Here is a 72089-nt window from a genome sequence, read left to right on the forward strand (position 1 = left end):
ATGCTTCACGCGAAATTGTCAAAGCACTATGCTTTGCACAACATACAATATGTTCCAAAAGAAATGTGAAAACATGGAAAAACAAGAAAAACGTAAAATTGACTAACTTGGTCATCCTACTGTAACCAGTTGTCTTGAAATTTTAAAGAACAAACTCACTGGAGAATGGCTCATAGCCATAGCTGCTGCGCGAGAGAGAGTTGTCGCGTATATCATATACAACCTCTTTGCATGTAATGAAATAACACGTAGACAAACTGACAAATTCCTCCAAGTTTTTATGCTCATAGCATAAGCCAGATGGGAAAATTTCAATGCAAGATGCCGAAGTGGAAGCCTTGATTCCCTCAACAACAAAAGAAATTTGACCGTGTCGACCATTCACAAAAATTAGACCTTGTCTACTTGTAGATCTGCTGGAAAAACAGAATTATATGTGCAAAGTATGTGCATCTCGTACATACTTGAGTCTATGAATGATAGCCAAGATCAATCGTAGACACCCATTGCATTCCATACTTATCAAGCACATGATCAATAAACAAATATAAACTGCGTACCTCATTCAGTACACTTGTCGACGAAGCTTGCCATCGTAAGAGTTGGATGAGTTGCCAGCAAGAAGAAAACCGAGAAATGATTTTCCAGATACTGATGTTTGGTTCCATAGACATGACCAAAAGTGGATTCAAATTCACCATTTCGGATTGCCTGCTTCTTAGGATTGAATTAATGATCGGACGTGCCAATCATTGTTGCCTTAGAAGGCACAGGCCATGCCTGAGTTACCGCTACTACTAGACAACCGTGCCTCATAGAAACCCATGTATAGGTGATCCCTATCAAAGCCATGCTCCTTAGTCCAAATCATGGTAATGACTACCAAAATTGGACGTAATATGTTGACCTTGATCATACTGGACCCGTAGGTAATCGCTCAGGGCACCATGACCGAGATTAACATAAGAACATACTCCTGCAATTCAATTGATACATAAAGCTATGAAAATTGCAAACCTGATAATCCGTTCGTGTGCTTGTCCGAGGTCAAGCACTTTCTTCACCATCGATCCCTGGGAAACTCGAAAACATGACCATATGACTGCCATTATCGACTCCGGGGCAACTCGAAAACATGACCACAGAGCCTTCCTTGATGAGTGATGCTTTCATGGCCGTCGAATGCAACGTGGTGGGAGTACTACGCCCTTACTTTGTGTAAAAAATCATGGCCCGTTATCGAGGTCACAGAAAACAAATTCCATGGTGCATGGCATAAGCTCGTATCTCGAATTTTGCAGTGCATCATGGAATAAGCTCGCATCTTGAATGCTGCAGCGCATCATGGTATAAGCTCGTAGCTCGAGTTCTACATCGCATCATGGTATAAGCTTGCAACTCAAATTCTTGGTGGGAAGGCGCCCTTTGGATGGCCTTAGGGCTGGCAATTGGGCGCCCACTTGAGAGGAACATAATTTTTTTTTAAAGAAAATAGCTTCAACAGCGATGGTGGCCGCTGCGTAGAGGCAAAGGAAGGAGATCGCACATGCAACAAGCCCTGGTTCGAAACGCAACAGAAATGAGTTGTGCCCTCTTGCTCCGCGCGCACCCTTTAAGCCCGCAAACAAGCGATTCCATGCAGGTCCATGACGGCCTTCCACCTCCCTTAAGTGGGTGTGCACACGGACCAACTATCCTCGCCTGCCAAGAAAGATTGCCCACGGCTCTGCCCTACCGAATCTGCATGAGCTCCTATCTCCAAGACTTGATGGCTCGACCCCAGAGAGAGAGAGAGAGAGAGAGAGAGAGAGAGAGAGAGAGAGAGAGAGAGAGAGAGAGAGAGAGAGCATGCATGCCGATCTCCTTCCTCCCTTCTCCATCCCTGAGCTCTGATACCAATGTGAGACCGCAGGGTAGACAAACATGCGAATAACCTCCCGCCCATCCTATATATAGGCCCTTGGCCCTCTTCCATATATAGACCCCTTTACTGCATGTGTGTCCGGCACGTTGCCAGGGCCGTGCCCACCTAGTCCTACCCTTAGCATGACATTTTCATTCAAATTATTAAAGAAAGACCTAAGGATCTTCCTATTTTGTAAACACATAACAAGATCTTTGTTGTTGATGAGTATGTGCTTGATTTGTGAGTGCATTTCGAAATGTTGAAGATGAGATAAGTTACTCTCAGCATGCACAAAAGCTATCTATAGATAAGCACCATTGTGCTCTCACATTCAATGATGATGAATAGGTCTTGTCAAGTTTCCAAAGGCTCAATTGCAAGACACAACAGAGAAGAGTGGACAAGGTGAGAAAACCTACCAAAACTACCTCATCCTTATTATGGACCTTTCCAAATTTAGGAAAGATTAATAGTATGGCATATGAGCTTAAAGCTTCTATCCCACTTGGAAGATACATTAACACTTCTCATGGTAGCTTATTACAACAATATAAAGGGTCTCTTTCTATAGAGCCAATTCATGAAGATCCTCCAAAATTTGACAAGGTAGATGAAATCCTCCAACTAGAACTCATTTTACAACACTAAGATAACCTCCTTTATAGCAGTCACGTTTTGTGGAAGTATTTAGTCAAGTTTAAGAATTACTCTTTTGATGATGCACAATAAGGATGGAACCTCAACTTAAAAACTCTCTTTTCCCAATTGAAGGCTGGAACTACACACATGGGTTGGGTAATGCACAAGACATTGATGTATAAAAATGCTTTCATTCTGGGTGCAAATTGAGCACCCTAATATACATATACCAACTAAAGACAAAAAATCGTATGACCTATTCCTAAACCTTTAGTGGACATTGATACACAAAACAATCTTGTGAATACTCTTACATATTAGTAATAGGACATGGTGTGCAAATTGAGCACCCTAATTTACATATACCAACTAAAGACAAAAAATCGTATGACCTATTCCTAAACCTTTAGTGGGCATTGATCCACAAAAACAATCTTGTGAATACTCTCACATATTAGTAATAGGACATGGTTTCCCATTTAGCTAGCTAATATCAAAACCACCCATCGAGCACAAAAATTCACATTAAGCACTTTAACTATTAGCCCAACCAGGATATGACCTCACAAATTCAATATTATTGCACTGTTTACACATTTGTGACCCATATAATCTATACCTTTTTCAAAAACTTGGGTAGAGACAGATCCAAGTGTTTCGCATAAGCCAAATGAACTCTCACTCAACAAAACCTTTAAGCAATCTCTAAAGCTCACCGATTAATACAATCTTTTAATGTTCCTTCAATTTTTTTTTCCAAATTAACAAATGTTTCCTTCGAAAAAATTATTTACCAAATTAACCAATGTTTCCTCTCACACTAATCACTTTATATCGTAAACCTTCTAGTCCATTGTTGTTATTCGTACAAACTTTAATTGAAGTACCGGTGCCATTTTATCAACATCATCTAATAGTGTTTCTAGGTGACTTTAACATAAATGCAAGTTACGTGAACCTATACGGTGTTCGCATCTACAATCTATACACTAACATATAGCTAGCAAGATCACAATGTATGACATCACCTTAGACCATATCTCAACAACAAACCACCTCTCCAACATTATGAATGGACTAAATATATATTGTGGTCAGACCATTCCACCATTTAACCTCTCTTCCTATCTCTTCTCAAAATCTAAACTAGATGTGAATTGGTGATCCTTTCATCACGTACTCACTTCCAAAAACAACCAGATTTCAAGCACAATAAGGAAGAGGGTTTCTGATTGTTCTATCATGAACGCTCTTAGAGTTTAAGCCATCTTTAAGAAGAGGGTTGGTGATTTTCCATAAACACTTTTTCACAAACCGGTACATCAACACAAACGTAAGCTTACTTTCTTAGCACTGTACATTGCGATTAGTTCAATTGCCCAACATTATGATCATAACTATATACACATTCTAATCAGACCATTCCACCATTTACTTCATGCTCCCAACATCTAAAAGCCCCCCCCCCCCCCCCCCCCCCCCCCCCTTCTCTCTCTCTCTCTCTCTCTCTCTCTCAGCATGAGCACATAGGCTCTAGCTAGCCGGCTAAAATGAGGTCTACAAGTGCGATCACTGACATGGCAAGCACTTTTCGTGGTCGGACCATGGCGGCTGGCTGGCCGGTGTAGCCCAAGGCTCACCCTCCCTTGTAGGCTTTCTTCACGCTTTGCATTCTCTTCCTGCATCCTTCTCTCCTAGCTACCTTTGATCCTTTGCAAGCAGCCCTATTGTGCTCAAGATCAACTCGATGGTAGCCGGCTACCTTCCATCTCCTCCTTGCTGCCCGGTCGGTCGGCCGGCTGCACCAACTCCATGTGCTAAAGCTATCTCGTAGCATGAGCACATAGGAGTGCTCCAACCGGCCATCCACCATCTCCAAGGGGCCCGTGCATGGCTGGTAAAATCCAAGCCCCGCCTCTTCCAGCCATCTTCTCGCTCCAAGCCCTCTTCCTCCACGTGTCTTGTGGCTTCTCTCCACCGTCGCTCCCCCGACAGTCGCCTTGTTGTGCTCAAGATCATTAAGCTCCAACCAGCCAGTAGGCCATGGCCTTGCTCTTGCCAGCCGGCTGCTGGGAGCTCTATGTATGTGCTAGAGCTATCTCTTTACCTCTTTCAAATACGAACTTTGCAGCACCAACACAAGCATACGAACTGGACCTCTCTCTCTCCTTCAACAGCTTTTCCGAGTAGTGGAAGACAAGCAAGCGAAACCACATGCACAATTCAGCAAACACCTCCATCCCAACTTTGCAGCAGCTGAGCGAAAAGAAGCAACTATCATATAGTACCTTTGCTACTCCGTCCGCAGTTCTTGTGTATCTGCCTTCTTATCTTGTTTCTCGTCACAGGCAAGTTTTCTCTCAGAATACGCACCTTCATTTTTGCGAGTCAAGGAGAGAGCTTGGAGTATGCAGCTTTTGCAGAAGGCCTTCTGGGGAGAGAGGGTCGTGATCAAACTCAACAACGCCACAAAGAGTGACGCAAGACACTCGCATCGTTTTGCAGCAATGCCTCACGCACGAGCTAGAGATGGCTCTCGAATGCCTCATGTACTCACTGTGGCAGGATCCGATTCCGGGGCAGGAGCTGGCATTCAAGCTGACCTTAAAGCTTGTGGAGCTCTTGGTGTCTACTGCTCCACCGCCATCACTGCATTGACTGCCCAAAATACCACAGGAGTTCAGGTATCTTGGGCTTTAAAATCACCTTGAACAATAAGGAGTAACAGAGCTTTTATTGCTAGGAAAAATATGTGAAAGGGATATCATGCATGGTATATGACAACCAGTTTCCGGGTCAGCATACACATTGCAATATAGTTGGGTATGAGAAGCACTATGCTGAATATATATTATGCGAGAGTCAATGTGCGGATGTGTGTGTGTTGGGGGGGGGGGGGGGGGGGGGGGGGGGGTTTGTTGCCTTCGGGGGCAACTGATAATAGAATCGGAACGATACAGAGAAGATTAGCATGGCCCTTGTGCCTTGCGCAAGGATGACACACACAATGTATGTGTGTGACATCATCTCCATTGCACAAGACACAAACATGCATGCACATTTGCATGCATATTTGTACACGGGTCAGAGAGAACTTTTTTTTGGTTAAGCTATGGTGCCATTTGACATCTTTATGGGTGTTTTGACATATTTTCCTTCTGCTTCTCAGGGAATTCATGTAACTCCAGATGACATCTTTGCCATGCAACTTGAGTCTGTCTTTTCTGACATGGAAGTTGATGTGGTACATTCTTTAATTATGCCTCCTTTCAATTGGGCATGTAAATAAGTTTCGATGCTGACATTGCAAAGATTTTGTCTATCGTATATCTTGGAGCAAATAAGCTCAGCACACAATTTAGTGATGACAATAAGGAAATTTACTGGCAATATTCCATCTGTATTATTTTGTTTAAGAGTTTCTTTTTGCACTTTGAGCCAGATATGTCTGATTTAATGCCTTTTGTCACCTTCATTGGACTTTTCTGACTCGTTGTCATCTCCAGTTACTATGGACATCATGTGAATTGGGATCATATCGTATCCTTTTTCATCATAGGATTAAGGTCTATAGGTTACAAGTACATATGGAGAGGTTTTAAAATTTGGTATCTGCAATCTTTTGCAAATGGTCAGGTCAAGACAGGGATGCTACCAACTGCTCAAATAATCAACATTCTTTGCAGTCAGCTTAATTTTTCACCCAGTCCAAGGTATGTCTATTTTTCCATGAGAGTTACTGTTTTTTGGGATATCTCTTTTCATGTTTTTCTGAGAGAAGCATTTTCAATGATTAAGGTCAGGGTTAGTTGTTGATCCTGTGATGCTTGCTACGAGTGGTGATCGGTTGGCTGGCCATGAGGTGCTGGATGTGTTATGGTTAGACATTACTGGCTCCTTTTTGGGCTACACGTATGAACATTTTTGTCTATGACAATGATTATGATGATTTAAACCCCATGAAATCATGCAGTAAGAAACTCTTACCGTTAGCAGACATTGTGACACCAAATTTGGCTGAAGCCTCCATTCTCTCGGGTAGGAAAAATCTACACACTCTGTCAGACATGCATGAAGCGGCTAAAGTAATAAAGGATTATGGTCCACGGTAATTAAGATTAGCAGTATGTTTATTTTACCATCTTCATGGCTTCCACCGGCTGCTGCTTTTTGGTCTTATATGTTCAAGTGGTTTCTTACTTTCAACAACTTTATATTTTATGCAGGTATGTTCTGGTTAAAGGTGGGCATTTGGATGGCTCTGATGATGCAGTGGATGTGCTTTATGATGGTAAACTGTTATGCTTTTTTCATCTATACTGTGACATGAAGGGGATGATGTGTGAGCTTTTCTCAGGTGAGAGAACTGTTTGAAAGTGTTTCTCCACATTAAAGAGTTTGTACGCTTTAATGCATTAGTCCTTTAAGTTTTCCTGGCTCAACAGAGGTGCCACTCACGATTGCACACCATTGAGATTCCAAAAGAAATACAATGGGCCATAAATGCATGCTAGGATATAATTTCTATCTTGCTATGTGTGAATGGTATTGTGCTAAAGGAGTGTGCTGATGAGATCTTACGTGTGGCATTCAAATCTATATTGGCATAGGCAATCTGATCTGAGCACAAAATTTACATCTGTGGCCGGGTTACTGGAATCTGTTTGGTTGTATGTTACCTAGACAGACAATGTGCATGCATACAGTTCCAAGAGCAGGGTGTGCAAGTCTTGATCAATGCTTTTATATGGGTCACCATTATGCACGCCACAACCAAGCTTTTTACATGATGATGAAGCCCCTGGCTGGCCACAATAGCTTGGTTTTATGACTCACAATGTACCTGTATCTCTCAAGACAAAACGGAAGGCTGGCTGGTCTGGTGGCATGTTGGCATAGTAACATGGAACGGTGAACAGGGTCAGGAATGGGGTCGAGAAGACATTACACTTTTGTGTAGCGGTACTTTTATCACTTTCATCTTCGGAGAGGCTTGCCCCCGCCCCAGCAGATCGCTCTCCTTAAACACAGATTTATTTTTCTGGTTCTGTAGTATCAAGATTTTGACTGCTGCCGTGTGCCCCAGTGTTGGGTGAAACTATCCTTTCCATAGCTACCGGCAGAGTTTAGGTTGCCATACATGTTGAGGTACACCTTTCATGTTTTTGGTGTAGCTTCAGACATTTTGTGCCATCTATAAATGTGGCTGTCATTACCTTCATGGAGTTTCTTGAGACCATCGACTACGAGTGGGAGGGGGTGATTCGTTCACAGAGAATGGTGCTCATGGATGGGCAGGCCAAACTAGTGCCTCAGTTGTCATATGATTGGACACCTTGTCAAGGATTCTCCCAAGGTGCAGATGCAGAGACAGTTTGGTTATAGGAGAGCCTGCTCCTTTCAGGATCACCAGATCCAGCATAGTTCAAATGGTGTCAGGACTCTGTGCAGCAGTATGGCAGAGATTAGAGGGGTACAAAGTTATTAGCATGGCAGAGATCAGAGGGGGCGAAGTCAGCAGCAGTCGAGTCAGAGTAGTGAGTAGGGGCAGAGACAGAGGCAGCTAGGCAGTGAGAGACAGATGCATCCTGTTATGGTTGGTTGGACCAGGTTGACAAAAGGGTTTTGATAGTGGATAGTGAGTAGCCGCTAGACAAGCCATTGGATGGGAGTGAGCCTTGACAAGAGGCAGAGGTCCCTCTTGAACGGTTGGACTAGCAGTCTGAGGTGCCGATGACAGTAAAGGCAAAGAGACATGCAGACCGGAAAGTGCAGCAGTCAGTGGGGTCTTTGAAGGCACAGTTAGAGGCTCCACTCGCGCCGGTGGCTTTAGTTTACTGGCTTCAGGACATTAGAGAGTCCCCAATGCAGCAAGAGGAGGGCTTTGATTACTTCGCTGGGTTTGCCTCTACTTTGAATGTCATTCTATCAATGTGGCTGCCAGCCCATTTCTTTGTTGTAGGCCCGTGGAGATCCTCAGACGAGTCGGAGATCCATTAAGAACTGGGCCTCTCAGGGCTGTCACGTGCACATTTAACCCTATGTGCATGTGGACAAGCTATCTCAGGTCTAGGGTTCAGGTCAGCTTAGGAAGTGTTATGGCACCTTTGTGAGCCTATGAGCAGGCCGTGCATGTCCAGGCACTTACAATAGTTGCATATCCTCTGATTGCACACCCAGTACCACCCAACGTATGCATTGTCCAAGCGGAAGGTCCAATTCCCAGCCAGGTTTGGGACATAACATTTTTTAGGCAGTTTGGCATTTTATTTATTTAATTGTATAATTTATGAGGTCGTGGGCTGTTGGGAAGGCTGCTCGACGCAGCTTGCTGCACCTATATAAGCAGACAGGGGACGCCCAATTCTAGCAGAAGAGAGAGAAGAAGTTCCAGCAACTTGCAGTGTTCTCTCCTGAGCAAGTTGACAGAAGACAGCATTTTCAGCCAGCAAGACAACCAGCGTTTTTGGATTTTGCCAGATCTTCTAGCATTTTAGTTGCAGATCAGTCCAGCGTTTTTCAGTAGTAGCAGATCAAGCCTAGTGTTTTGCAGTTTTCGACGCCTTTTAGTTTTCAGCACTTAGACTTTGCAGATCTAGCCCCTAGCCTTGCAGATCTCACCTACCCGCAGCAGATCCTCGCCGTACCGTCGAGTCAGCCAGCGGTTTCAGCCCGCTGTTTTCAGATTTCAGCATTTGCGTTTTCAGCACATCGTCGTCATCTCCATCCTCGTTGACATAGTATCAGTATCAGAAAGCCAACATCTGGCAGATTTCAGCTTTTCAGCCCTAGCGTTTTCAGTTTTCAGCCCGTCCTCGTCGTCATTATCATTGTCGTCGATATCGTCGTCAAGTCCATTGTATCCAGACCATTGTACCATATTTGTGCAATCTATAGCATAGACCTCTCTCGCCATAGAGGGGGGGCGCTTGGAGGAGGGTTTGAGAATTGTCTTGTCACGATTGTGACGATGTTGCAGTATTACATACACTCCTAGTTGCAGATACGCAAAGTGCCATGCCAAGGAGAACCCCTACGCTTGGATGGTCATGACCCTTCGCTCAAGAGACGTGCCTCTTCGCCAAAAGCCACACTCCTTCGACGACTGATCACACCCCTTCGCTCTACGGGTGCGACTCTTCGCCCAACGGTTGCAGCTCTTCGCCAGGAGATGTGTCTTTTCATTTGTGTCTTTACGTGTCCTATATAAGGAGCCCTTGTATCTCGCTTTCAATCAATCAAACACAGAGTCTTCTGAGTCTTGTTTCTGAGTTCAGTTCAAGTTCTTAAGTCTTAATCATGAGTTTAAGTACTTAATTAAGGATCAGTACCTAGAATCCTCACAGTGGTATCAGAGCAAAATTTTTCCCGGGACCCTAAGGTTGTGAGCCTCTCACCCTCGTTGCTACACTCTACCCCCTTCCCAGAGTTGCATGGAAGAAGCAGAAAGGCGACACCTAAAGGCGATGTGTAGTCAACACATGTAAACCCTCACTTGCATCGGACACACAGACAGAGAGGGATGGCATGCAACGCTTACCTGGCACGTGTGAAGACAGGTATGCCTCAAGCTTCCACGTTGCCTTGTTACTCACGGTGATTCTCCCGCGCGCGTCGCGCTCTTCTTCTTCGCCTTTGGTGCCTCTTGACGAATGGATGCACCCCTATGCTTGAAGCGTTGCACCCTTTGCATAATCCCTTGTTACTGAAAACGTTTCGGCTTTGCTTCTGGTTGCTGGAAGTTTTTTTTTCACTGGAGGCTACGTGAGCCCTTTGATTGCCTCTTTCGCTGCTGAATTTTTTCCAAGTGGTGCTTTGCACACTTCACACTCTGCGGCCTTTCTCACCCCTCATGGACCAGATTTTTAAAGCCTCTCCAATTGGGCCATTGATGACGTGGCATCTGGTTAATAAACACAACCAGCCAGCGAATTAACCAACTGATCGTGGGCAGCCGACGAATTGCATATAGCATAAAAGTATTAAACCCAGCAGCAGCGCAATACTTTAAAAAAAATCAACACAAAGGTTTTTATGCCTAGTGGCCGGTCACACTTGGCTGGACTAACCCAATTTTTTTAAAAACCTCATGTGAACTCAACCCCAAATTTTAAATTAAAAAAAAAACCCCCTCATGTGAACTCACTTGAGACGTTAAATTTCCCCCATTCACTTACGTGAGGCCTAATGACACACAGCAAGCAGCGTTTAGATTTTGCGCACCCCGTCTTGCAAAGTACCCTCAACAACATTGGCTCTGTGTGCACTTTTTGCGTGCGGGACTCTTCGCCATCATGGCGGACGGAGAATTCAATGTATCCATTTAATATCTTTCGTACATAGACGAGATTTCCGCAGCAATCTTGTCGGCGTACCCTCTCCCGGCACCCGAAATAATCGTCATTCTCGATACTCCTAAGCCGAAACCCGTTCCAGACGCAGTTTCCGCTCCCGAAGTATTCGCTTCTTAAGCTTATTCGGCGAAAAAGTTACTTTCGCCGATCAGTTGGCATGGCCGAATCACAAGATGGCAACGACAATATATTACCCGAGGATTCGATAGCAATTCTCAAAGCACAGATGGCAACACTTTCCAGGAGCCTCGCATCAATTCATGCTCGCTTGGATCAGATGCAAATACAAACCTCTTCTCGGAGTCACCCAACAACTTCTCGAACAATACATGCATCTTCTTCCGACGCTTCAGTGGTCGACCAGAAAGAACCACTCAAATATAAGCCTTCGGAACCGAAATTCTCACCCAAAGCATGTTTTCTCAGAGACAACTAGACGCAAAGTATCTTCGTGTGAGCAACAAAAGTCTCAGCATGAATATTCTTGGAAACGTTACAGTACTAAACAACCAACTTCTTATTGGAATCATCAGCAACAAAAGCAGCAATATGAAGCTTCCAAAGGATAATCAGCAATATCAAGATGGGCTTACTTAGTGGCATAGATATCCGACCCTAGTTGAGTACTCGGTCGTGAATGCTGCGACGCAGGACAAGTTCCCCCTCGCGAGCCATGCGCTACATTTAAGTCTTTCTTGTCTAATGGTGGTAAAGTTGAAGATTTATTGATCCTTTCCTTGTGCAAGAGGATCCTTCAGAGGTCTAAGAGGCAACATCTCCCTCGACCTCCCCCTTCTCAATTGGAAGCCTTAATACCCGTTGAGAAAGCTGAAGATTCAGGTTATTGTGTAACACCCAACAAGCTCAAAACCCTTTCATTGGCCTTGATCCAGGCAGAAACAGTAGCCTCGTCACCGCCCGTGCAGAATAAAGTCCTTGTCTTTGAACAAATACCCAATGCCGTGGTGAATGAAAATTCTTCGTTAACTTTGAAGACTAAAGTCCTTACCTCAAGAAGTGCAGAGGATGACTTAATTACAGACTCTTGCAACACGACTTCAGTCGCTGCAATTGAATCGTTGGATACAATTTGTTCCAGTGATAAACCTTTACAGATGAATATACCTTCAGACACTACTCTGTCTCAGTCTACGACAGCCCTTGAGGAAGATTTTATTGTTCGAGATAAACCAATGGAATACCTTACAGTTTTTCAACCAATGGTCATCACTCAACAGAAAACTCAAGTCAGTTTACCAATAATTTCACTCGAAGCAGATACAGACTCAATCTTTTATTGGACAAAGCTCGAAGTTACAAATAACTTTGACAAAGGCATTTATCAAGTTGTAGGTATGATTAGTTTTCAGATTGGCAAAATAGTCATGGTCAATAACAGTGCCATGACATGGGACTTAACAGAAAGAGCTTTGGATGCAGAAGCACAACAACAATACATTTCCTTCTCCTGGAGTTTCTACAACTACCCTGGGTTTTATTTAAAGAGGGAGGGAATGTCACGATTGTGACTATGTTGCAGTATTACATACACTCCTAGTTGCAGATACGCAAAGTGTCATGCCAAGGAGAACCCCTACTCTTGGATGGTCACGACCCTTCGCTCAAGAGACCTGCCTCTTCGCCAAAAGCCACACTCCTTCAACGACTGGTCACACCCCTTTGCTCTACGGGTGCAACTCTTCGCCCAACGGTTGCAGCTCTTCGCCGAAAGGATGTGTCTTTACGTCTAAAGTCATGTCTCTTCACCAGGAGATGTGTCTTTTCATTTGTGTCTCTTCGTCTCCTATATAAGGAGCCCTTGTATCACACTTTCAATCAATCAAACACAGAGTCTTTTGAGTTCAATTCAAGTTCTTAAGTCTTAATCATGAGTTTAAGTATTTAATTAAGGATTAGTACCTAGAATTCTCACACGTCTGGTGTCGTATTCTTTTCTCTCTCTCTCTCTCTCTCTCTCTCTCTCTCTCTCTCTCTCTCTCTCTCTCTCTCTCTCTCTCTCTCTCAACACCTTCATTCATAGTAGCAATTACTTTGTTTGTGATCATTGCATTCTCTCTCTAAAGGAACGGAAGGCTCTCCCTTCCGTAAGTAAAAGGAACCCTTGAGCACAGTTCGGAGCACTCATCTTGAGCAATATCAACATTCAGTTGTGCTGCACCGTACATTGGTATCAGAGCTTTGGCAATGTTCTGTATCACTCAAGGAAAGAATCACAATAAATTTGTTGCTTGTTACAGTCGTACGTAACCCACGTGTCGATTCCTAATTGTGTTTTTGAAGAGTGACATGTAACCCAAGAAAGAAGGGCTTGTCCAACCTCCCCTTGTTCCTCTTTTCACTCATTGAGAGCGGACCGTGCACTTAGCGGCCGACCAATCGATGTGAGGTGGGAAAAAGCAACTTTGGTGTGAGCGTAAGGCCGCCAAGGGATGTGCCTGCAAGGAAGAGTCGAGCTCGGGTAAGAGAAAAGCCTTCTCAAACACTGATTGCAAGCTAAAGAACTCAAGAACCTAAACAAGCTAAAAAACTCAAGAACCTAAAGAACTCAAGAACCTAAAGAACTTAAGAACCCAAGAATCTCAAGAACCCAAGTTCCTCGAGAACTTAAGTACCCAAGATCTCAGTGTATGGTCATCACCCAAAGCGAAATAGATATTTTGCGTGAAGGTGATGAGAGTGGAGTTGGTGACGAAGAATTTTTCCAACCAGGAGGTTTTTTTTTCCGATTCTCCCCCTTCCCCATCTACGCCACGGGTTGCACCAAATCCTATGGAGGCTTTGGTCAAGTCGATGATGGACATGATGCTACAACAAGAGGCGCAACGTGCCGCCTTGGATCGCGACCGCGAAGAAAGAAAGGCAGCCTTGGAGCGTGAGCAAGCGCGCTTGGCAACCGAAGAAAGAAAGGCAACTATGGAGCTTGAGCGTGAGGGGCAGAGAGACCAACGCATGCAAGAGTTGGTCCTACAGGTACTCACACCTCAAAATCCGAGCCGGTCGAAGATGTGGGCAGTTCTTCAGGTAGCACAAGCAGGAATGCGGACTCCAACAATCCAATCACTGAGAAGTTGACGCTCAGAAAGTATGACACTAAGATGGATGCTAATATGTTTGACAATTGTTGACCGTTTCAGCAAATTTTGCATGTTGATTCCTTGTAAGGCCACAGTCACTGCATAAGATGTAGTACGGTTGTTCATTAAGCATTGGGTGGTTTGCCAAAGTCAATCGTTTTATATAGGGATGTTAAGTTCACGTCCAATTTTTGGTGGGTTCTCTTTGAAAATTTTGGCACTAAATTGAATTTTTCATCGGCTTTTTATCCGTAGTCAGATGGTCAAACAGAAATTGCAATCAGTTTGCTTTTGATGTTTTGAAGTCTTGTGTGCATGATCAACAGTCTCATTGGGAGCTCTATCTCCCATTGGTCCAAGCAATTTTGAATGACTCTTATTTCGCTACCATTGGTAGAACTCTGTATGGCCGTCCATTCCAGTCACTTTTGACTCGCTCGGTCAGCCCATTGCCTGATGCCAATGCTAAAAGTCAGTCATTGGATGAGATTACTGAGAGTGTGAAGCTTCAGCTAAGCAAGGCTCAGAAATCTTATTCATGGCAAGCTACCAAGCATCGCCAGGATGTTACTATCAAGGAAGGGGATTGGGTCCGTTTGAGAATCATGAAGCAATGTCTTAAGCAAGTAGGAAAGAAGTGTCCAAAATTGTCTTTTAGAATGTATGGTCCATTTCATGTCATTAAAGGGATCAATGAGGTTTCTATGAAATTACAATTGCCTAACTCATGGTCAATGCACAACATTTTCCATGTTTCCTGGTTGAAAGTGTTTCAAAGTACACCTCCAAAGGACATTTCCGGCGAAGAAGAGCCCGAGATCATTGATGAAGCTGAAGTCATGGAGTCGGAGCAAGTGTTGTTGCATCGGTTTCGCCATGGCTCAAAGAAGCAAGTCAGACAATACTTTTTGAAGTTCAAGGATCGAGGAACCCACGAGGCAGTGTGGGTCGATGAAGAATTTTTCAGAGATTATCTAGAGTTGTAAGCAGACTACAAGGAAGCCATGCAGCTCAGTACCAATACCTCACTTTGAAAAGGAGGGAATGTCACGTGCACATCTAACCCTATGTGCATGTGGACTAGCTATCTCAGGTCTAGGGTTCAGGTCAGCTTAGGAAGTGTTATGGCACCTTTGTGAGCCTGTGAGCAGGCCGTGCATGTCCATGTACTTACGAGTAGTTGCATATCCTCTGATTGCACACCCAATACCACCCAGCATATGCATTGTCCAAGCAGAAGGTCCAATTCCCGGCCAGTTTTGGGGCATAACATTTTTTAGGCAGTTTGGCATATTAGTTATTTAATTGCATAATTTATGAGGTCGTGGGCTGTTGGGAAGGTTGCTCGACCCAGCTTGCTACAGCTATATAAGCAGACAGGGAGCGCCCAATTCTAGCAGAAGAGACAAAAGAAGTTCCAGTAACTTGCAGTGTTCTCTCCTCAGCAAGACGGCAAAAGACTTAGCGTTTTAGCCAGCAAGACAACCAACGTTTTTGGATTTTGCTAGATCCTCTAGCATTTAGTTGTAGATCAGCCCAACGTTTTTCAATAGCAGATCAAGGCACCATCTCAGCCAAGACCATCAGCGTTTTCAGTTTTCAGCACTTAAACTTTGTAGGTCTAGCCCCTAGCCTCGCAGATCTCACCTACCCGCAGCAGATCCTTGCGGTACCATCGAGTCAGCCAACGTTTACAGTTTTAGGCCGCTGTTTTCAGATTTCAGCATCTGCGTTCCCAATGCATCGTCATCGAGTTGTCGTCATCACCATCCTCATCGACATAGTGTCAGTATCCAGGAGAAAGTCAGCATCTGGCAGATTTCAGCTTTTCAGCCCTAGCATTTTCAGTTTCAGCCCGTCCTCGTCGTCGTCATCATTGTCGTCGACATCGTCGGCAAGTCCGTTGCATCCAGACCATTGTACCAGATTTGTGCAATCTATAGCATAGAACTCTCTTGCCATAGAGAGGGGGCCCCTTGGAGGAGGGTTTGAGAACCATATGGTGTCGTATTCTTTTCTCTCTCTTTCTCTCAGTCTCAGCACCTTCATTCACAATAGCATTCACTTTGTTTGTGATCATTGCATTCTTTCTTAAAGGAACAGAAGGCTCTCCCTTCTGTAAGTAAAAGGAACCCTTGAGCACAGTTCGGAGCACTCATCTTGAGCAATATCAACATTCACTTCCGCTGCACCTTACAGGGCTTTGTTCTTTGTGCAATATTATGGGAGATGAGGCCCTGTGTTTTTTGGTCCAGATGACACCAGATGGATCACGGATGCTACTATAAGACGATGCATGACCGCCCTTGGATGGAGTTAGTAGTCATTAATGCATTGATAGAGCAGACTTTAATTGAGGCACATAGCTTTATGGGTTTTGAGTTCCTACATAAGATTGAGAGCCAGATTCCAGTTGGATGATGCCTTGGGGAGGTTGATATGGTCAGATGCTGCTATTCCTTGGCTGTTCATTGTGGAGGATTGTATAGGTTATCTTCTTAGTGTGGCTAAGCAGGATGAGTTAGGTATTGCACCTTATTTGGGGATTTGGCAAAGAGATTTGATGTGATGGATGCAAGAAATGCTTCAGGTATAGCTCCTATAGCACAGGGGCTATTTAGTCTCATGGACCATATGAGATGATGCTTTATGAATGTATGATGAGGTGATTGTGGTAGTGAAGGCTGGACTAAACGGTTTTGCTGCATCCTTGGGTGTGGACAGATTCATGCGGGGTTCGTGCTACTAGTTGGACTTCACACCAGTGATAGTCTCATGGTTTTGTATATGGGTATTTTTTTCGCTGATATTATTGTATATGCTGTATTGTTTTTCCTGTATTCTTATATCATGACCCGCCGATTTTATATTATGTGAGTGGGTACACAAAAGCAGTTGTAACTGACAACTTTGAGCAATAAATAAAGCTCCAGAAGGAGCGCCTGTTGGAGGGGCCAATATCTCTGAGTGGGGAACTCTGCCCCACTGTGTGCCGTCTCCAGTGTTCTCTTTTACTTTAAGTTTGCTTTTTCAGTCAGTTTGTGGTATTCTGGCACTATTCTACGGCCGTGTCAAGTGACTTGCTGGTTTCACAAGGTAACACCTCGATTCCGTTAGACCTAGAAGATGAGCAGGAGGGGGACTTTCAACAACGAGGATTTCGTCACATGTTTTAGTCAGGGAGGCTTTCGTGAAGCGTGCTCATCAATAGACTACTTCTATTCCCACATTTCCGGCGCAAGGGTTTTTGAAGGCACGGACACCTTTCTCTCGCAAATATAAGTGTAAACTGGATTCAACGTGGCACAATTTTCTCGTCGTTCTGTAGTCTCTAAGCTTGCCGGATGTGATGTTATTTTGGGCATGAAGTGGTTTCATAGGTTAAAACCCATTATCGATTGGGATAAACTTACACTTTTCATTAAGGATAATTTACGCAGCCTGTCCTCATTCAGGGAGAGCGGAATTCCGTCTTGTCACCAGCGTGTGACTACTATCTATCCTTCTTGTTGATTTCTTTCTTATTATTTATTCATTTTCACACCCCCCTCGGAAAATCTAACTGCCCTGCATTGCATAGCTAGTGTGGAACTGTTCAGAGGGAGTCCAAGCCTGAGGGCAAGAGAGCACTAAGGTTGGACAAGGACTATGGTTAGCCAAAGCGGGGTCATTGACTAGCCAAAGTGGAATCCTTTGCTACAGAGGCTACATTTAGTTCTTGGTGTGGCTGCAATGTACAAAGAGGGTTAGATGACCTAGAAAGATACAATGGCAGCATCTCCTAAAATTTAGGGAACTGCTATTTTGGGACTTGAAAATGTGTTCGCCTCATTACCTCCGGAATGACAAGGGGAACATTTTATTACTCTGCCGTGAAGTCAATTGGGCAACTGGTCGGGAGATTTTTAGGCGGCAACCCCGAAACGGGAAATAGCCCGTAAATGTGCCAAGTGGCACATTTCTGTGCACTTTTCTCATGCAGGAAGAAGTGGCTCTGATTTTAGGAGAAGGGAGGCTCATTTTCAGTCTGTCACAGGTTGAGAGCTATGGAGTGCTTCCTTTCCCTCTTATGTACAGTGCGGTGCCAGGAGTGATGTCCTGCACGCAACGCACTGCCCTCTCTCTCCCCTATGGCAGTATGTTATGCCCCTCTGGTGGGCTTTTCAATTGACCAATGTACAGTTGTGTGGGTTCATGCGCGATTGCCGAGGCAAGAGCCTCTTGCACAGGTACTGGATTAGCTAGCGGCTAATCCCCCGCAGGTACAGGTGATTCGGAGAGGTTTCACGTGCGAAATCTCGTCCGATTCAAAGGGCAAGTAGCCCTACAGGTGCGGGAGCTTGAGGACTTGCTACGGATGCGACCGGCACGCAAAACGGAGCCCGAAACAGTGAATTACAGCCTGCTGTGTATTTTTGCAGGTTTAGGGTTTTGGCCCTAAACGGACCCTAATACCCCAAGGACATTCGGGGACGCCAGGGGACCACTGTATAGGTGATCTAGCGCATTTTCGGGGCAGAAAACAGAGAATTCAGCGTGCTGCAGATTCTCGCCAGGTTTTGCAAAGTGTCCGTATGCGTCGGGAAAGTCATCCAATGCGTGGGAATACTGACTGTGAAGGGTCCTAGTACAATTATGCTGCCGAAATCAGGCCAGAACAGTTGAAATTCAGCCAAGGTTGTGCGGGGCAGCTTGTAGGGAACCACAGCGTTTATTCCCTCTTTTAAAGAATAAAGAAATACGGAAAGGGGCGCCTATTTAGGGGCCAATCTGGTGTCGGTCTTCTCATACACGTAGAGTCTAGCAACCTGTATCCCTTTCCCCTTTGTTGTGTCTTGAAAGTACAGGTAAAGTGGGCGATAAATTAAATGGGTGAAAGCAAATAAGGTTTAAGCCTAAGGTAGACCGCCCTTTTTGGATTAAACAGGCCGGTTACATGGTTCCATCCCCGGGATTAAATCACTTTTTCCCATAGAAGTGAGCCTTGGTCAGTTTGGGCTTGAAGACACAGGGGATCATAGACCAAACACAGGGAATTGCAATTATGGCTGACAGATCAGATGATATGACTGAAGAGGTTTCCTCCTCACAGGGTCAACAGACACATGAAGTGGGTGAGTCCTCAAGACCACCACAGACGGATGATGATATATTCAGGACCCAGTTGGCTACTGCTGTGGCTATGTAGTATGTTCACACAAGTAATACAGAACGCGAGGTTTTTAGCCTTTCTGCAACCTCCTCTTCCGTCTCAGCAAGTTGGGTCACTGGATCATATTCAAAAGCCTGTAAAGGCTCAAGCACAGGTGATTCATACTGCAGAGTCAATGGAAACACCTGTACACTTGACGGAGAACATGCAGTCTCCACAACCTGTGCCTAAGGTGCAAGAACATGTGGCCGAGGTGCCAGTCTTTCAAGCTGTACTAGTTCAGCCAGCCACTTTTCAGCAGCCTATAGCTGGTTCTAATGGGCAGGGAAGCAACCTACAGGCTATGCAACAAGTCTTCCCACCACCTTCAGTTCACCCTGGCTATTTTGGAGGTGGATCGGTATTCCAGAGCATGGCTGGTCATGCACCTGGAAATCAGTTTTACACACCAGGAACAATGTTCGGGGGTGCTCAAACGATGATGCCTAACCCCATGTATGGTGTCATGGGCATGCAACGAGGGTTTCAAAGCACTGAGGGCCAATTTGGGATACCACAGACAAATTTTGGTATGGCTGGAATTACAAATCAATAGCCAAATATGGCATTTCCAGGTCAACTTAATAGCGATCAAGGAACACAGATGAATCCTAACAGCGTTCCCATGTTTTAGTCACTTCCATGTGAAAACTTAACGCCGCTGGAGAGGCCAACTCCGTACAAAGAAGGTGGCAAAGGTGTGACATTCACTACCTTTACAGGGTTTGATGAGAGGAAGAAGGCTCTCTCATTCCTCCAGGAGTTTGACAAGGCCTATGCAGGGGGAAACTTTACAGAGGCTTCAAAGGTCCGCAAGGCAGCCACTTTCTTGAGAGGGAATGCGGGACAATGGTTGACAACTTTATTGCTTCAAGGGCAAGCTCCGTCCACATGGATTTACTTCAAGCAGATTTTTGCAGCAGCATGGTTATCTGATGACTTTGAATCAGATGTCATGACAGAATGGCACCAGCTTAATGCTGCCACTTGCAAGAATCTGGATGACTACAATCGGAAGTTTTGGAAAGCTCTACTTCCAGTAACTTCCTATAGGTTTGTGCCATTGACAGAACAAATTGAAAAATATTGTTGTGGCCTACCCAAAGGATTGAGAAAGTACTGCACGAAGACCAAAGTCACTACTTTGACGCAGCTCATCGAGGTAGCAAACACTGGCAATGGCTTGCTCAAGGGAGAAGATTGTGAATTTAATACTGGAGTCGAGGAAGGATCAGACAAGAAAAATTCAGCGAAGAAGTACGTTCCCAATGAGGTTCCTTAAGCGACTTAGGAGCCAGCCAACGTAGGGAAAGGCAAAGCTACGGCTGAATCAGAAAAGGGACGAGCAAAGAAATGGAAAAGATGTTTTCCTCGCAAGTCGGAAGAGCAAAAGAAGGTCCTGAGGTCAGAGAACAAATGCTTTATCTGTGAGCAGCCTGGCCAGATTGCTTACAATTGTCCTCAAAAGAAAAGGCCAGCTGATTCTGAAGACAAGGAGGACAGGAAAGGAAAGAGGCCCATGGCTGGTCTAGTGCCATATATGGTGGGCGACAAGCCAAATTCAGATGCAAGTGAGCTTTGCAGAGCATGGGGAAAGGTCAGGGATCAAACAGTGCTTATCTTCTTTGATCCAGGTGCCAAAGCCAACTTCATTTCCCCAGAATTGGCTTCAAAGTTAGGAATCAGACCTGAAGAGATGGGGTATATAGCAGAGGCATGTTTGGCATGTCCTGGCCATACAGAGGCTGTGACACCTATCATCGGAAAGTTGCGCCTACATATCCAGTCCTATGTAGATGCTGAAGAATTTTACATCATGCCACTGGACGGATGTGATGTGTTGCTAGGTATTCCTTGGTTGTTTCTTGTACAGGGAATCATGGATGCCTACAACAAAAAGATCACTGTACATAGCAGGGGAAAGACTCACATTTTGGATGTAAAGCTTAAAGGGGAGTCTATACCCACTGTATCAGCTTCTGCTATTACTTCTGTAATGAAAAAGCATCTTTCTGCGTACTTGGTTTTTGCACGAGAAGTGACAGATTGTGATGAATCAAATTTATTTGTGTTAGATAAAGAAAGGTCAATGTTTTTACAACAGTATAGTGACTGTTTTTCCGATTCATTACCGTCTCAATTACCGCCAGAGAGACCCGAGGACCATGTGATAGATTTGGTGCCAGGCAGTAGCCCACCAAATAAGCCTCTGTAAAGGGTTAGTGCGGCTCAGCAGAAAGAGATAATGAGCCAAGTACAGGATCTGTTAGAAAAGGGACCGATTCAGCCCAGTTCATCTCCATTCTGTTCTCCAGTGCTGTTAGTGCAGAAAAAGGATGGCTTATGGCGTATGTGCATCGACTACCGTGCACTGAACAAGAATACCATCAAGAATAGGTTCCCTATACCTAGAATTGATGATATTCTGGACAAATTAGAAGCAGCAGCTATGTTTAGTAGGATAGATCTAAAGAGTGGGTACCATCAGATCCGCATTAGATCAGGGGATGTGCACAAGACTGCTTTTAGAACAACATTTGGCCTTTACGAATTTTTAGTGATGCCCTTTGGTCTCACAAATCCTCCTGCTACGTTCACTAGGATGATGGACATAATTTTCCGTCCACACCAGCAGTTTGTTGGTACATTCTTTGATGACATGATAGTCTACTCAAAGAATGAAGAGGAGCATAGGCATCACTTGGCCATTGTGTTCAAAGAGCTACGCAGCCATAGGTTGCTCATCAATGCAAAGAAAAGTGAATTTTTTCTGGAAGAGATTCACTTTCTGGGACACATTGTCTCAAAGGATGGTGTCAGAATGGATCCTGCAAAAGTTGAAGCGATCAAGTCATGGCCAGATTTGAAGACGGTGCATGATGTCCAAAGCTTCTTGGGACTATGCTCCTATTACAGAAGGTTTATTTGAAATTTCGCTGAGATTGCTTCACCTTTACATGCTCTTCAAAAGAAGGCAGTCACCTTTAGATGGACACAGAAAGAGATTTCAGCTTTTAATCTCTTAAAGGAAAAGATTACTTCAGATCCAGTCATTGTGTTGCCAGATCTTAGGAAGTCATTTGTGGTCCAGTGTGACGCCTGTGGTAGTAGCATTGGTGCAGTGCTAATGCAAGATGGCAGGGTAGTAGCCTATGAGAGTAGAATCTTGCAAGGGCCAGAAAAGACTATGCAAGTCTATGAAAAAGAACTGCAGGCCGTGATTCATGCGCTCTTAAGTTGAAAACACTACCTGCTAGGTGTAGATTTCGTTGTCCAAACGGATCATCAGACCTTGCGATACTTCTTGACACATGCAAAGTTATCTGAGAAGCATATGCGATGGGCAAATATCTTGTCTATGTTCCATTTTCATATTGTGCATGTGGAAGGCAAGAAGAACGTTGTGGCTGATGCCTTGTCAAGGAAGCCACAAATTTCAGCTGTGTTAATTCCTTATCATCATGAACTTGATGATATGAGGGAACAATATGCAAATGATGAAGATTTCGCAAGGGTCTTCGAGCAGCTAATGGATAGACAACGTCATGAACACTATCTTCTCAAAGATGGGTTCATGATGATGCATGGAAGGTTGTGTGTCACAAAGCCATTGCGACGCAAAGTTATGGAAGAGAGTCATGTCCCACTGTATGCAGGGCATCGTGATATCGATGCTACAGTTAAAGCAGTTGAGACATTCTTCTACTGGCCTACGTTGAGAAGAGATGTGGATGCCTTTGTGTGAGAATGCCTAATATGCCAGAAGGTCAAGTTTGACAGGCAAAAAGCACTAGGGTTATTGCAACCACTGCCTATTCTAGATAAACCATGGGAAAGTATTGCTATGGATTTTATCTTTGATCTTCCGAGAACGCAGACAGGAAATGATGGTATTTGGACCATCATATGCAGATTCAGCAAGCAGGCTCATTTTATTCCTGTCAGAAAGAAGATAAAGCCAGATCAGATGGCATGCTTATTTATGAGCAATATCTCAAGTATCATGGCGTGCCACAATCAATTGTTAGTGATCGTGATCCACACATGACAAGTTTGTTCTGGAGAGGCTTGTTTGAGAATATGGGCACCACGCTCAAATTCTCTTCGTCATTTCATCCTCAGACAGATGGGCAGTCAGAAGAGGCAAATTCTACTGTCCTAGATCTGCTGAAGTGCTATGTGTCAGAGCATAAAGGAAAGTGGGAGTAGTATTTGCCATTGGTGGAGTATGCATACAATAATACAATGCATTCATCAACTGGCAAGGCACCTTTTGAGATAGTTGAAGGTGGCAAGAAAGTTCCTCCCATACTGCATACAAAGGACAAGATATTTGAAGCAGATAAGTATGTTCAGGACATGGATGAAATGTACAAGAAGGTCAAAGTGGCCTTAGAAAAGACTCAGGCAAAGCAAAAGAAAGCAGCTGATCGTCACCGTTGTGAAGTGGTATTTTCACTTGGTGATTGGGTGCTTCTACGCTTTGAAAAGGCAAGGTTAAAGAAGATGAAGGGCAAGGAAAGACTGTTTCCAAAGCTCAGCATGCGTTACTATGGGCCTTTTCAAGTATGTGACATAATCAATGATGTTGCATATAGGCTGAAATTGCCTGAGAGTTGGAAGATTCACAATGCGTTTCATGTGAGTCTTCTCAGACCTCATGTGGGTGATGTGTCAGAGGATATGCCAGTTGATGATCAGCCGGAAGTCGAGGAACTTGACGAGATCTTGGTCCTGGAACAGATCTTGGCACATAAAGAAAGAAAAGTGAAAGGCAAGGTTGCTAGGCGTTACTTGGTGAAGTTCAGAAACTATCCACCAATGGATGCTAAGTGGATGGAAGAAGGTGAACTTGCAGAGTCACCAACTGTGTTATCACTTTACCTTGAAGCCTTCGATTTGCAACCTACCTTGACCCCTTGAGTTTCAAAGCTACATGGATTGTCAGTGTGACAATGGCTTCTGAAAGAAATGATGTACATGGTATTTAAAGTGAGCTCAAATCAAGTACATCTTACATGAATGTTAGAGCTGTACAGATTGTCAGTTTGGCAATTGCTCTTACGGAATGTCCAAAAGTGTGGTTAGTGCTATAGAAGTGAGTATTTCTTGTCAGTTTGTCAAGGATGCAGTAATTGCTTCTATTAAAGGGTACATGTGTAACTGCATTCTTAAACTGTCGGTTTGGGTATGCTCGAAAGTGTTACTGGATCCAACGTGTGCTAAAAGACAGTGGCCAAATGCGTAGCTACCATTTTGTCATTGGAAAGTTAATGACTCAAAGCAATGGCAGAGTGCGAAGCTACCACTATGTCATTGGGACATGGTTCACATGCAGGCAATACATGTGTCGACGAGGTGTTGAATACACCAGGGTTGACAATGAGCATGTATGTGTCGTACATGTGTCGACAGGTGTTGAATACACCAGTGTTGAATGTGAGCATGTACGACATAGATGCAAACGAGGACGTTTGAGATTTCAAGAAGGGGGTATGTCACCAGCGTGTGACTACTATCTATCCTTTTTGTTGATTTCTTTCTTATTATTTATTCATTTTCACTTTTTGGAAACACCCCTCGGGAAATCTAACTGCCCTGCATTGCATAGCTAGTGTTGAACTGTTGAGACGGAGTCCAAGCTTGAGGGCAAGAGAGCACTAAGGTTGGACAAGGACTATGGTTAGCCAAAGCGGGGTCATTGACTAGCCAAAGTGGAATCCTTTGCTACAGAGGCTACATTTAGTTCTTGGTGTGGCTGCAGTGTACAAAGAGGGTTAGATGACCTAGAAAGATACAATGGCAGCATCTCCTAAAATTTAGGGAACTGCTATTTTGGGACTTGAAAATGTGTTCGCCTCATTACCTCCGGAATGACAAGGGGAACATTTTATTACTCTGCCGTGAAGTCAACTGAGCAACCGGTCGGGAGATTTTTAGGCGGCAACCCCGAAACGGGAAATAGCCTGTAAATGTGCCAAGTGGCACATTTCTGTGCACTTTTCTCATGTAGGAAAAAGTGGCGCTGATTTTAGGAGAAGGGAGGCTCATTTTCAGTCTGTCACAGGTTGAGAGCTATGGAGTGCTTCCTTTCCCTCTTATGTACAGTGCGATGCCAGGAGTGATGCCTTGCACGCTACGCACTGTCCTCTCTCTCCCCTATGGTAGTATGTTATGCCCCTCTAGTGGGCTTTTCAATTGACCAATGTACAGTTGTGTGGGTTCATGCGCGATTGCCAAGGCAAGAGCCTCTTGCACAGGTACTGGATTAGCTAGCGGCTAATCCCCCGCAGGTAAGTACAGGTGATTCGGAGAGGTTTTACGTGCGAAATCTCGTCCGATTCAAAGGGCAAGTAGCCCTACAGGTGCGGGAGCTCGAGGACTTGCTACGGATGGGACCGGCACGCAAAACGGAGCCCGAAACAGTGAATTACAGCCTGCTGTGTATTTTTGCAGGTTTAGAGTTTTGGCCCTAAACGGACCCTAATACCCCCAGGAGGTTCGGGGACGCCAAGGGACCGCTGTATAGGTGATCTGGCGCATTTTCGGGGCAGAAAACAGAGAATTCAGCGTGCTGCAGATTCTCGCCAGGTTTTGCAAAGTGTCCGTATGCGTCGGGAAAGTCATCTAATGCGTGGGAATACTGACTGTGAAGGGTCCTAGTACAGTTATGTTGCCGAAATCAGGCTAGAATAGTTGAAATTCACACAAGGTTGTGCGGGGCAGCTTGTAGGGAACCACAACGTTTATTCCCTCTTTTAAAGAATAAAGAAATACCGAAAGGGGCGCCTATTTAGGGGCCAATCTGGTGTCGGTCTTTGTAGACGGCTGGATAGTTCACTGTGTGGGAACGTCTTCTTAGGAGATGGGCAGCGAATTACTTAGTAGTTACTATGGTAATTACTACAGTAAACCCGAAGTGTATAAATAGGGCCCATTACATTGTAATCGGGTTGGCAATTGTTATCATTTGGGTTAGCGCCTTGGCTACACTTGTACTTGAGAATCATTGGCAGTATTGTTGGCTGTACTCTCTCTTTGTAAATCATATTCGCTGTAATCTTGATCTGTAATTCTAATCATGGCATATATTCCAGCTACACTTACTTTTCGTCCAGTCTTCTGAATCTGAACCTAAACCTTATTTCGAGTACATAAGTCTGATTCTTATTTCAGTATCCAAATTTCAGTTTAGTTTTTGATTCTTGTCCAGTCTACTGTCTGAAATCTTCCTACACTAGTAGCTGAAATCTTCTAACACTCGAATTAGCTGTCTTAAGAGATCAGCTCCAATTCCATTTTGGCGATCACGGTAGCACGGGCTAAAGCTCGTTGACTGGAAGATTCTTCTCCCAGTTGGAAGTTTTCAGCAATGGCACCAAAATCCAGTTGTGGCCGAAAATCCACCATTCGTGTTGACTCCATTCCTGAGGAGTCAGGAAGAGAGTCTGACTCCAAGCAAGAGAAGATGACTGACACTGAGGCTCAAGAGAAGTATAGTCAGGCTGATGAGGCGCAGGACTCACAGCACTCCAGTCATTCTCGACAGAACGGGAAGCACGGAAAGCCAAGAGTTCCAAGAGTTCTCGGTCCCGGCAGAGAGATGAGGATACCAAGGGAAGTAAAGGTAGTCACCGTACTTCTAGTAGATAAACCAAAGAAGACACTGACACTGAGACAGAGATAGAGATTGATTGGGATGCTGACACTGACAATTGCAAGAAGACTCCCAAGCGTCATTCTAAATCCAAGAAGAGAAGTGGCAGGATCAGTATTAATTGGAATGATTACACAGCTTCCCTGAAGATTTCTTTTCCAATATTCAAGGGAGGGAAGAAGGATGATCCAGATGTTCACATACAGGCTTTCGAGTAGTATGTTGAACCGAAAAATATTGATGAAGATGATTAGGGGGAATATTTTCCACAAACCTTGAAGGAGGCAGCGAGGAAATGGTATGACCATTATCTTGCCTGCCAGCTCAGATCATACAACAAATTGCTTAAAGCCTTCAGGTTGGAATATTCCGACAATAGAGGGGACGAAGATATTCTCTGTGAACTAGATAAGATCAAACAGAGAAATTTATCAGTCCGCAGTTATGTGGAAAAGATCAAGGAGCGAACCAGGCAGTTTTTACAGGAACCACCATCTGAGAAGAGGTTGAAGGCATGGTTCCTGAATGGGTTCAGAAGCAAAAGGCTTAGGGAACAAGAGGTACCAGCCCCTACCAAGAAATTCAATGATCTGGTCTAAAGGGCATTAAAGCTGAAACAGCAGGCCAAGAAGGAAAAGAGCCACAAGAAGCGAAGGACCAGTAGCAGTAGCTTTGATACTGAAAGTTCTGATTCCAGTGAGATGTTCAGTAGCTCCGAGAGCAGCTCTAATGAACGGGCTAAGGAGAAATCAAAGAAGGGATCCTGGACCAAGAAAATTGAAGAAATGGCTAGACAGATTGCCGAAATTAGCCACACAAGACAACCAGTTCGGAAGATGGAGACTTGGTGTTCCAAATGCAAATCCAAGGACCATATCTCTAATGAATGTCCACAATGTACCTACTGTAAGGCTTTCGGTCATCTATGGAACAATTGTGGCATCAGAATCCACCACTTTAAGAAAGGCAAAGATGTGTCAGTGGTTGCCTACACTGAACCAGTGAAGGTAGAACCAGTCAAGGTAGCTCAAGAGGAGCGACTAGGTACCGGTGGTACTGGTCAGGGACGTGGCCGATTCCAACCAGGTATGGGCAGAGGTAGAGGACGAGGCAACTTCCAGAATAGGAGCATGAATTGCTACACTTGTGGGAAGTATGGCCATTTTGCAGCCCAATGCCCAGATGCACCTGCAACTACTACTACTGAGGCTAGGGCACCAGAGCCAGTCCCAGTCAGGGTAGTTACTAGAAGCAAGGGTGTAGTCATTGAAGAAATCCCAGACACTTCAGAAGCAACAGTCAATCGTAACAGCAGCAAGTGGGCTCAACAAAGAGAAATTTGGAAGGCCAAAGGTAAAGAAAAGGTGGTAGATGAGTGGCAAGAGCAGAGGGAACTAGCGGCTAAAATCATGGAGGATTTAGCCAAGAAGCTGCCAGAGTAGCCAGAAAGTTCCGAAGCTAGAGTCATTTAGAGGATACCAGCCTAATCGACTGATAAAGATCAGTCAGTACCGGCCATAACTGAGACCATGTTGGCTATGGTACATGGACTAGCTGATGAACTGGGAGTGGATGGAAAGAGTGGAAGCATTGCAAAAGAGGAATGGCAGTGTGAAGATACCAGTTCTTCAAGCTTTGACAATCAATATGACCAAGAGAGAGAAGAAATTCATGTGAAAATTTGTGATAGAATTCAGAAGCTGACTGTAGAGCTGGAGGATATTCGAAAAACCTTGCCTGAGGTGGCCAACTTTATTAAACAGCGCAGGAAAGCTGAGGCAGAGGCCAGAACAGTGGACCTGACGGCCGTCCGAGATGATGAAGTTCCACTTATTCAGGTGGACTACAAGGTTAGGAAGCAGTGGGAACCTCTCTCAAGTGTTATCCTGGATGAAGGAGCAGGAGTCAACATAATGGGAGTCAATCTTCAGCAAAGAATGGGTATCACTAATATGAAACCAGCACCATTCAAAGTACGAATGGCAGATCATAGAGTCGTACAGGCGATGGGTATGATTGAAAATATGCAGATAAGAGTTGGGAGGGAGAAATTCAAAACCAGTTTCCTAGTCCTGGATGTGCAAGGGGCCTATGGGACGCTACTAGGACGCACATGGTTGAGAACAACACATGTTGTTCATGACTATGCAAGCCAAACATTAACCATAAAAGGGGCCAGTGGCAGAATCCAAATCCAGACAAACAATACTAGGAGCTGGAGAAAGGAACTGAGGCCGAAGGAGTTATGTCAGAAGTACAGGGCCAAGAAGATCGAGCGAATGCTATCGGCCATGAACATATTCCCTTTTGGCAGAGATTGACTTGAATGCAGTCTTGCTGAATAAAGAGTAGGCTGACAAGCAGAAGAGACAATTCCCTGATCAGTTTATTGAAGTCAATACAGGGGAAAGAACAGTTCAGCTAACTAGAAGGATGGTGGAACCAGCTGATACTGGTATAGTAGAGGAACCAGTATGTTCTGAAGAGTACCCAGTGGATCAGAATACTGATTCAGAATTGAATGGACCATCCTGGGATTACGTTGAAGAATCGACCAAACGAAAAGGAGGCGGGCCAACTGGTTGCTTCCAGACGACCAAGAAGTGGAAGAGTGGAACCTAGGATCGGAGGATAATCCTAGGATGATCAAGGTCAACAAGCACCTCAACCCGGCAATGAAGGAGAAGGCACGGAAAATGTTCCAGAACTATAAAGATGTGTCTGCCTGGGAATATACAGATCTGAAGGGAGTAGATCCTGAAGTATGTTAGCACTGAATACCGCTGAAACTAGATGCGAGGCTAGTACGATTGCAAAGATACCGGATGAACCCGAACTATGCAAAGAAGGTCAAGGAGGAGATTGATAATCTTCTCATGGAACTACCCAATATCCTTCCATTAGACCGTCTCCCGTTTGCCCTTTGACTTGGAGGGTGCCTGAGAAGTCCCAGTACTAGCATTCTCCTTCTGAATCAGTCGGTAAATGGCCTCCTGCTCAAGCTGATCCTGTCTGTCGGTGGTCATCTCTACTTAATAAGGCGTGAGGTAATGGTAGGTTTTGGTGTCAGGATCATAGAGTGTACGCCTACCCTTGCTAATTCTGGTTGTGGCTAGCTTATGACAATTCGAAGCAGTATGGTTCCATCCTTCTGGAAGAGGCTGATTAGTTTTGACTCTAGCTTCGAAAAGAATCTCAACCATCTCTCTATACTGCGGTGCCAGACCCGGCTTTGCTGCAATATCCTTTTCAAGAAATTTAGAAGATTCCACCGTAAGTTGTAGCAACTGATTAGTAATCCTGGTCAGACCTCTGATTCGAATCTTCCATTGGCCCATACACATCTGGATCCTATGCATCTCCTCTTTCAGTACCTGAATATCATTGATTTGGAGAGCATCATTGAACAACGTTTGCTAAGTCTTCCATTCCACAGTCGATCGCTCATACCAATTCTGAAGCTCATCAGTGATTTTGAAGTATGTAAGGCGATCAACTGGTTCTGGGTGTTGAGGATACAATGTTGAAAAGAATCTTGACAGCTCTTGTTTCTCTTGTTGGAAAAGCATACAAGAAAACTGGAGAATCATGCACGAATTCTAAAAAATTGAGAACAGCCTGGTTCTCTTGCTGCATCATCTTTCTGGTGATTCTCACTAGCTGGAACAATGTTCGGAGAGCAGTTGCCTGTGCTCCGACTGACATTCTAGTCTGAGGTCCTTTGCTAGTGGCTGTCTGGTCCTCAAGAATGGCTTTGACTCTCTGATCCAAAACTCCTCTGGCAGTTTGCATTTGCACCAAAACTTCGTTTAGTTGTTCCCTAACATCCTTCATACATCTGTAAGTTGGTCTGTTACCTAGCAGAAGTTCTAGTTCCAGGGTAAGGGAGCGACAATCTGCAGTAGACTGCCTTTGCAAGTGTGGGTTTGTCACTCTCTCGTCCGCAGTGAGTATCCATTCTGGAACTCGTTCCAGCAGTTGGACTGTACTGGGATGCGCAGGTAAACGGGAAGCTTCTTTATCATGGAAAGCTGCTAATTTTCAATGTTCCACCATTTCCCTGGCTCCAACATATAGCCTTTGAAATCTTTCCAAATCAGACAGGAGATCATCATTCTCCAGATACTGTTTGGTTATGGAGGCCTGTTGATGTCTCAATTGCCTATTCAGGGTAATAAGCTGCAGTGAATGTTGATGATTAGCAACTGATCTCTCATCCTACACTTTCATTTTCCCTTTAACATCCTTGCTGAGCTGGGACTGATCAGCTGGCCGATTCCCAGTGTGATTGGACTGTTGCTCTTCGGTCTGCTGGTTACCCGACTGGTGTCCATTCTGTCCTTCTTGCTGGCCCTCATTCTGGCTTGGTTGGTCTGGCTGTGAGTGGCTTCCTTGAGTTGGCCCTGTACCACCAGTACCAGGTCCTGGAGGTGGAGATGGTGGTGGGGCATCATCATCATCATTTGTATGCTTTGCTTCTTGATCATCCTCCTTCTTATCAGCTCCATCCTCCTTGTCTTCTTCTGTCTCATCCGGAGAAGTCTGTTGCTCAATATAATCTAATATAGCTTGATTCATCAGAGCAGTATTATATTCAGTTACCTTGTCTTGCAAATCACTCTGCATACTTTCCATCAAGGACTTCAAATTCTTTAATCGAAAACAGCATTGCCTGTTGGATTTAGAATTTCAGCCAAGCTGCTATAGATGTATCTTTCAGTCAGAGAAGCCTTCAGTGCTGTATGGTGAATGAACAGGTTGTTGAATTCCACCCGCTTCATTTTGAGCATTGTTTCAGTCCGTTCTGCAGCTCTCAGTGCTTCATTTCGTTGATTCTTGATGATCATTATCTCAGATTCAGCCTTAGCTAGCTTCTTGTTTAACAACTCATTAACCCTTTCTGAATGAGCTTCCAGTACCCTGTGTTGTATGTTCTGCTCTTCCCGGGCTTTCTGGAGCTTTTCAATCTGATCTTCCGTCTCCTTCAAGTCAGCTTTAAGCTTTTTCACTTCATCTTCTGATCCAGCAGCCTCCATCAATTGTCCCATACAATTGACAATGGTATTCCAAGAAGACTGTATGAGGACTGAACATCTGTCTTTAACTGTAGCTGGATCAGAATCAGTAGGCTCATATATTGTCACTGGAGCTATGTAGGGTAAAGTTGCATAATCAACTTTGCGTAGCAGAAGATGCCCTTTCAATTGATGAGTTTGCATTTGCTGCAACTTGTCTTGTTTTACCAGGTGCAGAATGTGTTCAGTATTTGGAGTAGGAACTCCACCTGGCAGAGTCGAAGAAGTTGGACCTTTGCCTTTGTCCACGTGGCTCTTACCTTTGTCCATTGACTGGTCTGCTATCTTCTCAGAAGTGGCTGGCTTGGCCTGATCTTTTCCAGAACCAGTAGCAACTTCACTTTGTGCTACTGATTGGCTAGGCACAGTCTTCTGAGCAGATTGCTGCTCTGTCTGGCTCACTACAGCTTTCTCAGTATTCACTGTCTTGACCTGGCTTTCTATCTGCCTCAAAAACTCACTGCTCTTTGTCAGTGTAGTCTTTGGCTTCTTTGAACTGCCAGCCTGTTCTGCAGTTGCTTTTCTTTTCAGGTCTGTTGAAGTAGTCTGACTGTCCGTTGCCTCGTCGTCTGAGGACAGCTCAATGTTCTTAGGCTCAGAAATTGGCTTCTCACTCCAAGCCTTTTTTACATGCTCATGAGCATCTGCAGCAGTGGCCCAATACAGGAATTGCCAAACATACCAAGCTTTAAAAACATTTTGAGATTTTAGCTTGGCAGTTTGTTGGAGTACATTGTGCGAGAGGATTTGACAAAGGTTAATAGGAACCTTTGGATCCAATATCTTGGCTAATAGCATAGCAAAAAGTTTTTCGGATACATACGTTGGGTTGTTTTTAAGGCTTACTGCTTCGGCTACAAACCTGTAAGCAGTGGAAGCTTCCAGTCCTGCTACTCGAACTCCTTGACCACTTGCCTTGTGCTTATATTTAGCCGCTTCATCCTCCTTCAGAGCTATACTTATCTGCTGTGGAGTTGCCATAGATGGCCTGGGCTCGTTGGGCATTCTGAATGCGAAAGCTATGGTCTCTGATGTCACCGACACCTTTCTACCATTTACCATGGCACTGCCATCTTCAGCGTCGAAAGAATCAAGAACTTGCTTGATGATGTCTGCGTCAAAAGCAATTCTTGTAGCCTGCAACACAACTCGGAGATCCCATAGTTGTAGTAGAGTCATTGTTTGGTCAGTGAATACATAACGTTTGATTTTATTGTACGGTATGATGGGAAGGCTTGCCTTTGCAGCAACAACTATGGCCTGGGTTTCCTCAAGAGACTCCTGCATCTTCTCTGAGCGTTTCCTTCTACCCATACACTGTGAAGACGATGACGATGAAACAGGCGAAGGAGAAGAAGACTTACTTGTCGTGTGAAAGCTGTACCCTGGTGTCGCTGGAAAGGCTAGCTGACATTCAGAGGTCGAGGTTTGCGGCTGTAGCGAAGAAACCTCGGAGCTTGGCGATGGCGAATGGTTAACAGGAGGAAAGCGTCGCGCAGGGGATTTGTGAGGAAAAATGCTAACTCTTCGACTGTTATACGTGTTCGCGCCATAAAAGCTCCACCACTCGCCGTTCCTAGACTTGTGTGCGTCGCTGTTGTCGTGGCAGACATGCATTGGACAAGACTGCGACCCATCCTTGAGAAGACCTAGTCTACCTCAAATGGTCCTGCCCAGGGCAATCTTCAGGTTTGGCTTCTTTGGACCCAATTTAGGCTGATATAGAAGCACCAAATCTCCTTTCTGAAATTCCCGAACTTTAATTCGGCGATCATGCCAGTGCTTCCTTCGTTGTTGAACAATTTCTTGTTCCAACATAGCCCGTTGCCTGAGTTCATCTAATTGCATCAGTTCATCTAGCCGTTTTTTAAGATTATGGTTGAAGTCTAAGCCATACTTCACAGCCATTCTCAGATTTGGGATTACAAACTCCATAGGAACTACAGCTTCAGTGCCATACACCATTCTGAATGGTGTCATTTCAGTAGTTACCTTATAAGCTGTCCTATAAGCCCATAGAGCAGTTTGAAGTTTCAAATCCACTGGTCTGGTTTCTTTTGCACCACCTTAGTGAGAATAGTCTTTATTGTCTTGTTGTTGCTTTCAACCTGTCCATTGTATCTGGGAGAGTAAGGAGTAGATTTCCGATGCTTGACTGAAAGCATATCCAATAGGATTTCCATAGTGTCATTAATAAAATGTGTTCCTTGATCGGTCACAATCTCTACTGGACATCCATATCGGCAGACAATATTCTCAAATAGAAACCTTGCAGTTGACTTGCCTATGTTGTCAGGAAGAGCCTTAGCTTCAACCCACTTGGTTACGTAACAAGTAGCCATTACTATGTACTTGTTCTTCCTGGGGGTAACCTTTTTAAAAGGTCCCATAAAATCTAGTCTCCATTTCATGAACACTCCCAATAGTTGTACTGGCATCAAAGGAGTCATATCTGCAGTTGTTGGTCGACCCATTCTTTTGCATATATCACAAGTTTTACAAAAACTTCTGACATTAGCAATCAGTGTTTGTCACCACAGACCAGCTTGGAGAATCTTCTTGTACGTTACTTCGTTGGAAAAGTGTCCACTAGATTCACCATTATGCGCTTCTGAAATTACTTGCGTTCTTCCTTCCATAGGGACACATCGTCGAAGTATACCATCAACACCCAGTCGATAAAGTAATCCTCCTATGATAGTAAATTTCAGGCTTTTTATGATCAGAGCTTTCTTCTGATTCTGCTTCCAATCCTCTGGAAACGCACCTTGGGAAAGAAATTGATAAATATCATACCATTCAGGAGCAACTGATTCTTCTGCCTCTAACTGAAATAAATCAGCATCCACTGGTTCATCTCTCAAGGGTGATTCTGAATATCCTTCCGTACTTCTTGAGAGAAAATCAACTCCACAATGGTTTCTGCCAGGCTTATGGAAAATTCTGAATTCAAACTCCATTAGGAACATCATCCATCTTATCAGCCTGCCTTGAATAATGACTTTATTAATCAGAAACAGAAGAGCCTGATGGTCCACATAAAAATGGAATAATTTTCCCAACAGGTAATGCCTGAACTTTGTAGTACTGAAAACCATTCCAAGGGCTTCTCTCTCAGTAGTTGTATAGCCTTGTTCAGCCTGACTGAATCTGCGACTGGCAAAATAAACCCGATAATCAGTTCTTCCATTTGGCTGAGCTAATATTGCCCCCATTGCCAATCCCGAAGCATCTACATGTACGTGGAAAATACTATCCCAGTTTGGCTGCCTAAGGACTGGTTTACTGGTAATGGCTTTTTTGAAATTCTGGAAGCTCTCCTCGCATTCAGCAGTCCAGTTGAACTTACTGGTCTTCTTTGTAAGCTCATATAGTGGTACTGCTTGAGAAGCAAACTTATGTACAAATCTTCTATAGAAATTCACATAACCTAAGAAAGAGCTCAACTCTGAAGCAGTTCTGGGTGCTTTAGCTTGCTGAACACACTGAATTTTGTCATTGGCCATCTCTATTTCATTGCAGGAAACCACATGTCTCAGTAGCTGTCCCTTCGAGACTAGAAAATAAGATTTGAATGGATTCAAACAAATCCGTTTCTCCTGACAACGTTTGAAAACCATTTCTAGGAATAGGAGGTGCTGTTCCTCATTTGAATAGACAGTAAAGTTATCCATGAAAATGGCGAGGAACCGATGAAGGAATTTATTAAACATCTCCATCATACACGGCTGAAAGGTAGCTGGTGCATTGCACAGGCCAAAAGGCATCACCAGATACATGAAAGCTCCCCACTCAGTGATGAAAGTGGTCTTGGCTCTATCTTCAGGAGCGATCTGTAACTGGTTATAGTGGCTATAACCATCCATGATGCTATACATTTCATATCCTGCGATCTGATCAAGCAACATTTCAGTAAAAGGCAAGGGAAATGGATCTTTAATAGTTTGGACGTTTAGTTTCCTATAGTCGACACAAACTCTCAATTTTCCATTCTTCTTGGGAACGACAACTATGGGAAATAGCCAATCGCTGCTTGCCACTTTTGTGATGAACCCAGCCTTGAGAAGATTATCAATCTCCTCCTTGACCTTCTTTGCATAGTTGGGGTTCATCCGGTATCTTTGCAATCGTATTGGCCTAGCATCTGGTTTTAACGGTATTCGATTGTGACATACTTCAGTATCTACTCCCTTTAGATCTGTATGTTTCCAAGCAAACACATCTTTATAGTTCTGGAACATTTTCCGTGCCTTTTCCTTCATTGCCGGGTTGATGTGCTTGTTGACCTTGATCATCCTAGGATTATCCTCCAATCCTAGGTTCCACTCTTCCACTTCTTGGTCGTTTGGAAGCAACCAGTTTGCTCGCCTCCTTTTCGTTTGGTCGATTCTTCAGCGTAATCCTAGGATGGTCCATTCATTTCTGAATCAATATTCTGATCCACTGGGTACTCTTCAGAACATACTGGTTCCTCTACTATACCAGTATAAGCTGGTTCCACCATCCTTCCAGTTAGCTGAACTGTTCTTTCCCCTGTATTAACTTCAGTAAACTGATCAGGGAATTGTCTCTTCTGCTTGTCAGCCTGCTCTTTATTCAGCAAGACTGCATTCAAGTCAATCTCTGCCCAAGGAATATGTTCATGGCCTCTAGCATTCGCTCGATCTTCTTGGCCCTGTACTTCTGACATAACTCCTTCGGCCTCAGTTCCTTTCTCCAGCTCCTAGTATTGTTTGTCTGGATTTGGATTCTGCCACTGGCCCCTTCTATGGTTAATGTTTGGTTTGCATAGTCATGAACAGCATGTGTTGTTCTCAACCATGTGCGCCCTAGTAGCGTCCCATAGGCCCCTTGCACATCCAGGACTAGGAAACTGGTTTTGAATTTCTCCCTCCCAACTCTTATCTGCATATTTTCAATCATACCCATCGCCTGTACGACTCTACGATCTGCCATTCGTACTTTGAATGGTGTTGGTTTCATATTAGTGATACCCATTCTTTGCTGAAGATGGACTCCCATTATGTTGACTCCTGCTCCTCCATCCAGGATAACACTTGAGAGAGGTTCCCATTGCTTCCTAACCTTGTAGTCCACCTGAATAAGTGGAACTTCATCATCTCGGACGGTCGTCAGGTCCACTGTTCTGGCCTCTGCCTCAGCTTTCTTGCGCTGTCTGATAAAGTTGGCCACCTCAGGCAAGGTTTTTCGAATATTCTCTAGCTCTACAGTCAGTTTTTGAATTCTATCACAAATTTTCACATGAATTTCTTCTCTCTCTTGGTCAGATTGATTATCAAAGCTTGAAGAACTGGTATCTTCACACTGCCATTCCTCTTTTGGAGTGCTTCCACTCTTTCCATCCACTCCCAGTTCATCAGCTAGTCCATGTACCACAGCCAACATGGTCTAAGTTATGGCCGGTACTGACTGATCTTTATCAGTCGATTGGGCTGGTATCCTCTGAATGACTCTAGCTTCGGAACTTTCTGGCCGCTCTGGCAGGTTCTTGGCTAAATCCTCCGTGATTTTAGCAGCTAGTTCTCTCTGCTCTTGCCACTCATCTACCACCTTTTCTTTACCTTTGGCCTTCCAAATTTCTCTTTGTTGAGCCCACTTGTTGCTGTTAGGATTGACTGTTGCTTGTGAAGTGTTTGGAATTTCTTCAATGACTACACCCTTGCTTCTAGTAACTACCCTGACTCGGACTGACTCTGGTGCCTTAGCTTGAGTAGTAGTAGTTGCAGGTGCATCTGAGCATTGGGCTGCAAAATGACCATACTTCCCACAAGTGTAGCAATTCATGCTCCTATTCTGGAAGTTGCCTCGTCTTCTGCCTCTGCCCATACCTGGTTGGAATCGGCCACGTCCCTGACCAGTACCACTTGTACCTGGTCGCTCCTCTTGAGTTACTTTGACTGGTTCTAAACCTTCACTGGTTCAGTATAGGCAACCATTGACAGATCTTTGCCTTTCTTAAAGTGGTGGATTCTTATGTCACAATTGTTCCATAGATGACCAAAAGCCTTACAGCAGGTACATTGTGGACATTCATCGGAGATATGGTCCTTGGATTTGCATTTCGAACACCAAGTCTCCATCTTTCGAACTGGTTGTCTTGTGTGGCTAATTTTGGCAATCTGTCTAGCCATTTGTTCAATTTTCTTGGTCCAGGATCCCTTCTTTGATTTCTCCTTAGCTCGTTCATTAGAGCTGCTCTCAAAGCTACTGGACATCTCACTGGAATTAGAACTTTTTGTAGCAGAGCTACTGCTACTGGTCCTTCGCTTCTTGTGGCTCTTTTCCTCCTTGGCCTGCTGTTCCAGTTTTAATGCCCTTTAGACCAGATCATTGAATTTCTTGGTAAGGGTTGGTATCTCTTGTTTCCTAAGCTTTTTGCTTCTGAACCCATTCAGGAACCATGCCTTCAACCTCTTCTCAGATGGCGGTTCTTGTAACTACCTGGTTAGCTCCTTGATCTTTTCCACATAACTGCGGACTGATAAATTTCTCTGTTTGATCTTATCTAGTTCACAGAGAATATCTTCGTCCCCTCTATTGTCGGAATATTCCAACCTGAAGGCTTTAAGCAATTTGTTGTATGATCTGAGCTGGCAGGTAGGATAATGGTAATACCATTTCTTCGTTGCCTCCTTCAAGGTTTGTGGAAAATATTCCCCCCAATCATCTTCATCAATATTTTTCAGTTCAGCATACTGCTCGAAAGCCTGTATGTGAACGTTTGGAGCATCCTTCCTTCCTCCCTTGAATATTGGAAAAGAAATCTTCAGGGAAGCTGTGGAATCATTCTGATTACTACTGATCCTGCCACTTCTCTTCTTGGATTCAGAATGACGCTTGGGAGTCTTCTTGCAATTGTCAGTGTCAGCATCCCAATCAATCTCTGTCTCTGTCTCAGTGTCAGTGTCTTCTTTGGTGTGTCTGCTAGAAGTACGGTGACTACCTTTACTTCCCTTGGTATCCTCATCTCTCTGTCGGGACCGAGAACTCTTGGAACTCTTGGCTTTCCGTGCTTCCCGTTCTGCCCGTCGGCGTCGAGAATGACTTGAGTGCTGTGAGTCCTGCGTCTCATTAGCCTGACTATGCTGCTCCTGAGCCTCAGTGTCAGTCATCTTCTCTTGCTTGGGGTCAGACTCTCTTCCTGACTCCTCAGGAATGGGGTCAACACGAATGGTGGATTTCCGACCACGACTGGATTTTGGTGCCATTGCTGAAAACTTCCAATTGGGAGAAGAGTCTTCCAGTCAACGAGCTTCAGCCCGTGCCACCGTGATCGCCAAAATGGAATTACTTAGTAGTTACTATGGTAATTACTACAATAAACCCGAAGTGTATAAATAGGGCCCATTACATTGTAATCGGGTTGGCAATTGTTATCATTTGGGTTAGCGCCTTGGCTACACTTGTACTTGAGAATCATTGGCAGTATTGTTGGCTGTACTCTCTCTTTGTAAATCATATTCGCTGTAATCTTGATCTGTAATTCCAAGCATGGCATATATTCCAGTTACACTTACTTCTCGTCCAGTCTTTTGATTCTGAATCTGAACCTTATTTCCAGCACATAAGTTTGATTCTTATTTCAGTATCCAAATTCCAGTCTGGTTTCTGATTCCTGTTCAGTCTACTGTCTGAAATTTTCCTACACTAGTAGGTGAAATCTTCTAAGACTGGAATTAGCTCTCTTAAGAGATTAGCTCCAATTCCAGTCTTCTCATACAGGTGCAGTCTAGCACTTGTATCCCTTTCCCCTTTGTTGTGTCTTGAAAGTACAAGTAAAGTGGGCGACAAATTAAATGGGTGAAAGCGAAGAAGGTTTAAGTCTAAGGCAACCGCCCTTTTTGGATTAAACAAGCCGGTTACACGTCTCCCCTTCACTGCCGTGTATTGCACATCCAGGGCTTTTTAGGCATGTCGTTTTATGTGCACACATACACAATGAGTGTACGTGCTTACATACATACATACATACATGCCTGCATGTCGCATGTGTGTGCATAGATGGATCCAGGAAAAGGCCATATTCACCTATAAAGGAAAGTGCCAGGTTCGTGCAAAGTATTGACTAGAATTGATGACATACCCAGTTATGTCATCAGTGCCCAATAGTGGGTGTAGAACTATGTACCAATATATGCTCTCCTATTTTGCCTTATCCACATGGCTCGTCATCTCGATTCTCACCATCTCCTGCGCACCTTGCTTTCACTCCAATCTATGAGCATTGTTGTTATTTTACTGCCTAGTTTGAAATATTCTCATTCTTGTCCCATCCTCTGTCTGTTCTTTCGTCTCCCTTGTCCCCTGCTCTTTTTTTGAGGCAAAATCATCGCTGGACATACTTGAATGCAGGTGAGAGCTTCTGTGAACTGCATGGAGTGCGTATAGAGACTAGAAACACTCATGGAACAGGCTGCACTTTAGCGTCAGCTATTGCGGCAGAAATGGCGAAGGGGGCTCAAGTAGTCGCAGCTGTTCAGGTTCTTATCCTGCATTAACTTCGAAGAATATTCTAGTGAGTATCTGCTTTGACAGCTGCTTGATCATATTAGGCAGCAAAGCACTATATACAAGACGCATTGCAGTTCAGCAAAAGGTTGAGAATTGGGAAAGGCCCTCATGGTCCTCTCAATCATCTCTTTGCGCTTCCCAAGCACACGGAGAAGCCAAAGCATCATATCTTCAAGCCCAGTGATTTAAAGGTGTATGCTGTGACGGACTCGGGCATGAACCGAAGATGGCAACGCTCTACAGCTGAAGCAGTAAAATCTGCTATTGAGGGTGGTGCTACAATCGTGCAGCTGAGGTTAATTGCTTTACGACTACACATTTCATTTTTATCATTGTCAAAGGGTTGGTCTATTTTTTAACTCTGGCGAGCCTTAAGTTCGGCTTTTTGTTTGCAGGGAAAAAGAAGCAGAGTCTGGTGATTTTTTTCAGGTGTGTGTGTGAGAGAAATATGGCACTTTGTTTGTATTATTGTTACTATCAGTGTGGATTTTGTGGCATCGTTACGCCTCTTCAAGAAGAAACTGTCATGTTTTGTACAGGAAGCCGTGTGCTGTCTTGAAGTTGCAAGAGAGCATGGAGTTCCTCTTGTGATCAATGATAGGTTGGACGTTGCTATGGCTTGTGGGGCAGATGGAGTTCATCTTGGGCAGTCGGACCTCCCGGTATGCGAGGCTAGGTTGCTATTAGGGCCTTATAAAATTATCGGAGCATCATGCAAGACTGCAGAACAGGCACAAAAAGCCTATCAGGATGGGGCAAACTACGTTGGTTCTGGAGGTGTATATCCTACCAACACAAAAAAGAACAATAAAACCATTGGTCCGGAGGGTCTGCGTACTGTTTGTGAAAGTAGTCCACTCCCAGTTGTTGCGATTGGTGGCATCAATGCATCAAATGTCGAAGAGGTACTCAGGTCAAGGCTAGCAAATCTGCATGGGGTAGCTGTTGTGTCAGCATTGTTCGACAAGCCGGATATTGTGAAAGAGACCCGTGAATTAGGTGGGATTATCTCCAAATTTTTTTAACTGTTTGCGAGTTTTTGCTTTCGGTTTTTACTGGTCTACAGGAGGCTTGTGATGATCAGCACTTGCTTCATATTAACTTTTTCAAAGTCTTTCCTTACTTTTCAGCTCGTCCTTAATTTTGCTAGGAAATGCTTAAAGTTTTTGGGCAGGACCTGACTTTCTTAAAAAAGATAACGTGTAATTGAATTGTCTTTTTGTCCATTTCTTTCAGTCATAAGAGGCAATGTTTCCAGGTGTTCATTTGGGTAAGAGCTGAGTCTACATTCGGTGCAAATACAGATGAGCGTGTGTTCTTCCCTGCACCCCTTTCGTTTTCCATGTATTCATTCCTTTGGATGCAGTGAATGCTAGGGGGTAATCCAGCATCACAATGATACACCTCTTTAAAAGGCTCACGGCACACATTACACAATCACAATGTCAGATTTCCTGTGTGTCACTTACACACACCTGCAGGGTGTGATTGTTCTAGATTACATGTGGTGTGTGTCCTCTGTGCATCCATGAAAGGACAAATGGTACAAAATGTGTGTGTGTGTGTGTGTGTGTGTGTGTGTGTGTGAGAGAGAGAGAGAGAGAGAGAGAGAGAGAGAGAGAGAGAGAGAGAGAGAGAGAGAGAAATGAAATGAAATGTTATATTAATGTCTTCAAAAGGCCAAAATGACCTATGAGAACAAAAAGTTACAATTGGTGAATCTGATACCATGTCTGAGTACGGAAATTACAAAATTACAAAGTTTCCAAGTTACAAAGAACTGACACTAAAACACTGAGGAGAAAGGAAATAAGGGGGGAGGGGGGGGGGGGGGGTTGTGGGTTCAGATGAAATCTCTCATCGGTCGTTGTCGGATCTCATCGACCTCCTCCATGGTCAGAACTCTGGTTGGGCGTCTTGCATGTCGAGCTAGAGTGATCTGTATCTTCTGTTGCAACCTTCGTCAGTAGTGGGAGACCCCTCGAGGTCGTGGACGTCTGGATCTGCCAAGTTCAGTGGCTCTGTTAAGCAGTGTACCTCTAGTATGAGTAGGCTCTGAGATCTGCTGTAATGACTGCTTCGTTGGCTCTCCTCCGTCTGGTGTAAAGAACTCTGTGATTCGTCTCTGAGATTGTCTTTCCCCTGATGTCCTCAGCAAGCTCTCCCTAAGTCTGTGCAGCTCTAGCAAGAACAATCCGAGACACTTCTGATCCTTGTATCTCATGACTCTAGAAAAAGGTCCGAACCCTTCTCTGAACAGGTAGTGGAAGTGTCCGCGTAACTCATAGTATGCCGAGCAGTGGCACGTGTAGTGCAGCGTTGTATCTGGCTCTAAGTTACATAGGTGACATATCTTGGCTCGTGCCGGCACCCCTCGAAATCGGCCAGTCTCAATCTGGAGCTGATGTGAGGATGTGCGTATATGTTCAATAGCGCATCTTATCCCATGAGATAAGTGTGTATCCATGTATGCTGGCCTAGTCACAAAGCCGTCCTCCGTGAGTTGGAGAAGATGCTCTTTGTAGAAGGCCATCTTCGTGCCCAACTCATGTGTCGGCTGTATCCATGTGCTCTTGGTATTTAGCTGAATCAGATCCTGACGTATAAGCCCGGTGATCTCTGTCCGTGTGAGAGACAAGGAGGGTGCATCCAAGGAGTATTGAAGCGGAGGTAATCTATCCATGTTGAGACCATGCGACTTGAACCATGATGCCATCTGTCCATACCAACATGGTGTATCGTGTTGTAGAGCTAGTTGTCGAGATGACTCCAAGGCAAGCCGAGCGTATTTGTCTCTGGGGAGATCCCATAGACCGTGCATAAAGGAAACTGATCTCGTCAATGCCTCCACCACGGGGGGGGGGGGGGGGGGGGGGGGGGGGGGGGGAGGCGGCTAGCTCGGCTCGGATAATCTCATGTGGTGCTGAGGCCTTAGCCCGAATCATCCGAGCGATCATAGAGACCAGAGGCCTCTCCATACAACTCTATCCATCTGTGTTGCCAGATCTCCCATGGTGGTCTACTGAGGGTCCCCATACCTGAACTCCATAGAGCATAGCTGGAGTCACTAGAGTGTTAAAGAGCCAAAGCTTTGTTCGCGGTTCTTGAAACTGAACCTGCGAACACATCCTCTGAAACTGAACCTGCGAACACATCCTCTCTAGTCCTCCCAAAGCTGCATATGCTCTCGTCAGTCTAGTCTCTGATGCTCTCCTTAGTGAAAACACCGGTCCACCGAATACTACCCCAAGATAGGTATATGCATCTGTGTACTCCACAGTCTCCTGGCCATACATAAATGTGGGTGCCGACCTCCTGACTCACTGTGGTGTGGTGTTGAACACCATAACCTTGGTTTTCCCCAGATTGACCGACAATCCATTGTCACGAGCAAATGTATGCAGAGCATCCAAATGACGCTGCATCCTCTCTGGGGAGTCTGAAATCAGCACAATATCATCAGCATATAGTAACAGCGGAATCCATCTCCCTGCTAGCTGAGCCCCCCTGTCCCCCTGCCGCTCTACATAGTCTGAAAACTCATCCACATACATCCCAAAAAGAGTAGGGGATAGAGGGCATCCTTGCTTTACTCCAATAATGGAGTGGACCATGTCAAACATTCCCTCAGTGGTGCGTACCCGCCCCATCACTGTTCTGTATAGAGCCAGAATACCCCATATCAGCTCTATAGGCACACCCATGTCCTATAGTTTGTGTATAAGTCTGGCTCTCGGCACTGTGTCAAAAGCTATGCGGAAATCCACAAAGCTACAATAGATTCTCTTCCCATGGTGTCTACCCTCCTCAATAATAGCTCTGAGTGTCAGAATCTAGCCAAGAGTGGAGAAACCTCTCCTGAAACCTGCTTGCCCTGGTGCTCTTATTCCCTCTCGCTCTGCCCATCTACTAGCTCCTGCTCAAGAACGGATGCATACAACCTAGCTAATGTGTGGCCAACCATGATGGTGCAATAATCATGGGATCTCCTGACTTGAAAATAGGCACAATCGTAGACATACTCCAAGTCTCTAGGAAGCCTTCATACATGGCTCGATTAAACATCATAGCCAGGAGCTCTGCAAGCATATCCCTGGCATGGATGAAGTGCTCTGCTACCAGACCATCATGATCATGTGCTCTCCTTGTCTTCATCCTGTCAATGGCTTTCCTTACCCTCTCGGCAGTAAAGAAAGAACATGTCTTTGGGCATGTCTCTAGTGGGTCCGGCAGAGGTGGTTGCCCTGATGCTGTGTAGAGAGATGTGGCATATTCCCCCCATGTCTCAGTGGAGGTGACTGCGGGCGATGGTGAATGCTCGTGGAATAGCCTCCATGCTTCGCCTTAGTCCTGACTTATAAATAGCTGATATAGATCCCACTCTAGCTGAGATAGATAGGCCCTTTTCTTTCGTCGCACTAGGCGACGAAAGATAATCGGTGACTGTCTATGTGTGGTAATACCCGTGAGCACTTCCCTCTGCAGTTTGATCCTCGTCTCTCTGCACTCCTCATCATACCAACTGTTCTGGGGCATGTTCCCAGATCGTCTCCGTGTGGGTTGGCTGTGGGGGTATGCCTCTGATGCTGCATCATGGAGCGTCTCTATCAATATCTGAGTGAGTTCATCTAGTGGCCATCCCGGCTCTGGGGTGCATAGCTTCATGTATATCTCATCCATATACACAGAATCCGTCTCCCTCATGAAGGTATACCGAGTGTGTGTGGAGACCTCTCCTAATGGAGGTGTGCTGAACTGAAAGGTTAGGGTGAAAGACGCGATAGCATGATCAATTGCTACTCCAACTGGCCTAGTGTCCACCATGAAATCCCGAAAGAATGGAATGAGACATGGCTGGGCCATAACATAATAACACTGTGCTGGCACCATGTCGGTGTGGAAAGCAAGTAAAACCTCCAGCTGTCGAAAATCTTTGTAGGCCATTCACAATGGCCAATCTGTGCGCGGTTCCCATATCTATCAAGTATCTGCCATATTCAGTGTATTCCTCATCTTGTGATAGTTTGGATAGACCCATCTCTGTGACGTCCAGCTTTTTGAGCATCTCTTCGGAAGTATCATAAAATATTGTCTGGTGGTGGGCAGTCCTAGCATTGAAATCCCCTAGTATGATAATGTCACCATCCTTGGAAAACTCCCATATATCATTATCCAAAATAGCAAAGGGGGATTGTCCTCTAGGTGATGCATATACTGACGTACTAGGAGGAAAGTAACAAATAGCAATGTAGAGGTATCTGTCCGTCTCTGCCTTGAGCCTCACCCACATGTACCTATCCTGTTCATCCTTGCGTGCTATATATATCATTGGCTGCAGTTCCTCCCTGAATAGAGCTGCCACTCCTCCTGAGCCCCGTCCTCGATGCTCCGATCTGGTCTCCTGTCTACAGGCTGTCTCCCATCTATATCCGCTCACGTGTGGCATGGATTGTCTTGGTGCTTGATGCGTCTCAGAGTAGAAAATGATGTCTCTCCCTGTGGAGCTATCCTCAAAGGCCCCTACATCAAGACGGAGTGACCCGTTACAATTCCAGGTTTCCATCTTTAGTGTGGTCCCATAGGTCTCGCACCGTCATGCGGGGCGTTGCTCCAATATCACCACCTTTCCATCCCTGTAAAAAGCAATCTTCCCCTTTTCCCTTGCTGCTCTTATTTCCGGCATTACTTCTTGCATATGAGCAATCTGCGAGAGAGTGAGGTCATCTCCAAGAAAGATGCCCGTCTTCTTTAGAGTCGCTCTCTTCTTCAAGAAGTCTTTCTTCGCTTCCATGAAGGGGAAGCGGAGAATGAGTGCCCTTTCCTTCGAGGTTTCTCCGTTGCTCCCACTTTTCTTAGTGCCCACTCTCCAAGCCCTCGTATGCGTCTGCTCGTTGACCCCCACCAGAGTCATGAGTTCTTTCACCTCTTTGTCTACATTATCTTGGTCTCTGAGGCCACATATCCTTACGTGTAAGGCCCACACACGTCTCCTTTGCTCCTCTTCTAGTGTCAGGTTGATGATGGTTGGTGTGGGGGTGGGAGTTATTTCCTTGGCTTTCCCTTTCTTGACAATCTCTATCCATTTTCGGCCTTTTTTGCTTTTTGCTGGGTCTTTGAGATGACATCTACCCACGAGGTCGTCATTTCTTTTTGTTGCTCCCCACCTTCTTTGATGGCCCGTACTTGTTCCTTAATCGTATTAAGCTCTTCAATGACAGAGGGTTGAAGTTCTCCCTCTTCGAGGACATTCTGCGATCGCACCTCTGCAAGCTCTTTGTTGAGTAGTGCGATTTCCTCATCTTGGGCCTTCACGCGATCTTCGAGTGTACGTATTGTGCTTTCCTATGCTGTCACGCATGCGTCGAGTCCGTTAATCGTACCTAAGAGGTGGCGGTTGATCTTGCTGATGGTTTCGCTCAGTTCTTCTTTGCATTTTTGGATGGCATCCTCCACCAGGTCATCCTTGCTATTCGACTTTCTCATGATTGAGAGGCCGCGAAAGAAAAAGGAGAGGGGGTACCGGAGAGAGAAAGAGGTGTTTTAATTTTCTCTCTCTTTACACGGACAGAGATCGATCCTAAGGTCGCGAGTTTTCTCTCTCTACGCCCCCCCTTTTTCTTCTCTCTCTGTTTGATTTGCCTTTGCCTATATAGCCTCCAAAAAATTGAAGTCATTAAGTTATTTGTTGGGTATTTGAGTATCTAGTAACGAACTAGCCAAAGAGTCGAAGTGATGTTTGGCAAAAGGGTAGTCCTCCTGCCTACTCCACACCCTTGGACGGTGAGTAGCTGCCACAAAAAGTCATTAATTTATTTTTGGGATACATTGCACTATGACTCAAATTCTAGAAAACTGATTTATCCATATACACTTAGAATGGGGATATGCTACCTAATACTAATTAGAAATTATGCCCAAATTTTGGATGTCCATAACTACTTAAACGAAGCTTTCTCTGAAGCTAGCCTTTTTGTATGATGGATGTTGAAGCTTTTAATCAAATTGTAGCTTCTCTTAAACAATGATAGATCATAGTCTATATTTTAGTTGTAGACTCTAAACCATTATAATATACCATAGAAACCTATCTCTAAAGCTAGCCTTTTAGACCATAGATGTATCACAGATGTTGAAGCTTCTAATAAAATTGTAGCTTTCTTAACCAACATGGATCACATTCTACATTTTGCTGTTTTTGTTGGAATTAGGGTTGCAGAGAAACGCACACAGCTTGGAGAAGACGAAGGAAGCTCAAGGCACACAATAGAGTGTGTGTCACTTAGTGTGCAATGCAAAGATAGATGGCCCTAGAGTGATGGGCGTATATACAATGCATGGGAAAAAAAAACCTCCTAAAGAGGGAAAAAATGCCCCGGCGGTCCTAGTGTGTTCACACACATCACTACCACGTGTATGGTAACAGTTTCTTGTTTAATGATTGGGTTAGGCTAAAGCTTAAGTTTAAAAATTGGACGTCCTTGGTTGCTAATTAAAAGAAATACAACAAAGTTGGCTCTTTTTAGTGGCGGACTAAAAATACGAGTAGTGCCCCGGTAGCCTATTAAGTTTGATTTATTATGTTATTGTTTTGCACATTTTGAACAAGTACTTCTTGGAATCGAATGCTTGGAACTTGATCCTTAAATTTTTTTTATCACTCATGTAAATTGTCTTTTGACCTTATCTTTAGTGCTTGTAGGATACCTTGTCCTAGGGTTTGAATATTTACACAATTTGGATATCTATTATGGACATGTTTGGTTGTCATTGCCATATCATAACCTCATTGCTATTATTAATCAAATAGTTAAGCAAAGGCTGACACATTGTTGGCATATAATTAGTATCAATTTAAAGTGACCCTTTCGCTAGCACAATTTGCAATACTATAAGTTTTATATGGTCTTTTTTGTTGCAAATTAAGAACTAATATTTTCTTCTAAAACCTTCTATAATAGAAATTAAGCAATGATGCACGGAATTTGGTATTTGAAATGATGAAAAGCTCACTTATAATAGTCTTATCTTTTGAATTTACACTGTGGCGATATGGATTTAGTCACATAAAGGTTCACATACCTTATGGTAAGAGTTATAGCAAGATGAAAGTGACCTTACTTAGATATTTTATTTGATTGTCAAAGGTCATCTACACTTTAAAAATATAATAATGGCGTGGTTTTCTTCTAGACGATATTTTTATTTGATACGTACTTATAAGGGAAATTTAGACTATTTGCTACTAATCTAAGCTGACCATATGCTTCGTACTTATAAGGGAAGTTTAGACTATTTGCTACTAATCTAAGCTGACCATATGCTTCTAAAAATTGATCTGTAGGTAAAAAATGAGGCAAAAGAAATGATGGCTTGGGTTACATTTTAGAACTAAAATTACACAAATATGGAGAAGTTAAATTTTTTGAACTATAGCCCATAAAACAAAGTTTCAGATACCACAATAGCATCAACAAAATTGAGACCATTCACATTACATTTGTCATCTACAAACTTGACTATAAGACCGAGTTTTGTAAGCGCAAATATATACAAAAGGTTCTTCTCTTGTATATATACAAATATAGCATTTGAAGAAGCATCTTCAATGGTTACATTTGCTTCTTTCTTATGAGCCTTAAGCATAGGACATTGGTTGATAAGATGATGATTTTCCCTACAAAAATGATATTTCAATTTCTTCTTGCCTTTATCTTAGAGTTCTCAAATGTATTGTTGTTTAGAAAAGAAACACTTGGGTAGGCCTACTACATGTGGAAGCATTGGAGGTGGAAACATGATATTCTTCTTTTGTAATGGTGCCAAAGATTCTTGTTCAAACACATGCTCCTTAGCCTATTTTTTTGGCTTGGGTCTCTTGAAGCAATATAGAAACAAGACAATCAAACTTCACATTATTAAGTATATTCTTTGTCATAAGCCTAAGTGTGGAGGCAAAAATCCAATAAGAATGTGAATGAATATCAAGAATGACCCCACCAATTGAAATTAACTGCTCATTGAGATATTTAAATTTTGCAAAAGAAATACATCGATGCCATGCTCCTCATGCATAACCTTGGGATGAGTCTTACCGAAGGGCGAGCGAAATTTTTGAGCAAGGAAAAACTCAAGAGAGGATTCCCACAGAGAGAGAGAGAGAGAGAGAGAGAGAGAGAGAGAGAGAGAGAGAGAGAGAGAGAGAGACTCCACACCTACACAATAGCTTCACAACAAGCAAAGAAGCTATGGCTCCTTTGAAGTGTCCCTCTTCATGCCTCCTCCCAAAGGAACCATGTCCAAATACAAACTAGGTATGCAGTGTCACACAAATAAATCGAGAGGCTACATCCCCAAGGTCTTAAAAAGTCGTCTGCTCTCTGCAATAAAAGTAGGAAGATTCACACCTCTTCCATGGGCCATTAAGAGCATAGAAGAGTCACACTATAAACACAATAGCAAGACCATGATATGAAGCTTATAATGAGGTCCAAGATTTGGATCAACAATGTTTAGAATCTATATGATTGACATGCTCAATATGCAATATAGAAAGCATTACACTTGATGCAAAGTAAACAAATGGAAATATATTTCCAATGCAATCTTTCTACTTCAGTGAAAGATCATTGAGAACTTTTTCCTCCTCCTTCTTAAGATTCTCTTTAGAAATTGCTAGTTTAGCTTGATTGAATCTAGTATTGATCTCTTTGCTCATTTGAACCTAACAAAAAATCCTTTATTTAACTTCTCTTTAATTTGAAAAGAGAGAAAAAAAAAGTAAAAGATATTAAAACATAGTCACACTCCCATCATATAAGAGCTTTCCTAAATAGTGATAGATAAGGGGATACCAAGGCACAAAGCCCTTACAATACTTCTTTGGCACCGCTCCTATCAACATTTTATCTTTCTCAAAAAGACCCTTCACATAGTCCTCATGGCTTGCTGCACAAATATGCAAACAACTTACATGTTCATCCCTTAGATGTGTCACAAGAAGAGCAAGTATAATACGCTTGGGAAAAGTTGTTAATTTTCAAATTCATGCATCCCAAACTGTTAAGAGGTGCAATATTAGGCACTTTTGTTGGGCCAATAATTGTACACAACAATCTACTGTGTTTCCTTTCATAGCGGAAATATTTCTTTGATGGTTGTTGGCCATGCTACTATTGACGTAAAGGCAATGTGCCTTACCCTGGGTTGGACACTAGATTCGGCCGCCCACACTTATCTTTATTGCTTGTATATATACAAATAATAAGAAGCACTCTCACTTGCCACTTCTGCTAAGAGGTTGCTCCACCCACACACCGTCTCCTCTCCTCTTCCCCTTTCCACTCCGCACATGCACGCATTGTGCACCTTACAACTAGTATTACAATGCAAATTGACAGCTCCAGCAGCTCGACAAGGGAGTAATTCCATTGAAGCGTGTCTACACAAACACAAAATCTTGCGTGTGATCATTATGGCAACGAAAAATGGTCAAGCAATTTTTGTGTGTGCAAGCCTTTGTTAAGTATGGAGCCTGATTTACCCTTGTAATTTTCTGTGGTAAAAGCGCACATTTGTAAGGCCCCCATTATGAGGAGAAGCCATCGTGCGTGAAGGAAAATCACTCACCGGAAACCAAAATTTTCACGGACAAGAATCAGGGGCAACTTTAAAGGCCTCGGGGGTGGAGGCCCTCGAGAATTTTTTTCCGCCGGAATATTCTTTTTCGCTAGAATATTATGGCCGGACGACGGCCAGAAAGTGGTCGGAAAACAACCGGTCGGCTGGCCGGTGGTCGGAAGTCAATGGCCGGTGGTCGGTGGCCGAATTCAATGGCCGTTGGCCGAATTCAAAAGCGGACTTGTCTTCTCAAGGGCGGCCACACATGGGCGGATTGGAGGGTCCGATTTGGACTTATTCGCACAAGGGCGGCTACACATGGCTGTCTCTCATAAGAGAGGGCATCCCTTTTGGCCTATAAAAGGAGGCCATTTCTACACACATTTCATAGTGTGAAGTTGATGCAACAAGGTGAGTGTGAGGTGGTGAGAGTGAAGCAAGGCGGGAGCTCCATTAAGGGTATAATCCCTTTGTAAACTACTTCTTGTTTTGAAGTACTAAAGCCATTGAGTGGCTGCTTTCCCGTGGACGTAGCCCACATTGGGTGAACCACGTATATCGTGTGTACTCTCTCTCTCTCTCTCTCTCTCTACTCTATAATCTCGTGTATATAAATCTGTCTCTCTCCATTAAGTAATCTACTCAATTATCTATTTAGCTACGTCTTATTTCCTAACAGCCTTCACATCAGAAACGATTGCGTGTAGCTTGTCCATGCATAGGCATCAGATTAGAGTGAGTTAGAGCGAGCAAGGATAGGAGAGAGATAGAGTGCGAGAGAGGCTCTCTTGGATCCCGACATTGGTAGCTCCCTACTTAGCAACAATGAGAGAGAGCATTTTTTTGGTTCTCGTGCAGCGTGCCTTTGGCATAGGCGTTTCTTATTCGATTTTTAGCTTCGGGTTGGTCATCAGTTTTTGGCTTCTTTTTCCCTTCTCGGCTTTGAGGGCTTCAAAGTTGGCGTTTGGCTTCCTACCTCGGTACAGGTAGATAGAAAAAGCGAGAGAGAGCGACGACATAACTTTTACTTTTGGCTTCTTAGTGAGCTAGTTAGCGTGAGCTTTTGTCTGTGGTGCAAGACAAGATCGGTCTCTTCTTCCTGTCGGCTTCGACGTAGCGGGAGCGAAAGAGAGCAGTCTAGCTCTCTTATGACATAGCCTTGACATTGGCCACCTTCCTCTAACATAGCCTTGCCATCGGATCTCATCCCACGCTCATTCGAAGCGGTTTTACTCCACGGTTTGTCCTTGGCATCCCGGCCTTGACTTAGCAGGAGAAGGATCGAGAGAGAGAGTGGCATCGAATCTCCTCTACATTGGAAAATTTTGAAGGTCGGTTGGAGGGCCTTTTAGTAGAGAGAGAAAAAGCATCTCATCCAATGAGAGAAGAGCCAATGTTACGTAGGAAATAAAGCCTTATATTAACAAAATACGAAAAAGGTATCATCCATGCATTCAACGATCCAATCGTCCTTGAAAACGGTCACTTTTTTAATTGAATGCGAACGTCTTTTTCACGTGGCCGATGCTGCTCTTCAATGTGGCTTGCATCATCATTGGAATGAAATAAAAATCACAAAATTGTCAGTTAGTGTCAAAATTAAAAGATTTTGAGACCTCCAATGCGTCCGAAACATCCAAAAACCTAAAAATCGAATATGTACTTGCCCTTTTTTGACACCCAGAGAGGGAGAAATTGCCAAAAACCCTCTAAAGGAGGGTTTTTGCCGAATGTGCGCGAGGGCCACTTCAAACTTTTGTAAATGGGCCTTTGCGCGTCATTCGGCAATAAATAATGAAAAAGTGACCATTTTCAAGGACTTATGAAAAGTTAGGTTTACTTTTCAAAGTATCTAGTTGTCCTTTTGGACGTACTCAATAAGTGCAAAGGAATCTTATGAAAATCTTCGAGAGAGAGAAATAGAATTTCTTAGAAGGCCCTCCAAATGACCTCTGAAATCTTCTAATGGCTCACATCCAGGGCGGCTTGGCTCCAACCTAGTCTCCTCTGCAATGACTTGATTCCCTCCTCTAGCAACACATATCCGACACATACGGCTTCGATGGACCATTTCGGAGTGGATTTTCCACGAGCAAGTTTGGCTCCTGGATGGCATTTATGACCACACGTCGACAAGTTTTCCGATCGACGAGGTAGTATGCCAAATTTCAACATTTTTCTTACAAGTTGCTTTCTTTCCAGTATATATTATGCGGTGCACTTGTTAATGCTAATGTATGAATGTGTGGGTCACTCTAGAGAGTATTTTTAGCACAGTGTGTGGTTTTTTCCATGTATGCATATGTGGATACAGAGTTAGCTAGTTACAGCTCGCACGTGGAAAATTCATAGGTTTACAAGGATTTTGGCTGGGTGCAGTTGTCCATAGAGCTGCTTGTTCAGGAGCGAGCTACATTGCCAAGATTTTACTAGTTTATGTATATCATATGTGGATTTTGTCTGCTGACACACTGAGTGTCTATTTTCTACAAACGGATGGCGTGGTATCCATGCAAAATACCTCAAATAGCATGATAGAGATAACAAAACACCGCAAATATGCATACCTGACGAATCCTGTGAACATATAATCAAATCGTACACGAACAGAGAGATAGAGAGCGGGAGAGAGCGAGAGAGCACGTGTCGAGGCACTTCCTAGAGTGGAGTGCTACACCAGCACGGCGAGAGGAGAAGTGACGGAGGCAAAGAATGACACAGACGCTGGGTGCAATCTCCCCATGTGCAAGAGTGAGCATTTCCCTCTTGCATGTATTTTATTTATACATTCTTCAATGCTCAAAATGAAATGAGCACTTGAGTAATAAATGTACATATCCCTTATCTATAACATACTCCGGGGTTGAAAAAGCAAATGCCCTCAGTTGCGAGGTACATAAGTGGTGGAGTCGAGTGCATTTCACGACAAGATAAGAGTACGTGCCAAATCTTGTGGCAAGTGGTTCCAAGACCCCCGATATAAGATGTTTTGACCCCACTTATTAGCTCATTTCTACTATTCACATACTAGGGAGAGCTAGAGAGACCTAGAGCGTGTGGAACTTCTAAAGTTCTGTACAACACCCATGACACACCAATCTTCATCAGATATGAGAGGTAGGATCATTACCTTGTGCTCTCCATGTTCAATGTTAACTTCGACGTGAAAAACTAACAGAAGCGGCTACGTAGCATAGGTTGGTAGAGAATGAAACGGGACCGTAACTCGATAACCACTAACCCTCTAGCTACAAGACCTGATAGGGGTTGACCTTAAACTAGAATACCATGCCTAAACCCTTCCATACCAGTTTGGGTCAAGAAATAAAAACCCTAACTTCCTGGTATCTGTAGAAATCAATTTGGAACAAGTCGTCCGAACGGCATGAAACTTCATGGGTAGGTGCCTCTCAAGGTTGTCTACAAGCCCATGTGACTTCCTCCATAATCAATTCACAAAAATTGGGTCAAAACATTGATCTAGTCTTCAGACACACAAAGCATCATTTGGCTCTCACGGCCAGATGCAGCGTCCGTTTGCCACCAAAATGCATGAATAGCATTGACATACCATCGACAATCACGATATATGGTCAAACATCAAGAAAAGTTTCCACCGGACCATCACCCAACTAAAAGATGCTTTCAGACTGACAAATTGTCATAAAGGACATCCGTAAGGTCAAAGGCTACACTGATGGCAAGGAAAGGTGCCCCACAACATCTACAAGCTTAGATGATCAAGCTCAAGTGAAATTAGCGTGGAAAGTCATCTCCAAGAGCGATAATCAACTTTAGAGTCCAAAGTACCAAACAGTGAGTTTCTAAGCTAAACTTATGAATTTCAAAGTTGAATTGGAGCTAAAAGGGCTTAGGCACTAGCACAAATCTTCCCAATGCATAAATACCATAGTTTTGCACCCCGGACATCATACGTGTATGATGTCTGATGGGCCTTTTTACACATGCAAAGGATATTTTGACCACACCAACCTATTTATCATGCTTCTTATAGCTCATATCAAGTTTCATGAAAATTGGACCACATAAAGACACAATTTGGTAAAAAGCTGTTAAGTTGGAGTCCTGAAGAAAAATATGGTCTTATCCATAGAAAGAGCACTCCAAACCCAGGGAAACTTGACACAAGGCATGTACATGGAATAAACATCATACCCCAATGCTCACATGTCAGTTTTCCAAGAATAGACATCATCTGTGTGATGTCTAAACCTATTAAATAGAGGTTTTGTCATCATTTTCACTATCGAGACTTGAATATCATATCATATATAGCCTCTACACCAAGTTTGGGCATGAATGGGCATGTTTTGGTCATTATACACCTCATTTCATGGATTCAAGTGCCAGATAACACCTTTTATGGCCTTGGGCACATGATTACTTACCCAATTTCAATTTTGAATAAATCAGAGTGATGCACACATCATAAGCAAGCATACATAAAAGTTGAGCCAAAAAAGCCAATCTAGACATCATACGTGTATGATGTCTAGACCCCTTTTTTTGACATACTACAGTATTTTTGACACCTCAAGTACTTTTATCACATCTTCAATAGTTTGCCATCAAATTTTCTTTATCTTTGGATATCATTTGACCTATTTTTACCCATATGGTGGAAATGTCAGTGTACAAATCCCATTCATGGTATCCATGTCCATCTTACAACTTTTTTTAACTTACAAGCACAATCCAAAGTACTTATGTGTTCCATATATTTTTTTTTATATAAAAATGTTTTATTATCCCAAAGTTTGTATTTCTTGATCTTTTAGCATAAATATTATTCTGATTAGAAGGCCATAACCCCTTCTAATCCAAGTGTCTCATCCCTCATCAACATCTTATCAGTCTTTTTCTTTGACAAATCAATAAGGCTCCATTTTCTCTTGCGTTTTTCAATACATGAAGCCATAAAGTAAAGAAGCCCAAGAAATCTTTAAAAATTTCATTAATAGTACAAGAATATCAAACTTGTTTTTGTTTATTTAGGACAGATATAGTATATGCCCATTAGGGTTCATGGAATCCAACCTTCCCAAGTTTGTATGTCAATTACACTAATTATACACCTCTTAGCAAACCAAGTGGCAGAGAGCCCTTAATTTTGACGCGGTATCCAGCCACAACAAATGTCAAACCATGAAGCAAAAAGGAACAGTTGCCTTTAGGGGCGTCTTTCAAAATATACCCGACCTTGTGAATGCCAAAAGAAAGTTTTGTAACACACCATCAAAACAACCAGTATCAAACAAGTCCAACATCAGTACCTCAGCCGGGGTATACCCCCAAACCCCAAACAACCAGTATCAAAAAAGTCCAACACTAGTACGCAGCCAGGGCAACCCCCCAACTCCCAATTAGCCAGTATTTGTGCGACCTGTATCAAGCTAGAGGAAACAACTAGTAACAGTAAAAAACATTCGGGGTATACCCCCCATCCCCAAAAGATTTTTTTGAACAGTATGCAAACGCAGTATGTCTTCTATCCATGCATTGAATCATTAGAGTATTGTATTGTCAAGCCAAGTGGCAACAACCAATATAACGTGCCCCAATATTTAAGGTATAACTTAATCAAGCCAATGAGCAGTTTACGCAGAGCTACTTAGAACCATAAACTAGTTGCAGGATCATAGCTTTCCCAAAAGTGTTAGACCATTCAACCATTACCACATACTGTCAAGCATAGCCAACCCACACAATGGGCCTTACCAGGCTAAGTGACGGGGATCAAGATATCACACATCTAGTAGTGCCTCAAACTGTCAAGCAAATCCAACCAACATAGTGGGCCTTACCGGGCTAAGCGACAGGGTACACCAACCAATAAGCCCGGTTGTTTATATTATCCTAAGACAAGTATGAAAAAGGAGAGAAAAATCATAATATCAAGCTAAAAAAAATAGTAGCCAACCTGTGTCGGTTGAGTTGCAAGCTCCATGATTGGTACAGCAGAGAGTGAACAAACACACACAGTCCTAACTTTTTATGCAAGTAAAACACACAAGGTTAAGTGAGGGGCAGAATGCACCCTCACCTCTTTAGAACCATACGATTCAAAAAGAGAATTGACAAAGGTAAATAAAAACGAGTACACACATTTTTTCATTAATTATATGTATGTTAGAAATAGAATTTTGATGTTTTAATTACATCTAAGAGGGAAAAAAATAAAGTAGCAGCAGTAGATGTTTCCTACTTAGTCTGATCGAATAGCATTTGAATCCAAAGATAAAAGAAGTCGGAATCCTTACTTGCAACCATCATGCAAACAAAAAAATCGTCAACATTTTCATTTAGGCATAAAATGAAGGTATAAGATGGACCCGACAATTGTTATCCATGTCCCTCTTATCCATGCATTCAAATATGTTTGAAGATGACATAAAAATTCTTTTCTAGAGCCATATATGCTTATGGCCTTCTAGAGTAGATACTCTAGTCTTATGATGTGTAAAAAAACACTGTTACGGAATAATTGATGCCACGTTTAAGGGCACAAATATACTCTATCACACATAGCTATGAAGTAGACCATTCAGGCCTAGTGTTTAGCTAATGGATAGACAATAGTACTCATGATTATAGTAACAAGCTTTGAAAAAATGTTTATTAGAGTACTTCATGTAATACGTTAAAAGGAGTTAGTGCTTATTTGCTCGACCATCTCTTTCTTGTAAACAAGCATTGATTTTATCTCATTAAGCAAAGCTCTATATCGTTAGAAAATAGCCTCATTAGCTTATTGATAATAAAAAAATTGCTACTATTGTGCCTGTCTGCATTCTATTCAAAGTAGACCGCAATAATATTTCTTTAAATGTGTGATCGAGGTAGTAGTAAAAGTAAAGTAAATTTTAATTATCACTTTTACTAAACAGTATGTTACTTTTTGCAATGGTAAGAATAACATGTAAAATTCTTATAAAACTATCAACTAAAGGGACATTTTATACCTTTGGCCATTGTATTAAATTGAACAATGCAAGTATGAATGCTCACTAGAACTCTGTTGGAATATAACCAGTGCCTTGGAAAGCAAAAATAAAAGTAAACAACAGCTTGCACAAGAAGTTTTGAACAAATTCTCACAATAATTCCCACATTGTGACTCACCTCAACATCATGAGCTTCTGTGAGGGAGGCACCGCATACCTAACTAGGTACGATTGGGGGCAGGGGATTGCCGGCCCGGTGGTCCCCTGCCCCCAATCGTACCTAGCTAGGTATGCGATGCCTGTTGAATAGAAGCTCATGATGTTATTCATTGTATGAAAAACACTGGAAAAGACTCTGTTTTCCTACATGATAAAATTTCTAAAACTTCTTGTGAATTGGGCAGCAGAGGCCGACGCATTGTTATCATAGGTTATTGAATTTTTCTCCATTTGGACAAAGTCGATTGTGTATTTTTTATTTCCTTCCAATAAGTGCTGGTTTGGAGGTTTGATTTTAGGGAATGCGCAGTTAGGAGAACTTGCTTCGAATTATTTACTGTTAGCTTGTGTGTGAATATGTGTGGAGTAAATCCAATTAGATTACTGTTATTTACTGTTAGCTTGTGTGTGAATTATTTACTGTTAGCTTGTGTGTGAATATGTGTGGAGTAAATCCAATTAGATTAAGGCTACTTCGCAAGAAGTTTTGGACAAATTCTCACAATATTTCCCACATTGTGACTTGCCTCAACATCATGAGCTTCTGTGAGGGAGGCGCCGCATACCTAGCTAGGTACGATTGAGGTCAAGGGACCGCCGGCCCGGTGGGGGGGCCGGTGGTCCCTTGCCCCCAATCGTACCTAGCTAGGTATGGGGTGCCTCTCGAGCAGAAGCTCATGATGTTATGCATTGTATGAAAAACACTGAGAAAGACTCCATTTTCCTACATGAGAAAATTTCTAAATCTTCTTGTGCTTCTTGCTACCAAACTAAAGACTTAAAGGCTCATGTGAAGCTCTCAGCAATGGCGCACGATTGAAAGACTAGCATAGTGTCTGAGCAAGCCACAATACATTGAACGTGCATGTGTGTGTAGGGTTAATGTTCCACTCAACCCTTTGAGGCTTTAAATAATGTTATTTCACACGCGCATGCGCACGCGCGTACGTGTGTGTGTGTGTGTGTGTGTGTGCACGCGCGCGCGCACACGCCTATGTGTGTCTACTCAATAGAGAGTGAGAAAAGGAAGGAATGTGAGCGTGCTAGAGCACAGTGGACTTGTGTATTTGTTATGCTTCCTTCCACGCATGGCAATTTTCTTTGTTGGCTTTTTGCTTATTATCCTTGTCATTGATGTTATTGAAGAGTTAATTTAAAATTATATTTAGTTTTGGTTCACACCTTGAGCAAGAGTGTTCACTAAATTAAGGATTTAATAAAGACCTTACAATATGTTTTTGATTGTCAAATTATAGATTTTTTCAAAAAAGAAACGGTAGGAAAAAAGATTTTTGACCACTCAGTCCAAATTATATCCAATGTAGAATTATATTTTCCTTATTCGGTTTACAAAAGGGGGGCAAAACTTGAAGTTTTCCTTGTTTTAATTGTCAAAACTTGAAGCTTTTTACTATAATGCATTAGAACGTGTATCTATCTCTTGGTTTTCTTTCTTTAAAACACAAACTCAACATAACCAGGGATTTAAAGAAGTGTGGCTGGTTAAACAATCTGTCCCTGGCTAGGATACAGTTCCAAATTGGGTTCTGAGTTGTCGCTAGTATAGAGAGGTTTAGAATATAACTTAGGAGGTAACTTTCCATATTTCAACTCCTTAGCTTAACGTCCAAAACAATGTGAGGCAATAGGAGTTAATATTTTGTCAATGAACAATGTGTGTGTGTGTGTGTGTGTGTGTGTGTGTGTGTGTGTGTGTGTGTGTGTGTGTGTGTATAGCTTATTTATGTTAATATATAAGCACAAATGAATATACAAGTTCAAAAGACAGCTCTGTTTAGACAAGTGACCAAGGGCATCAGAAAAATAACTAAGATCACAAGTGCAGACGTGCTTACCTGAATCTCCAAAATCTTTACAAAAGATACTCTACTTATCACAAGCACACCCTGGGATAGTATTGTGTCGTAAAAAATCATTGCTGTATAGACAAAATTTTAATAGGATGATGGTAAATCGAACCAATAAGGACATTATCTAACATTTTGTGGTTGCAAAAAAGTAAGTCAAAACACTCACAAAATATTTCTTTGGGTGAAAACCAGTCCAAGAGCTCATTCTGGTACATACAGTATATATAGATAGAGTTTGATGTAGCAAAATTCTTAAAGAGATGCATCCTTCCACATGGAGCACAAAAGTATTGACGATTACAAGTCAAACAGGTGCTGTATGGGGGTATTTCTACCTCTACCTCTAGTAAAGCTGCGAGATTTTCCTTTGTTAAAGCTAGAAGTACTTAAAGAGTTATCGGGGGTGGTTAAAGAGTTAGGTCCTCATCCTCAATACATGGCTTAGGTAACCCAGTATTGATTGTGACTCCTTTGTAATTGGCATAAGTAGTGCGGTATGTGCCAGGCTCATCAGATTTGAGTTCCTTAAGAATATCAAGCATGAGCTCATATATAAAGCAATCTGAGCAATAACCAGCTTCTTGGCATGTCGTCCCAACCAGAAGCGTATGAGGGATAGATAAAAGTCCACAAGTTTCTCAAGGAAGAGATGATCCAAGTGATTAAGAATATGCGAGATAGCATGGTCAAACCACATGATGTTGGACTAACAAAAGGCTTTAGGGTTTAGGGTATGTGCACACACATTTAAGATAAGTCTGGAAAGCATCCCAAATAGACTCAGTGTAGAAGTCAGGATTGCTTTTTGCAAACTCCATGTTGCCTTTCGTACGCATATGCAACCTTGCATTAGATGAACACTTAGAATGTTTAACAAAGTTGAGGCTAAAGGGAGCCTTGATCAGTTCCCCTTTGTCCAAGAACTGTCATCCTTTCATAACTTTGAGCTCACTTTGAGTCTACAATCCTCTATTGTGGACGTCGGGAGGTTGGTTAGATATACCCATGTTTCGCTAAGAATAGGTGCCAAGAAGGCCTTGTTGGGGAGGACCCAAAGCTGATTGTCCACACCAAAAGACTCAACCTCAATTTGTCTAACAGGTAAAGACGGAAAAACTTTAGATACTTTGGGTACCATCTCTAACATGTTAGAGTCATTAAGGGAACATAGGTTATTTTGAAACTCCTTGACGACTTCCAAAGTGGCACTATACTTACAAAAGATGCCACTAGATTGAAGGATAGCCAAGGTAGTAGGGGTACTAATAAAAGTTGGGTTAAGGCCACATAATTTATTAAGAAAGTTAGATAGTTTAGCCCCCGAAGAAGAGAACTGAGACACCTCTTCGTTGTATTGTAAAGAGAGTATAGGCAATTGAGCAATGTATTGGGAAATCATAGCTATACCATCCTTACTGTCCTTGTCTAAAGTTGTCAAGATCTTGACCCAATCATTAAAGGAAAGCATGTGCAAGATAGAAGATTTTTTATCTGAAGCTAGAGCCGATTCATAAAAAAGTTATGAAGCCTCCAAGTTGCTAATACATTTTAGGAAGAGGGAAGTTGCCACAAAAAGTGGTTCAGAAGTTAATTCCGGGCCTTGAGAAAGAGCAAGGGCATGTAACAAACAAAATGATGTGTTAGTCAGAAACTACTTAGGGTAGGAAGTTACAATGCTTTTGGCTTTTTGGAAAACCCTTAAACCGACCGGCAAGGTCAAAAGACTATGATAGTCGTGAGCAAGTTTCCAGAATTATAGTCTAAGAAGGACTACCTAGCATCAACCAACCTAAATAGGAATTATAGACAGTGGGTCCAACTTGTGTGTGGCTGATTTATTTTAATATATAAACACAAATGAACATACAAGTTCAAAAGACAGCTGGCTTTAGATAAGTGACCAAGGGTAGCACAAAAGAAACTTAGTCTTAGAATTATTTTTGTACATTGCTGTAAGAATGAGGTCTCATTCTAATATATAAGTACAAAGGATAATTTGTGCTATCTGTTCCATAGAGTGATAATAGTATGGTATGTCAAATGCAGACAACAACTAAGCCAAAAAAATCCCAAGAAAGGATAGAGTCCTCACCTACATCCATCCAAACAAGACAAAAAAAAGGTTAGCCTTGAATGTGATTTACAGGTTTCAATGGACTTATATATCAATTGTTATCCATGTCCAACTTATAACTTTTTTAACTTAAAACTATTGTCCAAAGAGTTCATGTATTCTAGTGCTTTAATTCATTTTAATGTTTGTATAATAGGTTACTATCCCTATGATTTATGGAAGTACTTATATGTATGGTTTTGATATAGACCCAATTTTTATTAGACAATAAAGAGATATTAACATACATATCATTTTGATCAGAAGGCCACCACCCCTTTTGATCCAAGTGTCTTAATTCCCATATTAACCCATAAGTCAACCCTTCAATACCATAAATTACTTTGTAAGATTGTCGATCTATAACTCATCTAGCTCTTTCAAGTGCGATATACCTATTCTTAACCATAAAGCCATAAAGTAACCTAACCTATGCCATCAGATACCTCCCACACAAAAAATTCTTTTGTTTGGTTTAGGCATCAAACTTTGCTAAGTGTATCAAGAAAACCCGGATCTCACATACCCAATTGGATAAGCGTTATCCAACATACCTTAGATTGCATCAGCAAGGGCATGCCTAATGTAAGAAAACCTACTAAATCCAGTCTACTTAGCCACAATACAATTAAAACATTTAGTGTACAATCCAACCCCTAGTGAACAATATAGTACATTAAAAGTCGTATCCTTATTTGTTAGGAGCCTGATAGAAACCCGATGGAATAAAAGACACACAAAGTATGCAAAAAAAAGATCGACCTTTATAATACGCACACACCCCCAGTCCACAAAACAGAGTCCAAGTAATAGACACCCTTTGGGGCTGGGAGTATCCAATAGTTTCTACACCATCATTTTTCATACAAATGTCGAGGGTATACCATACCAACCAACCACCCCACTTCTCTTTTAAAAAGAAAAAAACTTAGGTAGCCTAGTACCAAGATACAATCCTAACAAAACCAGAATCACGGTAGTAACCAGTAACCAATCTCATAACGCCAATTTGGCCTTCAAAAAATGGCATTTTCTACAGCTAGGATAGCTTTATGCAAGGGTTTCTAGGCACCAAACCAAGGTGTATTTAGCCTTTCCACAAATCCTCAAGTGTTCTGTTTGGAGCATAACACACTATATGTAATAAAAAAATGCCTAACACAGTAAAAGGCCAGAGAGAACTAGTCAATGAACATCAATGCGATATGTAAGGGCTGGTCACATGCACAAGGCCCAAAAACACCAAACCAACCTCCCAACACACATCACGATTTTCTCTGTTATAAATGGGTTCTGCGTACTATGGTGTATTAACATCCACCCTTCAAAAGGTGACAATGTAGAGTAATGAAAAATTGTAGTAAAATAGCCCAGTCCATTGTGGTAGGGTACCAACCTGTGAAGCCTCCTTATGTTCAAGAACATCCATAGCCACACAATAAGAGACTAATCAGAACAAGCCCTCAGAACTCTCTCTCACATACACACACGACACGCAAAAGCCAAGGCTAAGTGAGGGGCATAGAGCAACCCTTACCTGGTTTAAATAGTAAAAATTATATGGTAAGTGCTCTGAGTAGTCCCAAGCCAGGCGAGTCACCCTTGATCTACTTATCATCATATTAATATCTCAAGGTGAATGCTATCCAGCAATAGTCTCTATGTTTAATCCAGTTGGGGGGGGGGGGGGGGGGTGGTTGTTAATATTACAGTGTTGGCATGCAAGAATAAAGAATCATTGCGTTTACAGGTTAAGGGGTAGAGAGTGAGGCAAAGAGTGAGAAAATGGGGTGTGAAGCCAAAATATCCATATCCCCGCCATGATGTAGATACTCAAGTGTTCTAATGCCAAAGTAAGGGGGTCATGTCCCTAATAGGGGAGGTTCATGCACGGGTTACACCCGGGGGGGGGGGGGGGTGGGGGGGGAGCGCATGAAGGGGTGCATCCCATGTTGCTAGTAAAAAAGATGATGTTGCCAGAAGCCTTAGAAACGCATGGGAATAGTTTAATGAGAGTGGTTACCTTTTTCTTTGATAAATTCAATGGTAGTAAATTGAAATTTATCTCGCTTTGAACTATATCTTGTTGTTGTAAATTATCCTTTATATGGTTCTAGTAGCGTAATTTTTAACGTTAGATAAGTTGTACTAGTTGTAAAAGATTCTCCATTTATTAAAATAATTATGTCAACCATGTCTTCTATTTTAAGCACATCTAGGAGATACATGTCCATAAGTTGTCCTTTGAAAAATCTATTGTTTAAGCTAAGAATATCATCCATATAGCTTGTAGTATGTATAAATTGTGTGAGTCTTTCATGTGTTTTTGAGTTATGTAATTGTCTGACATACACTTTGTATTCAAAGTAAGCCAGGTAAAGATTACATAGTACTAGTGAACAGGAGAATACCATAGGAATTCCTTTTTTTTGTCTAAAACAATTGCTTCTAGTTGGATAAAGCTATTGTTGAGAAGCCAATGGAGGTGAATTATTAATTCCATTTGGTTAAAGTGATAAGGGATAGTGTGCGTGTATTTTTTAACCCATATTGGTTCCTTAATGAGAGAAATAGCAAAGTAATGTTTTTTTGCCCTATTTTTAAAGGCAAGATCTATCAGCTCTTCTAAGATAGAGATTAAACCAATAGGTCCAAAAATGGCAATACCTTTCTAGCATTGTGTAATGTTCGTTGTATAATTGTGTAATTTGTTCAGGGAGGTTTAAAAATAGCTCGGTACTATTATTAATTATCCAAAATGGATTGTAGTTGATGTCGAGAAACTCACGTGTTGTTTTTTGTTTAGTTGCACAATGGTGTTCTAGTTTTGTGAGGACTAAATGCACTCTGTAATTTCTATATAAATTCCATTTGAGGCATCTGAGATCCATTTAAATTTACGTTTGTGTGCTTTGTAAGTGGGAAAGAGTACATGTAGTTTTTTGTTAGAAGGATTCTAACGTAGTTCTTGAAGTTGTGTTGTAAGTAGAATCCCAGCATCATTTGGGTTAAGAGAAGAAATGGAGAATTTATCACCATTCAATCTATTTAGTGTTGCCAAGTGCACCAGCTATTTACATATGATTGAAGCTATATTTCCAGCCTTATCTAGTCCCACCATAATGTATTTAGATGCTAGATTTTTAATTTTTGTGAGTATATCAAGAGTATACTAAGTAGTGTCAGTACTAAGACATTGTGATTCATGTTTACTACTTTGTTCAAACAAGGTGTGAAAAGGTAATTGAGAGAGCATGGGGATCACCTTTGACTCCAGTTGGAGTTTATTAACCAAGTTGGTTAAACAGTTAAGAAGGGCAGCAAAATCTAAGTGAGGGTTAAGTGGCGGAAGGGAAATATGATTTAATCCTTTGTTAAGCAAAGCACAAATCTCATGATCCTCACAAATGTCTAAGTTTGAAGCACAAATTTTTGATACAAATTTATAAAATTGAGATGAAAACTCAATATGATTAATGCAGTAGGTGTGTTGTGTAGTCTTAAAAAGTTGGTATTGTCAAACCAATTTTTCAGTGGATTTGTGTACTTCCATCCAAACATAATAGAATTAAGTAGGAAAGTATTACCAAAATGTTGATAAAAGATTTAAATGAAAATGGATTTAGCTGTATATAATTCCAAAATTTTGTTTACAAAAAGACAATGCACAAAAATTTGGTTCTAAGCCTCCTTCTTACTAGTCAAGATCTTCTTGCCCGCTAGGTTGGTAATCACCTAAAAATATTACAATCGCATATCAAGAAGATGTTTTACAGGAAGATTTTTGGCTCTCCCTCTACTGGTATAACTTTTGGTCTTTACTTTTCCAAAGTTAGACCTAGAAGTAATAGAGGGAGTTAAAAAAGAAATAAGCAAATTACGTGTTAGTCAAATAAATAGGTCTTTTCAGGGATGGCGTAGATTCTTCCTCCATATTGGGTTCAATCAGACTAAGGAGAGTCTTTACTCCTTTGTAATTGCCATAGGATGTCAGAAATTTCCAAGTGCATTCTCTTTAAGCTCTTTGAGAACTTCAAGCATCATGTTGCGGAAGTGAATGAACACAATTTATGCTAAAACCAAGTTACAAGCTTGTCTCCCAAGCCAAGAACCTATTAATGATAAGTGAAACTCTACATCTTTGTAGGAAATAATAATTCTAGGTGATTAAGAATGTACCAAACCGCATGATCAAACCAAATGATACTTGACTCGCATGTAGCTTTGTTGTCAAAGAACTTATAGGCACATTTGATATAAGGCCTTTAAATATTCCAAATAGAATCTAAATAGTAGTCTGCATTTGTCTTGAAAAAGTCCATAATACCTTTTGTGCATCCATAAATCTTAGTATTAGTGGAACATTTGGCCGGATCCAAAAAATTCATGGCAAAGGGAGCATTGATTAACTGTCATTTATCCAAGAATTGAGTGCCTTTAAGAATATGAACCCAACACTCATCCATGCAGGCAACAGGTAAGTTGGCTTTAAAAATCCAAAATTCAAGTGGAAGAGGTGCCAAAAAACCTTTGTTGGGGAGGGTCCAAAGATGATTGTCCACACTTGCCCCTTCTACCTCAACTTGTTTTGGAGGAAGAGAAGAAAAATATTTTGAGGCTTTAGGAACCATTTCCAAAAGTGTAGACTCACTAAGAGAGCATAAATCATGTTGGAAATTCTTAACTGCATTGCGACTAAAAATAGTACTTGACACATTTAAGGATGGAATTGTCGGTGTAGTAATGAAGGCCAGGTTAAGTCGACACAACTTATTAAGAAAATTGGTTAGCTCTGCATCTGAGGAGGAAAAGGTGGCAAGTGACTATGTGTGAATTTTTTGAAGAAGAGGAAGTTTCTTTCATTCCTCTTCTAAGGGTTTAAGTCCTTCTTTCTTGTTTTTTACAAGAGCAGCTAAGAGCTTGATCTAATCAATGAAAGAAAGAATTTGCAGTAAGGAACTGTGAAAATAACACTTTACATTTGTAGACCCAACGATAAGTTTAGAAGATGTTGCATTCTCATGCAACATAAGACATAAACAGTTGCTTTAGAAGAAGTGAGCTCATCAAGGAGTTCCATCCCGAGAGCAAAAGAGTCATTCCGAAAATAGAGAGATCAACATAAATTAGAGACAAAGTAGGATATACAACCAATACTTTTAATTTATTTTGACAGCCCTAGCAAGAAAGGGTATGTATCTATATACATGGTAAATCAAAGACCACCTAGGTTTATGTTTGTAAATTTTGGCATGAGCTGTTCTAAGATTTTCATTGATAGCTTCTAGATTTTTAGGGATATTAAGAATCCGTCTTCGGGCAGTGTATTTATAGTGGTGAGATACCTGAGAAAAGGACAGGGGAAAGAGCAAATGGTAATACATAAAACCTTTAAACCAGTCAATCCAAGAATATTATGACTGTGTGTATGTATCCCTATTAGAACTATAGGTCAAAATCCTAACCTTCTAATATTTATGTATCTTTGTCTATCTCTTTGTCCTAAATTGACAAGTCAATTTACGTTCAAGTGTGCTTATTTGTGTGTGTTGGAGTATTAGTCTATATACTTATTCACAACTTGAACCATACAATTCAAAAAGAGAATTGACAAAGGTAAACGAGAATGAGTACATACATTTTTCCATTAAATATATGTACATTTCAAATATAATTTTGATATTTTAATTACATCTAAGAGGGGGGGAAATAAAGTAGCAATAGTAGATGTTTCCTACTTAGTCTGGTCAAGCAGCATTTGAATCCAAAGATTTTTAAAAAGGGAATCCTTACTTGCAACCATCATGCTCAGGGCCTCTTTTCAAATTTTGCTCAACTTCTCTCTTGGTATGCACTTGATGCATGAAAATCACAAAAAACATCTATGTATTTATTTTGTACATATCTATGCTTTTGACACATTTGGATCTCGGAAATAAGGAGAGGTAGGAACAAACCCTATGAAAAAGAAAATTTCATTGGATGCCGATTCTACCCGACGGTCACTCATGTGAAGAGTAAAAGTCAATAGTGAAAGGGAAGAGAATCTTATGCATTATGGAGTTGGAGTTAACAAAACATTATCAAATTCAAGTCTAATTCACTTGTGGACACAAGGCTTGCACATGAAGTCAAGAGGAGACCACTTGGAAGACTTTTGGAAGGGAAAAGACGGACACATATTTTTATGGAAATTTTCTCTATTTTTTTCATTCCAAATTGAAAACAATTTCAAAAGCAAACTTGTAGGCATTGAGCAGATCTTATGGCTCCTATTTTTTTAAAAAGTTTGGAGCTACGGTTTGAGAGATATGGTCAAAATGGTGGAGACTATCTGTCCACTTGGGAAGAAGTCATGGCTATCCAGCTACACACAGACAATTTCTTATAGGTTTCTCTGCATTATTGCTATATTTTCTCTTATTTTATCAAGATTCTCTCATATATTATAAGGAAGCTGTTGGACTCAAGCTATGGAAGGTGGCATGGAGACAAAGCTCACCATGATGGAGGCGATTAGAAGGAAATTGGTCAATAAGCAAGGCACATGGAGCTCTCTCATTGGTGGGATGCCTCTCTGAGGTTACTTTGTAATAAGTCCTCTTGCTCATAATCTCTTTCCTAATCACTCTCTTGGCTTATAAAAGGAGGCCTCCTCTTTTGTAAACGGGACACACTACACACACACACACACTACTCCATATGCACACTATCCTATACCCACACACCTACACATACACACCCTGGTGCTTCATGCTAGTAGCATGAACCCTAATCACATAATCACAACACCATCACCATCACCATCACCATGCACTAAATTAGCACCATTCCACACACTTGAAATGAAGGATTGAAGGCACGATTTCAAGAAGAAGAATGATGGTTACACTCATGATATTCCTCGCCATCAACTACCATCCCTCCATTATGCATCCTACGGTCTTGTCCCCTTCTCATCTTCTTGCCCTATGCTACCTATTGTATTCATCTTTTCCAAGCAATCAACACACTCCATCTTGGTGCCATACCTTGTGTCATTTGGGATACACTTCATTGTGAGTATGGTTTATGCTTGTTAATTCCATTTTGCTTATGTTGAGGTATGCGGATTTGCCACCATACACACTCTCTCTCTCCCTCATTTATTCCTATCATCTTGCTACTTGCATCTTAAGGTGTGTAGATTCGCCACCTCTGGTATGAGAAGTGAATGTACTTGCAAGTTCCCTTACCTCAATATCTTCCTTATTACATTCACGAGTAGCAAGTGCATTCTCACTCACTCACCATTCCCCTCATCTTGTTTTTTTTTACCACCCCATCCCACACTTGAGCGTGGATCTTGAAATTTTTTTCCATGGAATGTTTGATTCTGTATATGGATGCATCCTAGCCAAAGATCTTGCTAGGTGGTGCCCCTATTGTGTACCTCCCATGATGAGGCCGTCGTGCATAGTCTTGGTGTACAGGCCACCGGGTTTGTTTTGCACTTCCACCTCTCATTTGGTGCCCCCACTGAGGAGGGCTCTGCAAAGACCTTCAATTAACAAAGAGTAGTGATGCATGCCATCAATCATGGATGAGTGGCTACAAGATTTTTCAAATTGGAGGACTGAAGAAGAGGAGACTGTAGAAGCACTCAAGGCCTTCATCAAAGTGCTACTGCCAGGTTGTAGCGTTGTCAATATCCAAGAGGTAAGCTCCCCATCTCGCATTGCTCGTGCTAATCGCAAATCAAGAGCATTAAGAGGGAGGGCTACAAAATGTTATCACTGTTGTCAACCGAAGAATTTTGTCAATGAGTGCCAACAGAGGAGGTGAAGAAAGAACGGTGAGCTTTTCTTTGGAGAACCACATCAGCACTCCCACATCAGTCAGATTTTGTGTAGCACCAAGTGTTCTCTCTCCAAAGGTCAAAGAAGAGTCATCAACTACATCAACCACGAAGTCCAAGCCACAAAGCCTAAAGTAAATTTGGTGGAAGCAGATGGTCCTATGCTCTCTCTAGGCCTAGAGAGTTCAAGTGAAGTATGACCACCCAAGCGTCACCGCCACATGCAAAATGGAAAGCTGATTGAGGTAGACTCTTCTCGCCCATTCTGTTTTGAACCCAATATGGAGGATTATGTGAACTTTCACAAGAGGTAGAGGCATGTGGTGAAGGTGTCACCTTGTCAACACTTAAGGTATGCAACTCTAGTGGTCAAAACCTTGCTCTACACCCAACATGGATAATAACAATAGGCCAGAAGTCTTTCCTTTTCGTTTCTTGCAACACATGCATGTAAACGTGCACATTGATAGGAAGATATTCTACCAGAAAAAGATGGTTTTTTTTTTTTGGAGCAGAGATGCTTGGCAAAATCCTTAGACCCCCAGGTCCCATCATCTTACCCATTCTTGATTACTACCACTCTTTTGATGTAAGCGTCTTTAGTTTATTCTATCCTTGCGCTCTTCTTAGCTCATGCTCACCCATGTATAAACCTTTATGAATCACTAAGTCATTCCAAAATAAAAAGTTTTTTATTGTCTGCTCATTGATTTACTACCATGGAAAGTGTCTCTTTTCTCACATTCGATGGCAAGAAGGGAGAAGACGTCACCACCGATTTTCTAGATAACTTTGACATCACCTGTGTGGTTTCCAACAACGATGATGACACCTCACGGCTTTGAATCTTTCCTCTACTGATGAAAGTGGAGGCCAAGTCTTGTTATAATGCTTTGACCCACGCTACCAAGGATGCATGGGACTTACTACATGCTGCATTCGTAAAGAGGTTTGGTGGAGACACAACCTCAAAAAAGTTATGGTAGTTGCTTACAAAGTTAAAGTGGGGAGGTCTGCTAGAGTATGCCACTTACGAATCCAAGTTTATGTATTCATGGGAGCGATGGGTTGCCTCACTAGAGGAAGGTGAAGGAGCGCCTAATTTTTTGAAGAAGGACCATTTCATTGTTGGTCACTACTTAAAGAGAAGGTGAAGGGGAGATTCCGTGCAATGTATGAATTGGCAGTGGATGTAGCCCACCTTAAATCCACGAAGCTGCACATGCAAGAAAGACTCAATGAGTCAGAGGAATCAAGCTCAGTCAGAGTAACCCCAGTTACTGCAATAGCCGCAAAGAGGACCCAACCACAAAAGGCATCAGAAGAGCAGTAAGACCTATTGAGCCGCATCACTAATCAACTCGATAATCTATCTGTGCATTTGGTGCAACAAGGGCATGCACACAACCGTAATCAAGATAAAGGGAGAGGACAATGAAGGCAGAACCAAGAATACCACTACTACAATTGTGGAAAAGATGGCCATGGCATGTATTATTGTCCACAACCAAGGAGGCAAGATTTTAGAAGAGGAGCAAGACAAAATCACCTCTCACCACCAAGAGTAAGACGACACCATCAAGGCCACCACAACAACCACCACCTGTGAAAATATTAAAATGACCTGTGCAACCGCAACCACCACCAAATACCCTCATTCCACCTTTACCACCACCACTAGCTGGCAACCAGGTAGTGAGTGTCATTAGTCTCTTGACAAAATGAAAGTGGAGAAACACATCAAGGGAGTAGAGGAGGGTAAGACCAATGTTCAGGAGGTAGAAACCATGGGATTTGAGCACTCTATGTCTAAGCTATAGAAAAAGAAGAAAAGATAAAGGCCAAGGGAGACTCAATCAAGAGAAAGTCTAAGCCACCACAAAAAATTGGCAATTTAGATTTCACAATTGGTGAGTCTACAAAATCTTGTGATCTTGTGAATGATGTTTCTACGCAGGGCTTGAAGATCCATAAGGGGGAAGGCTACCCAATTATCTCAGAGAGACCATGGCTCATGG

The 72089-nt window shown here is 42.6% G+C and overlaps 1 protein-coding gene and 1 pseudogene across 3 annotated transcripts; both read left to right on the forward strand.

The window, feature by feature from the left end:
• Window positions 1-4395: 4395 nt before the first annotated feature.
• LOC147418323 (thiamine biosynthetic bifunctional enzyme TH1, chloroplastic-like) lies at window positions 4396-41675 on the forward strand. Of its 3 annotated transcripts, XM_086507588.1 has the most exons (10): window positions 4398-5229; window positions 5715-5789; window positions 6182-6258; window positions 6344-6424; window positions 6519-6653; window positions 6772-6836; window positions 40291-40418; window positions 40491-40744; window positions 40845-40878; window positions 40989-41675. In XM_086507588.1, exons 1-10 carry the CDS (start codon window positions 4954-4956, stop codon window positions 41472-41474), a joined length of 1611 nt encoding a protein of 536 aa, XP_086363714.1. In that variant the 5' UTR covers window positions 4398-4953; the 3' UTR covers window positions 41475-41675. The 3 variants fall into 3 exon arrangements, with proteins under 3 accessions (XP_086363715.1, XP_086363716.1, XP_086363714.1); XM_086507589.1 differs by lacking the exon at window positions 6519-6653 and having other exon boundaries at window positions 4396-5229; XM_086507590.1 differs by lacking the exons at window positions 6344-6424; window positions 6519-6653 and having other exon boundaries at window positions 4397-5229.
• Window positions 5463-5575, forward strand: LOC147418324 (U6 spliceosomal RNA; annotated as a pseudogene).
• Window positions 41676-72089: the final 30414 nt, after the last annotated feature.

Source organism: Adiantum capillus-veneris, chromosome 30 (assembly GCF_014529385.1).
Source record: "Adiantum capillus-veneris isolate H3 chromosome 30, ASM1452938v2, whole genome shotgun sequence".
Classification (NCBI taxonomy): Eukaryota; Viridiplantae; Streptophyta; class Polypodiopsida; order Polypodiales; family Pteridaceae; genus Adiantum; species Adiantum capillus-veneris.

Bases quoted from the DNA above. Each gene is read 5' to 3' on its own strand.
- LOC147418323 (XM_086507588.1), top strand. From the start codon at position 4,954: ATGCAGCTTTTGCAGAAGGCCTTCTGGGGAGAGAGGGTCGTGATCAAA. The intron at 5,230-5,714 runs GTATCTTGGGCT...TCTGCTTCTCAG, and splicing joins AAAATACCACAGGAGTTCAG to GGAATTCATGTAACTCCAGA. The intron at 40,879-40,988 runs GTGTGTGTGTGA...TGTTTTGTACAG, and splicing joins AGTCTGGTGATTTTTTTCAG to GAAGCCGTGTGCTGTCTTGA.